This window comes from Hypomesus nipponensis, chromosome 6 (assembly GCF_054491055.1).
Source record: "Hypomesus nipponensis isolate SF chromosome 6, ASM5449105v1, whole genome shotgun sequence".
Lineage (NCBI taxonomy): Eukaryota > Metazoa > Chordata > Actinopteri > Osmeriformes > Osmeridae > Hypomesus > Hypomesus nipponensis.
The window spans coordinates 16,073,453-16,144,926 of NC_140366.1; the positions used below are offsets into that span (position 1 = coordinate 16,073,453).

At 43.8% G+C, this 71,474-nt stretch overlaps 4 protein-coding genes across 11 annotated transcripts in view; 2 read left to right on the forward strand and 2 right to left on the reverse strand.

Moving 5' to 3' along the window:
• Positions 1-5,806, forward strand: part of syndig1l (synapse differentiation inducing 1-like) — a 12,905-nt gene extending 7,099 nt beyond the window's left edge. Inside the window, 2 exon segments of the mRNA XM_084700539.1 lie at positions 2,066-2,203; positions 5,648-5,806. Coding sequence (XP_084556665.1) covers positions 2,066-2,203; positions 5,648-5,806 — 297 coding nt within the window.
• Positions 5,807-34,866: 29,060 nt separating this feature from the next.
• On the reverse strand, positions 34,867-38,147 carry vrtn (vertebrae development associated). The gene is made up of 3 exons (XM_084700442.1): positions 38,055-38,147; positions 37,143-37,456; positions 34,867-37,002 (listed from the first exon to the last, which is right to left on the reverse strand). The coding sequence occupies exons 1-3, from the start codon at positions 38,113-38,115 to the stop codon at positions 35,239-35,241; spliced, it is 2,139 nt and encodes a 712-aa protein (XP_084556568.1). The 5' UTR covers positions 38,116-38,147; the 3' UTR covers positions 34,867-35,238.
• A 2,579-nt stretch (positions 38,148-40,726) lies between these two features.
• On the reverse strand, positions 40,727-46,576 carry LOC146287301 (mitochondrial basic amino acids transporter-like). 8 transcript variants are annotated; one of them, XM_084700572.1, is made up of 5 exons: positions 46,297-46,576; positions 46,165-46,205; positions 44,415-44,458; positions 43,720-43,803; positions 40,727-43,538 (listed from the first exon to the last, which is right to left on the reverse strand). In XM_084700572.1, the coding sequence occupies exons 2-5, from the start codon at positions 46,190-46,192 to the stop codon at positions 42,765-42,767; spliced, it is 930 nt and encodes a 309-aa protein (XP_084556698.1). In that variant the 5' UTR covers positions 46,193-46,205; positions 46,297-46,576; the 3' UTR covers positions 40,727-42,764. The 8 variants fall into 8 exon arrangements, with proteins under 8 accessions (XP_084556698.1, XP_084556704.1, XP_084556699.1 ...); XM_084700578.1 differs by having other exon boundaries at positions 43,720-44,216; XM_084700573.1 differs by having other exon boundaries at positions 46,293-46,576.
• A 439-nt stretch (positions 46,577-47,015) lies between these two features.
• slc25a47a (solute carrier family 25 member 47a) lies at positions 47,016-51,167 on the forward strand. Its single transcript, XM_084700877.1, has 6 exons — positions 47,016-47,457; positions 47,810-47,853; positions 47,942-48,013; positions 48,123-48,302; positions 48,626-48,890; positions 49,182-51,167. Exons 1-6 carry the CDS (start codon positions 47,421-47,423, stop codon positions 49,490-49,492), a joined length of 909 nt encoding a protein of 302 aa, XP_084557003.1. The 5' UTR covers positions 47,016-47,420; the 3' UTR covers positions 49,493-51,167.
• The last annotated feature ends 20,307 nt before the right edge of the window (positions 51,168-71,474 follow it).

A 71,474-nucleotide genomic window follows, 5' to 3' on the forward strand; every position in this document is an offset into this window, starting at 1 on the left:
AATAGAAGTTATCTCGCCAGTTATCTTGCCTTCCAGCTCATTTTGATTTGTGTAACACAATCAATGCAGTTTGTGCTCCCCTATCTGCCCGTACAATTTAATGCTGTACAGCCAAACAGCCCTTCTGCAAAAAATGCACATGGTAACTTTATAAAAAGACGCACCATACTGTTTGGTACACCCTGTTTTCCTGCTTCAGTAAGATTCAAGGCTAGTAATCCACTCCCTGTCATCTACCCTCCTTCTCTCTCTCTCTCTCTCTCTCTCTCTCTCTCTCTCTCTCTCTCTCTCTCTCTCTCTCTCTCTCTCTCTCTCTCTCTCTCTCTCTCTCTCTCTCTCTCTCTCTCTCACTCACTCTTCTCACTCTGCTCTCCCTTACCTAGGTATCTACTCTCTTTCACGCAACCAATATATTTCTGTCTCTATTTCTCAATTTTCTCCTGCCGTCCTCTCTCTCTCTCTCTCTCTCTCTCTCTCTCTCTCTCTCTCTCTCTCTCTCTCTCTCTCTCTCTCTCTCTCTCTCTCTCTCCAGCGGTGTTATTTCCTGAGCCTCTCCCTGCACACGGGATGATTGCAGCTTATTGACTTGTAGCGCTCCCTTCTATTCCTGGTGTATTTTTATTACAGCTCATCACACCCTGGAACAGACCCACAGTATTTTTGGTCTCTCTTTTGTTGCCAGAAAATGAAAAACAAGAAAGAAAAAAACTAAAATCTCCCTAAGAATTGTAAAATCTCTGTATTATTTGTTGCGTGTACTGTGGAGATGGTGTGTGTAATGACACAGGGCTTAGTGGTGGGGTGCACACTGCCTACACGCTCCAGTAGGACAGCCTCAACAACAGTGCTCAGGGTAGATCATACAGAGTCTGCATTTGGGTGTGAAACACTAGCTTCCAGCTTGTGCTGGATATTACTGTAACATAGCTCACTCTGGGCCGAGGATTTGGAACGGCAGACTGCACCGGAGTATCGTCTAAAGCTCTGCGGCAACGTTTATCCCTGTGGGATACAGTCTGATGCGCCGAGCTAAACGAAAATAATTTGGTATCTTGCTCACACTTTATCCGGAAGTCATTGACACCAGCACAAGTATGGGGGTTGAAAAATGGAATATTAAGTGGTTTGACTGGTCCCTCTCAAATGTATGCATCCAAATGTTCTTTCCTTTACTACTGGAAACAATTGATAGCATTTATTTAATGCTTATTGTATAGTATGAGGGATGAGCCATACGTTTTTAATGGATAATCACTGTCTCCTTTCTTCCACTCCCAGAACTTTCTTTCTTGTGCTGAGCCAGGGTGATACATACAGTAGACCTGATGTAACCTCTCTCCTGTAAACAACCAAAGCATCTACGCAATGGAAAGTTTTGCGTTTCACACAGAGGGTACTCATCTCAATCGACTGATTGACGGTGTTATTTGAATTGTGGTTACGTAAATAATTGCTGTGTAAATGTGTTAATAATTGCTGTGTAAATAAATGATGCTGTGTAGGAAACCGATGATGAAAAAGCCATTCTGGAGGAAGAGCAGCACAGGCCCCCCTCCCCCCTCCCCCCTCCCCCCCTCTCCCCCTCCTCCCCCCTCCTCCCCCTCTCCCCCTCCCCCCCTCCTCCTCCTCCTCCTCCCCCCCCCCATGCCACTGAGGTGGCACGAAAAACATTTAATTCACGGAGCGTCGGCCATTAGACGGCTGCCTGACCGAGGAGCAGCAGGTTAACTGCGCCCTCTGACTGGCTGACAGTTTCATTCATTAAGCGAGGTGTGACGTCCAGCCCTCTGCCTCCGGGGCCTTCTCTGGCACAGGACGTGGAAGCTGACTGCTCCACGTGCTTCTGGAAGTGGCCGTGGTTTCTGACAGGCTTCCTGTGGAGTCATCCATCCTCCATGGTCTGTGTGTATAGTAATAGCAATCATTTAGCAGAGACCTTTATCCACAGGGGGATTTGAACCTGCACTGGTGGAATGGTACCGACTAAGCTATACCCATGTCCCTGGTCCTAAAGCTGTTTCCTCTGTTCCTCTGTTCCCCTCCCCCCACACACACACACACACAGACGGATTGTTCCAGCGACAGTGAGAGTGAGGATAACTTCATCGTGGTCCCCCCTCAAGACCACCTGGGCTTGGCCATCTTCTCCATGCTGTGCTGTTTCTGGCCCCTGGGCATCGCTGCCTTCTACTTCTCTCAGGGGGTAAGAACACACACACAACACACACACGTGAATGTCGAGCGCGACGACCACCTCCCATGAACATTGCTTTAACCAGCTACGCCACCGAAACCTTGCGCTTCGACAGTGCGGCAGTTTGGGGGCAGTAATCATGCTGAGGGAGTGAGTTTCACCAACTCAGCTTGGTTACACATACACACGCTCACACATACATAGGGGTGTACACACTCTCGCTATCACACACATACCTACACAATGACTGTGAGAGTGTGCTGACAGAACTCCAGTCAACATAAATGTTTGTGCACATACATCATTCAGACACACAGACAGCTGTTTAGGCTCTTAGGAACACTGCCGTCCTCTCCATCTCAAGTATGAATGGGTATCTAACAGCTGAACATTTAGTAGCCTTATCCGTTGGTGTGACCAAGGCAGATGAAGGCAGACTGAATTAACCTGTCTGGGGCTAATTTAATTTTTCCTGAGTAATTATGAAAAATAATTAGTGTGGTAAGAGGTTAGTGATTCTTTTGTCAATCTCTCCCGTGAGGAGAGACAGAGACAAACAGAAAGAAAAAAGGAAGGATGTTTATGGATGTCTGTGTCTTGTAGACTCTAGTTTGGTCTGGGAGCTAAACACTCTGTTCTCTCTATGCTTCTGTTACCTCTCCTCTCTCCTGTCTCTCTTTAATGCTTTCAAAGAATTATCTATTTTCCACGTCCATAATTCTCCATCTTTGTCCATCTGTTTTGTCAATAGCCTGGGCAGTATTGGAACGTTGCGTCCTGAATGCATTGTCAAAACCATATCTCACCGTGCAGATGACCGCAACAACATCCCAGAGAAAGGACAAATCTTACGATTCATCACATTTAGTGTCTGTGTGTTCTTGGGGAAAAGACTTCCTCAATATGATTATCAAAGTGGGTTTTATGGCAGGTGGGTGGAGGAGCGGGTTTAGAGAGTGTATGAGATATTGATACAGTCTTTGTGTTGTCAGTCCTGAAGCCACAACACAGCCAACACGTTTGGGACTGTCATGGGCACAAGGGAGCGCTGGATCAATGCTGTTTTCCTCAGATTAGAAGGTCAGATCCACTGACACACAGAGTGCTTGGCCCAACCTGTGTTTGAGCAGCGCGGAAAACACACATTCACACCACACACACACACATTCACACCACACACACACACATTCACACCACACACACACACAACTTTCTTAGCAACGTTTTAAGAGTTAAAGAGTGTCACGCAAAGCTCTCTATCTCTCTCTCTCTCTCTCTCTCTCTCTCTCTCTCTCTCTCTCTCTCTCTCTCTGCAAGGCCAAGGATGTCGCTTCCATAACTGAGCTATGTATGCAACTTCAACTTCAACTCAATTGAAATGCAACTACAAATCATTTATGTTCAAGAGTCCTCTAATCACAAATATAATACACCAGTGTCTGGGGAGAATGAACTTTTATCCAGAGATAAGAGAAATCCTAATGAATTACTTCTAATCTCAAAACTTGTTTGGAGAAGCTTCAAAATGCCCTTCTCAGCTTTAGAAAAAAAAAATCCAACTATCACAGCTCACATAAATATTAATGTATTTTTATCATGCAAATGCAGGCGTTTACTTCAGTCATAGATCTGAATGAGAAATGGGATGTGAATGTCGTTGGACAGTGTCTGATTGTGTCTCAGTTCTGCATGTGTGGAGCAGAGCATTCACTAAGGAGGAAGCCCGTTAGTAACAGACAGATTCCACCAAAATGTCTAAGAAAGAGCCAGCACATCCTACTAGGACTGAGATGTTATCTTCGTCTGTGACGCCACATTTCAATCATTCTGTCAAGGTTGTGAAGATAAAGCCTTAATGCCTCCATTTACTTCTCAAGGGGATTCAAGGGAAAAAATGCTCTGGCCTTCGAAACATCACATTCGGCTTTTAGACACCGTGCCACTCCTGTGAGAGAGCTGCAAAATGGAATGACTTAATTATTCGTCTGAAGCAAAGCAATAGATTGATTAATCAATTACGGCCTGTTCATTAGACCTCATAATGAGGGACGTTTAATTACAACCTCAGCTTTTACAACGTTTTGCCCTTCAACCCTCCCTGCAATACAAAGACTCAATTGAGTGGTTTTCTGTCGAATTACGACTCATTCCCCCACAAGGCCTTGCAAGGGGGACACAATGCGAGCTTAAAAGGAGAGCGTTTTATCCCAGTTTTGAAACCACTCCTGAACTTAATTTCCCACAAGACTGCCATAACCATGCCGTTTTCAATATTCACTTTGTTGGCATGGAAACGACCAGCCGTGTCTTGAATATGTTTCCTTTGTTTAATTTGTTTTTTTCCGCGGATGCTTGCTGGGCAAGAACGGAGGCCTTCAGAAACCTTTCCAACCATATATGAAATACAAAATATAATTGGGTCAAAAAAAAAGAAGGAAGAAAATAAAAGTTTGAATTTGAAAAGTGCCTTACCCCGGTGTTCTCCTCTAAGGTGCTGTGTGGCTGTTTGATGAGGCAGCTGCACTGGCAGGGTCTGTGCTGGGAGGGACAGGGCATCGACATGGGAGGGCTGGAGGGACAGGGCAGAGACATGGGAGGGCTAGAGGGACACAGATAGACTGAGGAGGGCTGGGGAGGGCTGTAGGGACAGACAGACAGACAGATAGACAGGGGAGAGGATCACTAGCCACAGGTGACTGAGAGGATGATAACAAGCAGGGAGTGATGGTGTCAATCTCCAAAGCCTGTTGTGTCAACACCATGTGCTATTTCAGGAAATTGCTATATCCACAAGACATTTGATATTTATAGACACTTGTTATTGAAAACCAATACTACAGGCAGTGAAAATGTTCCCACGTTTTTATCATTTCCAACAACTGAGAAAATGCAGTTTTCTTTTGTGTGATTACATTCACATAGTCCTGACAATCAGTTCCTATTCCATTTCTGTTGCTCCAAAAAGACTCATTCTCTTTCAGTCATATCTCCTTTCAGGCAGAACACTGATTTCCTACACGTTGAATTCATCATTCATTATTCACCTCCTTCCTTTGACACTGGCCCAATCTTGTGTCGCCGACATTTCATCACTAACTCCCTCTTTCCAAAACCCTAATCCATTAGGAGCTCTCCTTGAGTACATTGTGCCCCTGTCGACGATCCCTCCCTGCTTTCCAGTCTCGTCTGCATACAACCACAGTGAAATAATAAATAGTTCCTTTCAAACATCTCTGCTTGAATAAATAAGGTTTCTTTCTTTCTCTCTCTCTCTCTCTCTCTCTCTCTCTCTCTCTCTCTCTCTCTCTCTCTCTCTCTCTCTCTCTCTCTCTCTCTCTCTCTCTCTCTCTCTCTCTCTCTCTCTCTCTCTCTCTCTCTTCTCTCATTCTCATATCTTTGAGCCCTCCATTTCTCAATCCTCCTCTCACCTCCCTTCCCCCTCCTTTCTTCCAGACCAGCAAGGCGGTGACCAAGGGAGACTTCCCCATGGCTAGCATCGCGTCTCGACGGGCTCTCTTCCTGGCCGCCCTTTCCATCACCATAGGAACGGGGGTATACGTGGGGGTGGTGGTGGCTCTCATTGCCTACCTCTCCAAACCAGGACACATATAGCAGCTATCTCCCACTCCCGTCCACCCAGTCTAGCCTGCAAGAGAAGCTGTGTCCCCCAGATTACTCTACCGTCAGGGAATGTAATCCTCCTCTCCTATACCTTCCTCTTTTTCCCAAACTCCCGGTTTCCCTTAGGGGTCCTGTCGGCTAAAGTAATACTGGAGATAGGGCGGGCAGGGAATGGGGAAATAGAGACATAGTCCTGGGAGAACTGGGCAGTGGGGGGTGGGGTTTCAAGATAGGGAGTTTTAGACTGAGAGACCCAGTTTAAGGGGTGGGGGGGTATCGGGGTGATGGGAATGCCCTGATTTGGGGCCTGATTTGCCTCCATTTGGCTAAGCCCCCTTATAGGGTGTTTGAAACCTAAGGTTGTTCATTTTATTCTTTTATTTCTTTATTTTTTACATCTGAGACCATTATAAAAACAGTGAGGAAAAAGACTTGCAAAAAAACACACCAGCCAATTACTGGAACTTTAGCAAACTTCAAGGGACTCTATATCCACTGAGATCTTGGAGGATTAAAACTGAGCACAAAAACATGCCCTTCAATTCTCTCGACTTTCTATCCGTGTTATCTGGTATGTTTTTGGAAGTGAAGATGGATGGACCCCTTCGTGTGTCCATCTCTCTTAATTCACCATCAAAGGCTTCCCTCAGTGGCGACAGTTTGAAAACAGCACTCCCTGCTGTGCCCTATGTGCACTCAATACAGCCCCTCTCTCTATCCTTCCATCTGAACACTTCTAAGAAACATCTAAACACAAATGCTATTCGAACAAATCCCCCTCATCTTCTGAGACGTCCATGTTGTCTGGGCAACAGTGCTATCAAAATGTCTAAAGAATATTGTGAACAAACACTGGCAAAATCCGACAGGCTTAATTTATCTGATTTAGACATTCTGATGCATTTGACGAAAATCCCGACATCAGTTTCCACCCCCTAAGGAGGTGTTGGTGTCGGTCATCATAGAGATTTGTCCTGGTAACAGCAGGTCCGGTGATTAGGCTCTTCTATCATGCAGCTGAGCAACAACTCCCAAGGTCTCCAAAACAAAGGCTTTCCATAGCCTGAATGTTGGAATAACAAGAAAAAGAACATTTGTATTCCTCTTCATCTATCCCTTTTGACTCAGCTAAGTGTTTACTCTGTCTGACAGCACAGCATTGAGTGAGCGCTGTACGTGAAACTATGGATTTGTGTGTGGAGATGTTATTTCTCAGGCTTGAGAAGACTGCCCATCTGATATGGTGTTCCCCAGTCAAGTGTTAGCATTGGGGCTCACATCCATGACTGCTGTGCAGCAGAGAATCAGAGATGTGTTGTCAGAATAAGGTTTACATGCTTGTGGGAAGGAAGGATGAAAATCCTTGTGTACTGGAGGATGTTGTGCATGATAGAAAGCTAAGTCACCTGCTGTGCATGATCATGCTGTGGTACCTGGTTTCATATTTGGCTAAATTTTCCTCATTGACTGTTCATGACAAAGTTCCAAATAATTAGTCAATTTTCCTTGACTGTTTATGACAAAGTTCAGAATAATTATTCAATTTTACACTGTCAAATGCTTTCCACAGTTGTTTACACCCTTGGTTTTGAGTACATCTTGTATTTAGCGAAGACCAATGAGTCTTTGGGATTCGATGTCACCTTTGTGAGGAAAAAGTATTTGTCCAAGATTTTGTCCAACTGTGACTCACAGTTAATATTTTCATTTTTACAGCCATGCCTCTCCAATGTTTTGGCCCAGAAACCTTTTAGTAAATTTGTTGAGAAAACATTGTTAGATCTTTTCCAGATTTCCAGCACAGGTCATACATTAGTCATGTCTGACATTTATGATTCACAATCAGCTTTCCAATATAGCTTTTTCTGAGAAGCAATCCATTGAAACTGCAGAATCAAACACATTCCACGAACAAGTCAGTTTGTTGGTCGTCGAACGCAGTGAAGTTAAGTAAACAATCCATTTGCCCATCCCTCGCCAACTATTTGCAACTCACAAGAAGACAATTGAAAAAAGTGCTAATTACGAGCATACAATGGGGATTTCGCTTCACAGGGAGTGGCTGTAAAGTGATTAACGACAATGACGAACATTCAAACTTTATTGAAATCGCGGATGTATTGCTTGGCGGCAATTTAATGAGCCTTCCTGTCAGTTTGTACACTCTGAGAGAGATCTATAGAACCGTGCATGATGAGATCACAACACCATTATTGGTGTCATTGATTTTCATGGGTTTGTTTGGTCCACAGTATTTGCCTCATTCAGTACCTAATGAACCGAAACCCTGGTTACCCCTGGTTACCCAGTCCTTTTGGCCTTATGAATGTTGCCCTTACTCTGACCACACCTCATAGTATGTTGTCATGGCAACCAGTAACGTTTATTGTCAGTGCTTGCACACATTTCTGACCAACACTGTAAACAGCCCACAGAGAGACTATGTATGTATGTATGTTTGTTTCATCTTCTGAGGATAAGTTTCATTGTTGATAATGACAAATGCTTTGTGTTATGTAGCGTGTCATTCAAATTCTGTGTTTTTTCTCGCTCTTGGTAACCTGGTATTGTGTCATGTGTGGATATAAAACATGACTGTCGATGACAAGTCCTTGTGAAGGTGAAGGTTTAGAGCGTCTACAGTCAATACCAGGGAGATTTATGTAATCTTAGTGTTGTGATATCCAACTAAATTAAACAAACTTGATTTTATTTTGGATTTCCTCCAAGGTTTTGAATTTGCTCATCTTGTGTGAAGACAACATGTAAATAGTGCAAATAAGAGAACTGTCCAAAATGTAATGTAACATAAAGCAAAAACGAAAAAACGAACTGTGGTTTTCTTGTGTTTTGTCAGATGGTGCGGATGTAAAGTCAAGTCCTTAACCCTTGTGTTCTCCTCGGGTCATTCTGACCCATCAGTCATTGTGACCCACCTTCGTTTGCGACAATTTTACCGCATACAAAAACAAAGTGAAGCATTTTCTTTTAACCGTTGGGCTGTCTCAGACCCCCCACATTGCGAAGGTTAAAAGAAAATTATTTTTATTTGCCTTTGTATTGGGTAAAATTGGGTAAACACAACAATGGTTCGTTATGAACCTTTTGGTCATGTGACCCGAAGGCAGCACAAGGGTTAAGTAGAGCAAACATTGTGTGGTCAAGAATGTTTGCAGATGAGCTTACTGGTGTTTGAATAATATTTGCCGTTTTGGTATCTCTTTGTCTGCCTTTAAAATCCTGAGTGGACATCACTAACTTGTTGAAAGAGAGCAAACATCATTAACGCCGGCTCTATTGATCCTGAATCCATAGTCTTAGATCCTCCTTAAGCACTTAGTCACTCTTGCCAGGCAAAGTTCCACAACAAACATTGTACATATCACAGCAGGCTCTGTCATAGAAAATCATACTCACTCAGTGTCCAACATCGGGCAAATTTAACCTGCTTAAGTAATTCCCTAAGCTTTCTAACTGTGTGGATAGTTTCTGAGTATCTCTGACATAAAAGGACTTAGTCTCGACACGGTCCGACACTAACTCCTCCAGATAAACCTGTCGGCCAATCCTCGTCTGCTCTGTTGCTGGCACAGCTTTAAGCTGTTTGAAATGACGTGTGGATGCTGTCTGTCTGTCTGTGTGTGTGTGTGTGTGTGTGTGTGTGTGTGTGTGTGTGTGTGTGTGTGTGCGTGTGTGTGTGTGTGTGTGAGAGAGAGAGAGAGAGAGAGAGAGAGAGAGAGAGAGAGAGAGAGAGAGAGAGAATGTGTGTGAGAATGTGTGTGAGAATGTGTGCGATCAACATAATTACGTAAGAGAGAAGGCGTGCGCGTGTGTGTGAAACAGACTGTGCCTGTGTGATTCTGCCAGTGGGTGGGATCAGACCTGCATCTGAATGAGTTCTCTCCATCCAGGAACCTGGGTGAGTCAGGACCAGAGTCATCTCATCTCCCACAGAACCTACCACCACACACACGGCCAACCACAGCTGAACCCGTCCTCTGGAGAAAAGCGAGGCTTTCAAACAGCTCAGCATGCGCTGGTCTACTCAGCATGATCCCCTGTTTCAGGAGAGTGCGATATAGGCATGCCTGAGAATGAGACAACACAGATCGCATTAGCTAGTGTGGAAGATCAAATGAAGAACAATAGTGTTTTGCTGTACATTTAAACCCACACACAAGGAGACTAGACAGCCAACGTGGAGCTGTTTCTTGTTGTTCTCCTGCCTCAAGGGAGATCGCAGTTCTAATGATCCACGGCCAAGCCATCTGTAATGGCCTTAACTACGCACGACAGAAGCATCCGGCTTTGAGTGTTATGAAGAATGAAAATGTTTGAAGGCTTTGTTTTTGTTTTGTTTGACATATCTGAAACAGCAGAGACACAGGAGTGAGGCTGCTCCTCTCATCTCTGGATGAGCCACTTTCTGAAGCTACTTCCTGTTCGAGAGCCAACCAAAGAAGAAGAGACTATGTTAAGATGAAGAGAAGATGAAGAAAGGTTTGAGTGTTGGGCAGAATCAATCGTATATAGATTAACCAGGGTCTCTTACAACTCAATCTAGGTCAAATAAAAATCTACAATAGTCGGGGAGCTTCAAGGTATAATACGGATCACGTTCTGAGCCCAGCCCGTTTAATCAACATTTTTGCTATGGATATTCTCAGATGTATATACTGTCTGCTCGTCAGTCCATCTGTATGTGATATATATTCAGAGGGAGAGAGAGAGAAAGATGCAAATCTGTGGAGAACAAGGTCCAAATATGTTGGCCACCAAAATTACAGACGTAAGATTGAGGAGAGGAGGAGAAAACGGGTATCAGGGTTTTTTCCAAATCCACTCAAAAATCTATTTGGGCCGGGCAGAGAGCGCCCCGAGGAATACCTCCCAGCAATCTCTCATAAGCCACAGGATTGATGAGTGTATTGAGAAGATGAGGAAGGCTGAGGCAGAGAGAAGCGCTCCCGTCCACCCACTGAGGTCAACGTCTGGGATATATATGCCTCCTAGCTCTGAAATGAGAAACAATGCAAATAAGTCTGTGAAAATGTTCTCATCTCCACCAACTCCATTTGGCTCATAACGCAGGAGCGATTGGTTCATGACTCAGCTTGTTTTGTAACTCCAGCTTGGAGAAAGTTATGTCATTATGTTTTTTTGGGGGGGAAGTACTGCAGGCAAATGTTGAATGTGCTGCTAGAGAAAAATGTCGAATGTAATTTGGACCATATGATTCAGGCACTCTCTACAAATAGCTATTTGCAAAGATTTTGGCATTGGCAAGATCGAAGGAAATTATAATAGAGAAGGAATATAAAGTGAGCTAAAGAGAGAATCCACTGGCATTTCCTTTCCTGACACAAACACACAATAGCACACACACAACGACCCTGGTCACCCACCAAAATCCTTAATTATAACCCACTCCAGACTCTCTCTCTCTCTCTCTCAAACGAACAAACAATTTGCCTGGTCTCTTGTAGTTCCCTACATGAGTGCTGCTGCCAGCAGCATCCTGGCCCCAGGCAAGGCTTCATGTTCAGTCATGTCCCTTTGGTCAGCAGGCCTCCTGGCTGCCTCCAAACAGGCCTGGTTGGCTGACTGACTGACTGACTGACTGGCTGGCTGGCTGACTGGCTGGCTGCCTGGCTGGCTGCCTGGCTGGCTGGCTGGCTGGCTGCCTGGCTGGCTGGCTGCCTGGCTGGCTGGCTGGCTGGCTGCCTGGCTGCCTGGCTGCCTGGCTGGCTGGCTGGCTGCCTGGCTGGCTGGCTCCCCACCCAGTTCCCTCTCATCGGTAGCTCATGACACCAGTCTGCATGGGGCCCCAGCTGGCAGTATAGCAGCCTGGAACTGTACACATCTTAGCAGAGCCAAGAATTCCAATGTACCTATACTTTTAACTTATCAAGTTGTGGTTTAAGCAAACCAGTTAAATCGCAGCTAGAAGGCATGTGACGTCACTGATAGGTGGACTTTCTCACACATAGATATATGAGTGCGAAATATATATATATCTGTTTATGTCTGTACTCTGTACTGTCTATATTTATGCTCTTATCACTGGAACCTGGTTTTGGACAATCAGAGGATGAAGCTCACCTGGACATCAAGGTGAACATTTTTCTCTAGACGGGAATCTGCTCTCAAAACCCACCTGGAGGAGTGTGAATAATGCTCTCCCTCTACTTTCCAGTCTGAGAAGGGTAGTGAGACACTGTGGAAGGCAATAAATACGCTTTGATATTCATGTCTTGCCTCAACAGTTATCCTGTGACTGGCATTCATGATGTTCGGGGGGAAGGAAGGGAGAGAGAGGAGAGGAAGAGAGAGAAATAACTGACAAGAGTTCTGAAAGTGTTACATCCACGTGGAGAAACTGAACTTCTTCTGCACAGATTTGTTTATTCACATTTTTACATTTAGCAGACGCTCTTATCCAGAGCGACTTACAGTAAGTACAAGGACATCCCCCCCGAGGCAAGTAGGGTGAAGTGCCTTGCCCAAGGACACAACGTCATTTGGCATGGCGGGGAATCAATCAGGCAACCTTCTGATTACTAGCCCGACTCCCTCACCGCTCAGCCATGTGACTCTCACCTTATCTTTATCAAAGGAAACCATGTGAGATGTACAGCAGGTGAGAGTGGAAGCACAATGCTGAGATGGCATACAGAGCCACTCCTGCCTGCTCTGCTGTTCTGCTTCTAAGAGAACAGGCAGCACAGCCGTCAGTCAGTAAACTTGCTGTAGCGAATCTGGAAAAAGTGAAACTTGTTTAGCTTCTGAAACCACATTTCTTAAAGAATGCATTTCATGTTTTTTTGTCAAAAGTGTTTAAATTAGATTTTTCAAGTAATTATTATGTAGTGAGAAATGTCATATAATTGGTTGTAAAATGTGTACAGTATTTCATGGTAATCTGATGATTTGTTAAATGTATTTATACACTCCATTAGTCATATGAATAATGTGGTTCAGTAATGAACATTGTCAGGTTCCTAATATATTTACCTCATGAGAGCAACATTGGGTCATTGCAAATTAGAAAGAGAGAGAGACAAACACAAACTTAAACACAGAAATATTAGAATTCTAGTCTAGGATCCAACCAATTAGCATGCAGACCTTCTACTAGTAAACATCATTGTGCACATCTCTCTCTCACACACACACACATATACATGCAAACACACCAACACACATTTAGATCTGTCGCCTGTGGACACAACAAAGCTCATGTTTTAACAGAGGAAAAACCCTCATTTTCTTTTCTCTTCGTACAGGCATGCATGCTTTCCCAGATTTGTCCGTCTAATAAACATTTCTGCTCCAAGCCCCACAAGTAATCTCCATTGTGGCTTTCTGTAAAATGCAAAAGCTGTCAAGACAAGAAACAGTGGAGAGGGGAAGAAAAAAAAAAGATAAAAGAGAGAATTTAGAAAAAAAAGGAGAATGGAAAGCAACCGGTTTCATGTTTTGCCACAAGCAACACAGGACAGATGCTAGTCCTGAGAATATGGTCTCGGAAGGCCCCCCAGCGATGACAGAGAACGTCTACCCAACTCCCTTCCCATCTGGGCGCTCAACAGGAAATGTTTAGAGAGATTTTCTTCCCAAATCGCAGCCTGGCATTTTACGATCATCTCACAGATGCACCGAGCCCCTCCCCCCAGTCACCACTTCTAATTAGCATTGGGTTGTAGTCGCGTTAATTCAATGATACGTTAAAAAGAGATCAAGGTTACAGTAGTTTTGGGGGGCTTAACACAGACCACACACCTCGGTGCTGGTCTGGTGGAATTTGCCCGACCCTTTTAGACTCAGAGACGGTCTGTAATTTTTCAATCCTCCAAGGCTCAATCATCCACGTGTCCCATTGCTTCCAATTATATTGCTTGTGCATTTAAATACACTGTTGGAATGATACAGAGCATTAATCAGGAACACGCTGTTTGAGAATGTCAAGGTCACCAGGCTGCAACTGTGAGCGTGGACTTAAATCCACATCTCTCCTTAATGGCAAGAGCTGATGTTGTCGCCGTGCAACGGTTCCTAGGTGATAAGACAATTAGCTAATTGATAATGCTGCGTCCACTGGGCTATTAAGAGACTTACGAAATGTCACCAAATGCCAGCTGTGATGACAGAGTACCTCTCTGTGACAGCTCGCTCTAATGACTGTACACAGACACAACCATGGGGAGAGGCTTTTTATAACAATGCAGCCGTTAGCATTGAGAAGGAAACAATGGGTTATCCCAAGCCTGAATATTTGCTGGAATTAACAAATCCTATTTTTGGAAGATAAGGACTTTGAGTGTGGCGAGGCTGTCTGTGTGGGATAATGAGCCTCCCAGTCTCACTCTGCAGTAACAGACAAGGCTAGGCCAGCTAATGGAAGCAGTAATCCACCAGGTTCACCTGCCCTCCATTCTCACCAGTCATAACTAACTATACACCTGTCAGTTTTGTTTAGGCTCCTGAATTTCCTGAATTGTTGATTTATTAAATCTATTTCAGCTGAAAGTAACAGGCTGGACTTTTGACTGTTCTAAGATAGTTTGAGGTTTGGGTCGCTGGTGTCACTGTTCATATCGCCTCTAAAGGTTTATACGCCTGATGGTGAAGCACTTTAATTAATCTGCATCCCTCCTCCTCAGTTTCCCTCTATTACCAACGGTCCACCGGGTCTTTATCTCCGTGCTCTCCAGCCTCTCAGAGTGTGTTTTGGGGGCGGTTACTGTTGAGCCTGCTGAGACTTCCAGCTGAAATCAGGCAGCTGATTAGGAAGGGGGATAATTGCTTTGTCATTAGCATCTCTGTGATTACCTCTTGCATGCCATCGCAGCTAAATGAGCTACATGAAAGGCTGGGAGGTTTAAAAAGATAATTCCCGCTGATTCATCCTAACTTGTCTTGGTGGAACGACGCCACCTTTTCATCCGCAGTCCCCGAAGGTCGATTTGTGTCCGACTACAGTTTGTCGGCGAGGCAGTTGTTTGTTTTTGTTACTTGCTGTCTGGCACAACATGCAGTGTAGCTACAGCGGAACAGGAGCGAGGGCCTGCACACCGGCAAATGACGAGATAAAAAGAGACAGGCGGGTCACTCAAGGCATGTTTCCTCAGGCATGTCACTGGAACTGCTTGGCTTGCTTGCTCTGATAGGGCCAGAATGTCTTCAATCAAGGGGTACCTGAGAGAACCTTTAGAATGATCTGTCACCTCACATTGAACCAGCCCCAGCCAGGCATTCACTCCTCTGGATGACAACAAGTCCTAAGGAGGAGGATAAAAAGACATTGAAGGGAACAAAGCACTCTCCTACTAACAGAGGCTGAGAAGGCAAGAATGAGATGTTAACAAATAGGTGGTGGAGGGTGGGGGGGTCAAAGTGATAGAACGAGAGAGAGAGAGAGAGAGAGAGAGAGAGAGAGAGAGAGAGAGAGAGAGAGAGAGAGAGGCTAAGTGGAGAGAGAATGGTGGTGGCAAGGTCAGCATGTTCAAAGATGGAAAGAGCGGGGGTTCAGTACAAGGACCAATCAGAGAGAGACTAGAAGAGAGATACGAGAGCAAGAAAAGGGAGAGAGAGAGAGAGAGAGAGAGAGAGGTCCAAACACCAAGGACCTTGACAGGCAGGTGGTGATTTACTGCCTTGCCACTGACTCCTCTGTTGTGTCTCTGTCCCTCAATTGACACTCAATTATCTCCCTGTGACAGGACTGTCCGATGGCGAGCCAGACTCTGTGAAGGCTTTGTTGACAACTCGGAGGCACAGCCAGGTTTAAGACACCAACCTCTAGCGACTAAACAGCCCACCTCATCAGAGTCATTCCACCAACATGGGCCTCTCTCTGTGGGGAAGGCAGAGGGCTTGTTTGGCTGCCTCTAAAGAATACCTCTTGCTATAACAACAGGACAAATGGTGTCAAATGAGAAAACGAGGCTCTGATTGCAGGCTGTGTGATTGCACATGATGACAGCGTTTGAAAGGGAGGGCTAGTGAAAGGAGTGGAAAGGGATGTGATCTTCATCAAACCTGCATTGTCAGATGATCGAGGGAGGTCATCCAGTGCATGTTCCCTCGCAGAGAATGGCCTTTCAGTAGACCTCATGAGGCATGAAGCATCTTTTAGACCCAGTGTCGGACGCAGACACTGGGATTCAGCAGAGTGCAGCCACATGGTGGGGGAGCAGCCAGAGATGGACCGAACCACAGGTGGCCTTCCATGGAGATCTGCCGAGGTATATGTCAGCTGATCAATTCTTAATTACAGCATGGTTGCCAGCTGTCAGGGGATTTACAGCCCAACTTGCATCCCGGGTCACACGGCATGGGGGCACAAGGAGAGCAGTCGATTATTTGTTAGCAACAGCGGGATGCGGCTTTCACAGGCAGAGAAATACACATGCCCGGACTATCTCGTACACACACGCATGCACATCTTGAGAACATTCTGTACCGTGAGCAGGAGTTATTACAACGGGTGTGGATCGGACTTAGTGAATCTCTTCTGTGCTTTATATATGAGGACACATCAACAATCACTGATGGAAAAGACAGCGTGATGCCCAGCTTGAGGCCCAAACCCTGTCATAAAAACCCTGGCTTTGTGTTGTTTGTCAAGCAAGCATGGAGGGAGAGTGAGTGAGTAAAAACACACTCTCTACACCTGTCTAATCAGCCCACCACAGCCAACACTGAATGTTTTCCATCATTGGTGCTCCTGTTGGGGGCTGAGCGCTTGGAGGAAAAGAGGCATGTCATTAGTTTTTGTTTGTTCACGATCTTATCTGTGTATTACTTTCATGGCTCGAACCCCGTTAATTAAGCAGGTCACGAGCAGCTTGCGTCGCCTCCGTCTCTGCTTTTCCTCCCCTGCTCACGGTATCTCTTCCCTTTTTCTTGTTTCCCTTTCTGTCATTTTCACTTTTCTCTCCATCTGAAATCCCCTCACGTTCTCCTGGAAAGTCTTTTAAAAACGATTGTGGGATGGTGAGATGAACTCTGAATCGAGTAAGTGATTAAGTAGATGAATGTTGTGCCTGTAAATTGATGTCGTTTCTCCTAATCATATTTATTTTGTCTCACATTGCTATTGTTTTTCATGCTATCTTTCCAGCCTGCAGCAGTTTCTCAGTAATATTCTCACTCATTTTAATGCATTAGAGCAAGATTCATTTTTTGTAAATCCACTTTATTTTACAGTAATTGCTTTCATTCATTGTGAAGTTTCCTTTTATACATGTATAAAGTTTTTTTTTTACAATCGTCCGGCATTTGTTTGACACTGTAAACATAAAAATGCACAGAAACTACATACGTAGTATCTAAACACTCTCTCACACACACATGCATACATAGCTGCACATGACAAGAGCAAACAAATAGGTTGGTGTGTCAGAGAGTGAATGGGTGCTGAGGAAAATACATGAATACATGAACTCATGTATGAATAAAGAAAGTTCTCTGCTTGTTTGAAGTGTGTGGTTGGTCAGTCTCCTGAGCCTGTAGCATTGTCCCACTAACCTCTCACAAGGAATATCAGTATTGCATACAGTGATTTATTCAAACATGTGATTCTTGGCATATCTGTATTCCTCTGTGTGTCTGTGAGTGTTTGGGCCCTAACTTATCACACATAGAATCACAGATTCCAGGACTAAATCTCTGTGAGTTTTGGTATACCAGTGATTCAGAGCTACTGTATACATATACCTTAAGTCACAAGCAAGCCATTTACAGTTTTTCTGAATTGCTAAAACACTAAAACCCATTGGCTGAACAAAGTTATCAGTTGCCTAAACTCATGTAGCTAATTGTGCAGTCTGTTGTCAATACCTTAAACCATTTCACATGGTAAAACACAATTTGCAAATCTCACATAGACTTTTCAGCAAAACTCTAAACACATTCTCATTCTCAAAACACATTCTGCACTCTAATGGACATGTCATCCATACTGGTAAACACAAATGGCAACGCTCAAATACAAATAGAAAAAACATGTCATTGAAACACAACCACTCAAAATAGATTTCACTTGTTTTTAAATGATGTGACACAACCAATATAAGCCAGTTCAGAGAGCAAACAGGTTGTTGAAGGTGGGAAAATATTCCTTGTGATGTCAATGACCCTGACCCAGCCCAAAGACAAGAAGAAGCACATTGATCACATGTTTACTCCTTTGATTTTTGTCCCTTTTATTGTATAGTATTGTATACTGTAGCACAGTGCATCGTAGGCTCTATACTGTACAATTACGTAACAAATGGTATGGCCCTGAACATTGCACTTCCCATTTGTTACAGTAACAGTACTGAATGCTCAATAGATTTAGACAGGTTGCAGGTTTATATCAACAAAGAACAGGAGTGAGTTGTGGGTAGTGAGATGCAGGGTATAGTACTCTGATATATCGTCCGATATAGAAAATTACTGTAATGAAATAAAAAATCCAGAAACGCATAACAACACAAACAGATTTCCCTAACATTCTTCCCCACTCGTGTTGCCAACAGGGACGTTGTAGAGTGCCCTTTGGTTAAAAACTATGCAAGGCCGTAGAGTGCCCTTTGGTTACAAACTATGCAAGGCCAGTATAGTACTGTATAGGGGTACAATGAGGAGAAAGAACAAGAACAATTGCAAAGAGCAAAGCAGAGTAGTAATTTCTGATAAATGTTGAGCTACTATGAAAGAACATGTATTCTATGAAATTAGTTTTGAGATTATTTGAGATTCTCCTTGAGAACTATATGTTTTGAACAATGTGTTTTCAATTTTTTGGTGTATTGTTTACTGACTGCTTGATAGTGTATATCATTTTGATCACTTTGTTTATGATTTGAGAGCAGTGTTTGATTTTGAGCACAGGTAAATCTGTTTTGAAGTGAAAGTTTGATTTTGAGGACAGGTAAAACTGTTTTGAGGCAAAAGTTTTATTTTGCAAGAGAATTTGAGGTTTTGTAAATAGTGCTTGAAGATGAGGTTTTGTGTTTACAGTTTTGAGAAAATGGGTGACTGTTTCAAGAATGTGTTTTAGCAATTGTGAAAAACTGTAATACTCACAGGGAACTTTGACCATTTTAAGAAAATAATTGTTTTCAAATTGTTCACATGTATATGATTTTAAAAGTTTTAAGTCTGTCCGTGTTTTGTGTTGTCTTTGTATGTGTGTGTTGTGTTGTCCGTGTGTGTGTGTGTGTGTGTTGGCGGGGGGGCTTCTCTGTGACTCCATCAGAGAGAGAGAGAGAGAGAGAGAGAGAGAGACAGAGAGAGAGAGAGAGAGAGAGAGAGAGACAGAGAGAGAGAGAGAGAGAGAGAGACAGAGAGAGAGAGAGAGAGAGAGAGAGAGAGAGAGACAGAGAGAGAGGGAGAGAGAGACAGAGAGAGAGAGAGAGAGAGAGAGAGAGAGAGAGAGAGAGAGAGAGAGAGAGAGAGAGAGAGGCCCATGGAAGATCAGAAGTGACACGTTATCTGTCCTCAGCCAGCAGCTTAGAGTGGGAGTTCTACACAAACCTGCTTTTCTGGAACACCTCATACATTCAAATAAAGAACATTGACTGGGAAAGTCTGTTCATTTCACCAGGCAGTCATTGAGATGTAACTCAGGGGAGAGGACGAGGGCTGGGGGAGTTAAGATCCGCAAACCATTGACTGCGGTTTGATTTAGTAACACTTCAGGATCCACAGATATGAGTTTGCTTAAGGACTACAAATGAGGATTTGTATGCAGGCCAACATGTCCATCATATGCATCCACACAAACATACATGCTCTCAAACACACGCACGCACTCAAATACAGTCACACTCATACGTTATCACAAGTAATCCACAAATCCTGTCCTCAATCTGCCAAACAAGGAGCGTGGAAAACCAATTTAGCATCAAACAATCACTTGATAAGTATCACACTGTCTCGTTGATAGAACCCTCCACCCTGGACATGCTCTAATATATTCCAAGACATTTATTATGATCTGTGTGAAAATCGAACGCTTTTTACTGTCCCCCCCACCGGCTTGAGATGCGAGACTGGAGAGGGATCCAAAGGTAGTGTTGCTGGCTATTATCTGAGAGTCTGAGCGTGTCGTTTGACTCAGTCACAGCAGGGGCCGGGGCCTTGATGACCATGCTGTGATTTAGAAGCAGAGAGAGACGAGGCTGTAATGTAACTGCACTGCTGACAGTTTTTACAACCACTACGGCTCATAGTTAAAGACTGGGAGGGGGCCTGCTGGACTGTCTGTGTGTGTGGGTGTGTGGGTGTGTGTGTGGGTGCATGTTTGTGTGTGGGTGTGGGTGTGTGTGTGTGTGTGTGTGTGTGTGTGTGTGTGTGTGTGTGTGTGTGTGTGTGTGGGTGTGGGTGTGTGTGTGTGTGTGTGTGTGTGTGTGTGTGTGTGTGTGTGTGTGTGTGTGTGAGTGCATGTTTGTGCGTGTGTGTGTGTGTGTGGGTGTGTGGGTGTGTGTGTGGGTGGGTGCATGTTTGTGTGTGGGTGTGTGTGTGTGTGTGGGTGTGCGGGTGTGTGTGTGTGTGCATGTTTGTGTGTGTGTGCATGTTTGTGTGTGTGTGTGTGTGTGTGTGTGCTCTACACCCGAACATGATGTGGAATGACTTTGCACATCAGGTTCTTCTCAGGCTCTAGGTATTTCATCCAGACAGATTGAGTTGTACACACATGCTGAAACCCATCACACTCATGGCCCCTCATGCTCCACTCGGCATCCGACAACCCAGAGGAGTCCTACAGAGCCTAATGGAAAGTCACGATAAGTTATTCCCCTTCCCGTCATGTAGTTTTCATTCATAACACGTAAATGTTATGCATCTTTAGCACAGATGTATCCTTTGACCCGGGTGATTTTGTATGTGTTTGCCCTACATGATCCCTATTGGTCAGCTCTGCAGCATGTGTGTGTGTTGTGTGTGTTTGTGTGTGTGTGAGGGTCATGTGACCGTGCTGGTCATTTGAGTTCACAGGCCTGGGGCTAAGAAGAAGCCCTCTATTTGTTTCCTCAAAGAGATTTGAGTCCAATCTCCAACCTCTGGGCCGGAGAGTCAGTAATCTGAGAGTTTTAATCTCAGGTTGACCTCTCAGGTCATTGGGTTCAGAAGCTCCCAGTCCTCTCCTCGTCCACAGTGCAGCTTCATCCTCGGGTGAAAGACCAGCGGAGGGGTGATCTGGGTCACACTGGAACCTTCATCTGATCTGTTCTCAGCAGCCTCATAACTTCCTCTGACCCCAGATAACTCTCTCTCCATCAGCTATGTGTCTGTAGCAGCATTCTGTGGCTAATGTCACAGAGGTCAAGAGATCTTGCAGTCAAATACTACAAAGGCCATATGTTTTTAAACCCTCTAACTCTTTCTAGATAGGCAGAGAGATCGTACGTAATCAGGAACAAAGTGTCGAACTTCTACAGAGAATCTTCTGTGACCTCTGTTTAGCTTTTACTCAGTATATGTTGCATGAATGCTCAAGACAGACTCTTGAGTTTATTTTCTGATTTCCTGGAGGGTGACATGCTAAAGACCTCGGTGACCATGGCGACCCTGGACCAGGATGCAGTGTGCCGGCATGTCGGACCATCTGTCTCTGCAGAGTCCAACGCTTTTCAGACAGTGTTTATCTAACAACAATAAAGGGAAATCTTCATAACAACCAGTTCTTAGACATTTTAATGCACATTTCATATACTCCTTTATAAGCATGTTCTACTATTTCACCATAAGAATAATGCTTCCCATCCTTACAAATAGAGCCTCTTTTCCAATATTTTAATCGTATTCACTTTTTATTTAACCTTTATTAAACCAGATAAATCCATAGAGAATCAATTCTCACATACAACGAAGACCTGGAATAGCCATTTTCTATACAATACTAGCCTGTTGTGCTGTGTCCAATAATGAGTTTCACTCTCTATTCAAATAACTCTTTGAAATCCACTAGAGACAATTAGGGTTAGGTTGACATAAAAATTTAATTATAATGCTGTTAAATGCTAATTAACTGGGAGACTATCTCAGTCCCGGAGGGCGTCTAACCGTACATTAGTCCTCAGGCCATCCCTTTCCCACTGTCTGGGGGTTCCAAACATTGGCCACACTCAGCCAACCACAGCTCCTCCAATCCAGCCAACCACAGCTCCTCCAATCCAGCCAACCACAGCTCCTCCAATCCAGCCAACCACAGCTCCTCCAATCCAGCCAACCACAGCTCCTCCAATCCAGCCAACCACAGCTCCTCCAATCCAGCCGACTACAGCTCCTCCAATCCAGCCAACCACAGCTCCTCCAATCCAGCCACCCACAGCTCCTCCAATCCAGCCAACCACAGCTCCTCCAATCCAGCCAACCACAACTCCTCCAATCCAGCCAACCACAACTCCTCCAATCCAGCCAACCACAACTCCTCCAATCCAGCCAACCACAACTCCTCCAATCCAGCCAACCACAACTCCTCCAATCCAGCCAACCACAACTCCTCCAATCCAGCCAACCACAGCTCCTCCAATCCAGCCAACCACAACTCCTCCAATCCAGCCAACCACAACTCCTCCAATCCAGCCAACCACAACTCCTCCAATCCAGCCAACCACAACTCCTCCAATCCAGCCAACCACAACTCCTCCAATCCAGCCAACCACAACTCCTCCAATCCAGCCAACCACAGCTCCTCCAATCCAGCCAACCACAGCTCCTCCAATCCAGCCAACCACAACTCCTCCAATCCAGCCAACCACAGCTCCTCCAATCCAACCAACCACAGCTCCTCCAATCCAGCCAACCACAGCTCCTCCAATCCAGCCAACCACAACTCCTCCAATCCAGCCAACCACAACTCCTCCAATCCAGCCAACCACAGCTCCTCCAATCCAGCCAACCACAACTCCTCCACTGTCGTTGTCCAACTGCTCTCCACACTGCACAATGGAATGTGAGGTGCCCTGTAGGCCATGGAATCTGTGAATAGCTGGAGCCAAACTATCCAAATTGATCCTGTGAAGCTATACCATACTGATCTCTGGTACTAATGAGGGATTCAGATGGCGAGTGGTTAGAGAATGTTAGAGTGCTGTTAATCATAAGGTTGCCAGTTCGATTCCCGGCTGTGCCAAATGACCTTGTGTCGTTGGGCAAGGCACTTCACCCTACTTGCCTCAGGGGAATGTCCCTGTACTTACATAGTCGCTCTGGGTGTCTGCTAAATGACTAAATGTAAATGTAATGAAGACGCTTGTCAGTGTACTTGAGCTGTTATTGTGACTCAACAAGGGTTTACAGCTCATTAGGCCTTTGTTGTTTGTGAGGCGGCGGCGAGCGAGCGAGAGGGAAGTGGGTCCGGTTCCTGGCGGGTTAACAGCTGTGTCAGCGTTCCCCAGCAGGTGCACAGAACATGGGCCCGGCCCAATCCAGCAGGACGCTGGCACTCTAACCATTCAGCCAATCGGCTGCTTTGTCATCCAGCGGAGCCGGCAACAGGCCCACCATCCAATCAGGCCTCTCCCTGCTGCCAAGTTAATTCCTAATGCAGCAGTCTGCTGCAGGGTTCTCACGTACGGCAGGGCCAGCTGGAGTGGTCTAGTCTGGCCCTTCAAGCCCGAACCTCTCCAGCCCTGATGAAGCTGTGGAGAGCCAATACAGACATCAGCTGCTTGGGAGCCAAGTAATTTCCCTCCCTCCCTCCCTCTCTCTCTCCCTCTCTCTCCCTCCCTCCCTCCCTCCCTCCCTCCCTCCCTCCCTCCCTCCCTCCCTCCCTCCCTCCCTCCCTCCCTCCCTCCCTCCCTCCCTCCCTCCCTCCCTCCCTCCCTCCCTCCCTCCCTCCCTCCCTCCCTCCCTCCCTCCCTCCCTCCCTCCCTCCCTCCCTTCCTCCCTCTTTCTCACTTTCTTTATTTGTCTCTTTCCCTATGTCTCTCTCTTTCTGTCTCTCACTCTCCCTTTTTCTTGCTCTCTATCTCTATCTCCACCCCCCTTACTCCGCCAACTTTATCCCCCTTTTTCTATTGATCATCCACAGCTGATTCAAGTATAGCCTGGAGCTTTGCCTTGGCTGAAAGCATCAGAGACACACTTAAATTCTGGGTCTCCAGCGCTAACTGTCTCTCTGTGATTCAGCACTCCTAGGACCCAGCTAGAAGACATCATTTGTCTGCCATACCCCCAAAAAGAGCTGTATTCGCTGACAAAGAGAATATGCCCACATGTTGAAATGCCCCTGATGGTAGTTTTCTTTATAGTGCAACTCTTGTGATTTTATTCCGTGGTAAAGTGGAACTCAATGGCGTTCTCCTGCCTCTCCAGTTTGTCTGTCCTCCCCCAGAAGCGACTACCTCTGTGTGAGATCCTTCACATCTCAACGGGACGGTCTCTCACAGACGGGGTTTAAAAACCCACAATGCACTGCTGTATGTTTTAATCAATCATGAATGGGGGTGATCTTTTTTCAATAACGTCCTCCCTGCTTGGCAAAGCCGTTACTCTAACCTCTCATGCTGCCTCCATTTGCCAAACAAGTCCCTGTCTGGTAGTTTGCATGGAACTGGGAGCCCTGCCTGCTTTTGTCTCCAGATTTGAGAAACAAACAAGCTCAGCAGGCAGACTGGTTTCATGAATTGTCAGGGACTCATTGGGGCACAGTGTTGTGAAATAAATCCAAGCCGTGACTAAGTAATGACTTTGCCTCTGTTGCTAACTTTAAATTACTCGTAATATTGATTCTCTACATTTTTCTTTGTCTCAGGCAGAGGTACGTGTCTGTCTCAGACAGACATATATATAGTAGGAAACCAAGACCACTTGGAAATTAACAACCTTAGCCGACTTTCATTTGGTGTTGCACCAGACCGCGGGATCAAGAGGAGCAGACACACACACACACTCAAATACACACACACACTCCGTCACAATGCACTAGAGACACTTGTCATCTTCAGAGACACAAAGGGAGAGAACCCCTCTTGAGTGGCTGGAATAGGATGCCGACCCTGTGACACTGGAGAGAAATGTGAAGTAACAACGTCAACAGCCCAGGGCGGCGACGGTATTAGCGAGGGGATTATCCAGGTAGCAGGCTTCAAGCTTGACCTAGCCCTCTCTAAAACCCAGCCCCATCAGCATCACCGCAGCTGCAGGAGGGGTGGGGAGGGGAGGGGAAAGCAGAGGAGAAGAGAGGAAAGGAAAGGAAAGAAGAGGAGGGCAGGGCAGGGCAGGTGAGAAGAGAGGAGAAGAGAAGAGAATAAAAGAGAAGAAGGTTCCTAAATCAGGATCACTACTCCTCAGTGGCCTCCATCTGTGCTCCAGACAGCCCTGGTCCTGTGGGAGAGACTGGCCAACATTTAATAGCTTGGCTCTGAAAAGAAACAAGTCTGTGACAACATGTATGAGGAACCAAGACTTTCTCTAGGCATCAGACATACACAGGTCCCTTGTGTGGAGACGAAACTTTCAAGATCCCCAAACATCTGCAGTGAATGTGGAAGGGCAACAGGGGAAGCTGCATGTGTACCATCTGGATGTGGTTTGATTGCGTGGTAAAAGTGCTGGTATGAATTTGTTTGTCTCTGTGTGTGTTTGTGTATGTATATGTGTTTGAATGCTTGTCTATGTGTGTGTGGGTGTGGGTGTTGCGTGTGTGTGTTTGTGTGTAAATGATTGTCTGTGTGTGTGCGTGTGTGTTTGTGTTTGAGTTCTTGTTTATGTGTGTGTGTGTGTTTGTGTGTGAATGCTCGTCTATATCCGTGACAGCGTACCTGTTCTAATGACATGGGGGGAGTTCACTGACCTGTACAATCCCCCAGTCAACTGGTCTTGACCCCTACTGGTTTCCCCGTTTCTATCTCCTTCTTTGCTCCGTGCAGAACTCCCAGAGGGATTGGAGGACCTTCGTTTCTCTACATATTCAGCACGCACAGTCACGCACACAGACACACCACACACACACACACAGACACACACAGACACACAAACCAGCATTCGCAAAGGCAGACAGCACTCTCCAGGAAGTGGAGAGTTATTGATGCCCGCGGGGCACTGGAGAAAGAGTCTGTCTTGGTTTGAGATGGGGAGTGTCGAACCACCGTGGGGACAGGTAGACGCTCCCTTTGTGCCCAGAACATCTCCTCTCCTGGCTGTCTGTCTGCCAAGTGGTGGAGGCTGTACCAACCTGGCAGATAGTCTTCCCTCGAGGGTGGGCACGAGTGTTTGTTTGTTTGTGTGCGTGTGTGTTTTTGATGTTTCGTGTGTGCATTTGTGTGCTTTTGATGGTTTGTGTGTGTGTATGTGTGTGTGTGTTTTTGATGGGGTGAAAAGAGAGGGTTTCATATCAGCGTCTAGTATCATCTACTCCAGTCTCCTTCAGTGTTTTGTTCTGGCACACATTCACAGACCCACTGTCCTCAGGCCTGGGGACACAACACGCACAAGCACCAGCACAACAGTCTGTGAAATGATTACACAGCTCTCTATGTTAATCTTTCAACCCAGGGAGACCCATTGTTGTGGAGATCAAACTATACTTTCATTGCTTCTTTATCCACAAACTTGCTCAGTCTCTCCCCCACTCTCTCTCTCTCCCTCACACATTCGGCATGACATTTAGAGGGCATTGTTCGACTGACAGGTTTAGCATCCTCAGTGGTGATACTTGTTCCTGATCGAGCTTTGAAGTTCAGACTTTTGGAGCAGATATTGTGCTCTGAGACATCTCCCGTTTTCTAGAATCAACACAGCTTCCAACGGTAATTGCTCCTTTTTCTTGTCAGTTTTGTACGGATCTCAAGCCTTTTCAATCTCTTTCTCCCTCTTTCTCTGTCTCTCTCTCTTGCTTTTCCTCTCTTTCTATCTCTTCATCTCCCTCTATATATATATATATTTCTGGTTCCCTCTCTCTCTCCCTCTCTCTCTCTCTCTGCCTCTCTCTCCCCCTCTCTCTCCCTCTCTCTCTCTCTCTCTCTCTCTCTCTCCCTCTCTACCTCTCTCTCTCTCCGTTCTTTGAGAAAGGGTGCCAATAAATCAACGCCTCCGCGTGTACCTGCACAACGGCATCAGCAGCTAGATGGAAAACCAAGTATCTAATCTGCAGAAAGGGTTTTGGCAGACAATGTTAAAACAACTGTGGAAAGTGTCACGGATAGTTCTCCTAGCATGTGGACCAGCATGTTAAGTTACTTTGTGTCAACCTTACACCAGCTCTTACCGTACTAATTCACTATACACAAAGGCTAAATGACACTTGTAAACCTGTTACAGGTCCTCAGTCCTCTCTCTCTGAGTTTTATTGGTGTGGAGCAACAGCATTGTTTCTTACAGTCTGCAGATCTGATGTCCTCATCGTCTCTCCTTCCCCCAGGCCAGCCATCTACAAAGGGGGCCAGGAAAGGGAGTTGATTACAAAATGGTATCAACCCCAAAAAGAAAGAGAGAGTTTGAGCTTGTGAGAGAGATTGAGAAAGTGAGAGACAGAACAAGAGCAAGACAGAGAAAACGAGAGAACGAAAGAGGGAGGGAGAGAGAGAGAGAGAGAGAGAGAGAGAGAGAGAGAGAGAGAGAGAGAGAGAGAGAGAGAGAGAGAGAGAGAGAGAGAGAGAGAGAGAGAGAGAGAGAGAGAGAGAGAGAGAGAGAGAGAGAGTGATAGCTCAGTGACTGTTCTTTACCTGATAGACCAGCCTGGAAGCTGTTGGTATACACCGCGACTAAGGCTGACTGCTGATGAGCACAGCTGGCTTCACTGAGTGCAGGTGGACCTGGGGGAGCCTTCTAACCAAACAGGGTCGATAGCCGGCAGATAAACAAACCACTGATACAGAACAGCACCAGGCTCCTCCTGCCTCTCTCCACTCATGAAGAGGGGAGCCCAGGGGACACCCGACCGCCTCTTCTTCTGTGGTGGTCTCCATCTGCAGATGTTCATCCCACTCACCAGCAAGGCAGGACAGATTGTGCTCCTCCCACCGTCTCTTGGGAAATGTTCTGTAATCGTCGCTAAATGAAAAGAGAGTGGATGTTCACACATTGTCTTCAACCTCTTGATGGCAATCTCGACTGAGCTGGTGAAACACGACGCAAACGCCGATGTGGTTTTAGTATCTCTGAGGTGAGACAGGAGTAGCCAGGGAGCTGGTTATATCTCTGAGGTGTGTGGAAGTAGAGCAAAGAAAACGAGGATTCAAAAGCCACCCATTGAACTGCAATCTGAACAAAACTAGCTCTGGGCTGAAAACTGTTTGCTGTACGTTTTGTGTCAAGACACCATTTCCTGACAACCGGAACATTACTTACAAACAAAGAACAAGTGGCTCACATGGATTGAGATACATGCTTCTCGCACACACTCACATGGAAGCACTGAAACACACACGTTTGTTGACACAGATTCACACCTACGTGTCTTTATAAGTGTATTGTGTCCTCCGCAGGTGTCCTAGTTAGCAGTCTTGGTAACCCAACTCAGGGCCTTACTGACTGCCCACACCCAAGCCAAACTCTTCTCAAAGAAATAAGACAGGGTTCCGCAAAGGATTTTTTTTAAAAACTACCTAAAAGTTTGAAGTCGTCACAAACTCACAAGCACCTTCCCCCTCCCTTATCAGAACGCTGGGATCCAGAAACAGACCGAATGACAGACACACTGCGACAAAAGGGATTTGAGGTTCCCCTGGCTTCTGTGTGAAATATGATGGACAGGATTGGAAGCGATAGGAGAATAAATCAGAAGGGTCTCTGGCCTGTCTTCAGCCTCTGGTCTGTGTGAGGTGTGTGAGAGAGGGGTGCACACTCTGTAAACTGCTGGTACAGGAAGCAGGTGCCTGTGGGAGAGTTTGAAATGTTCTCCCTCCCTGGAGCTCACACTGTACCTTATTTTTCGCTCTATAAGGCGCACCGTTTTATAAGGCGCACTGTCAATGAATGGTCTATTTTCTATCTTTTTTTCATATATAAGGCGCACCGGACTATAAGGCGCATTAAGCTAAACAAAACAAAGTCAGATAAGTCAGTCAGTCAAACTTTATTAAACGTGTTCATAATAACTCTCAACATTGTTCAAACTTTAATGAGCATATTCAGAATAACTCCCAAGCTTGTTCAGTTGTAACACGTAAATCAAACGTTAGCGTATTCACAATATAATATTATGGTGAAACACAGCATGTATTACTCCGCGACACTCCTGACTACGGCAGCCGTAATGCCGCAAGCGGTGCGACTTTGTAGTTTACCAAAGTCGTATTAAAACATTTTGACAGATCGCCGTGTACCACACAAAATCGCTTAGAGGTCAGTAAACACAACCGGAAATAATATAAGGCGCTCCTTATTATAAGGCGCACTGTCGTTTAAAAAATAAAAATAAAGGCTTTTAAGTGCGCCTTACAGTCTGGAAAATACGGTACTCTGACCCATCTTACAGACTGTCTTGTTTGTCTTTCTCCAAACTAGAGTTTCGGTGTATTTTTTATGTTATACTTACGTTTGTTTTAGAAGAGTGGTGGAAAAATACAATTATACTTTTTGGAATGACTGGACAGGAATTTATAAATGAATATGAATTTTACTTCAATCCTTACTCTACTCTCTAAGGTACACTATAGGAATGTATTCAATTAGAAGATCAAATTAATAGTGTGTGTTGATTATGAATGACTTGGTTGGACGCTGTAACTGGAAATCTCACATACACTCACACACACACAAAACCTCCATGCCTCTTTCTGAGTTTTTTCCCTGTGGATGAAAGTAAACCTCCAGCTCTGAACTGAAGCTAATGCAGCCGCTTAATCAATGATAGACCTCAAGACCCTAAAGGGATATGATTGAAAGCAGGCATGCTCACCCTCATCACAAAGACTTCCCTGTGGTGATCTCTGTGAAGAGTCATTTCTAAGTATCTTGCAGACATCAACTAGAATATGAAACACAGATTTCTCTTGATCTTGGTCATATTATCGCTGCACAACCATGTGAAGGGAAGGGTATAATTGGGTTCCAGTACCTGGACATTGGCCTCCTGAGCATGTGTGTCTGGATGAGTCCCTGTCTTGACCAGGTCGGTAAACACTGTGGTAGAAGGTAGAGAGTAGTAAGCTTGTTCTCATCTCTACAATGTCATATACTCCCTCACATACTCCCTGTCTTTAATTCTAATGAGAAGGTGGTGGGAAGAAATTCAGGCAGGTCATCATTAGCATTGTAAGCAATGCGTGGGAGAATGTTACGCTCAGGTGGTGCAAACATAATGGCTTCCATTAAAAGTTTTTGCTATGTATTAACATAACACTGAGTGTGACTAAACTCTATTGTTCCAGCCTCAGTTCACTGCCGTTCCCCTATGTTGCTCATGCTGCAATTAAATCTCACATTTACAGTAACCGTTATTCTCTTATTCAACAGGCAGAGAAATGATTTCACAGTCAACTGTCACCATGTTGTTCATCGCAACCAAGATCACCAGCTCTGAGTTGGTGTAGCGGTGAAGATTGGTTAAACTCACTTCCACAGGTATATATAAATGGAAGGAAATCAGTGTCATAATGTTTTAAATTTGAAGGCATTGAAAACGTAATATTGACATTTAAACACCACGGAATTTGTTGGTTTTGAATTAAGATTTTTAAACTTGAAACATTCATTTATTTCAATGTAAAAACAATTCTGATCCAAAAATTTAAGGGTCGAAAATTTAGGTTGCTCAGATAAACAGTAAAATTATTTTTCGAAATTCGAACAGAACAAAATGCAGGCTGCTGCATTTTGCAAATTCAAAGGGTGAAATTCTGATCCAAAAAATGTGAGCCATCAGTCATACAATCACAGCCTGGGGTCTGAGGAGAGAGGTCTGGTCTGAGGCAAGCAGTTGGACCCTTCTCGGAGAAGTGAGATGGTTATCTGATTGCTCCTGGTAATCAGACCTCACCCTGTGTTTCAAGTGATTATTGAAACTAGCTGGATTTCTCACTGGCCCTTTGCAAGACATGCCCCTCATGTAAAAAGATAGCCGGGTATTTCTAAGCCTCTTTAAATCTGTTGTCAAATCTAACCTCCACAGGCGACAGGTTCAAGGCTACGAACAAACACACACTCAAGATTAACCATGAACATGGATTAACCATGAACATGGATTAACCATGAACATGGATTAACCATTGAACTCCCTATCCATCTTGAAAGTGTGTGCCTGTAATGGTCCAGTAATACTGTAGCATTGATAGACTATGCTAGCCTGACGTTGTCATACTCTTAATTCTAGTCAGAATAGTCTGAAAGTCTGAAAACTGTCCGTTTGGCTGTGACTACGGGGCGTGTTTCAACCGAACTCGTAAAGCAAATGCCTCTTCGCTCAATTGGATAGACCTACAACCAATCAGAGCAATTTAATATGTTGTTTGTTGAAAACGAATTCAACCCAAGGGCTCTTTCGTGACGTTGTTGATTACGTTACTGTTGATCATCTGTCCATCATGTATAAAGCCCGTCCTGGCAATTTTAGTGGTCCGTCCCGATCCTGGTTTTATGTAGTTGTTCCCAATACGAGACCCTCCAGACCCAACTTCCCGACCAAATTTTTTTGTGGGCGGGGAGAAGTTGGGCTGGCAGCCAGGCTAAGACTCTGGTTCCTCTGGGGTGAATCTGGCTGGAGGCAGCAGAGATTAAATTCTCCACTGTTTTGCCCTCCCAGTATTGTCCCTGCCTTCATCAGCAAACACACGTCAAGGATTTATTGATCCCGAAGTCACAGAGAGGAGCGGAATGACACTGAGGAAAATAAAGTCAGAAGATCAGACCATTGATTGAGTCAGCCAACAGTGGTGCTGATCTCCAGTGTGTGTGTGTGTGTTTGTGTGAGTGTGTGTGTGTGTGTTTGTGTGAGTGTGTGTGTGGGGGGGGTTTGTGTGTGTGTATTCCCTGGGGGCTTAGAGAGTTGGAAGATGTGCATTGGAGGTCCATCCCACCTTATTCATAATAAAAGCAGGTGATATATCACTGGACAAAGAGCAGCCAAGGCAAAATACAAACACGGCTGAATGATGCTTACAGACACACTCAAACACATAGAGATGAAGTTCAAAGACAAGTAGGATATTACAGGTAGAGTTATTCCATGACTTGGCTTGTTGCTTGCAGCACCCTCATTCAATAACATGAGCATAAAGGCCCGGTCACGTGAAGTGGCTGTGGTAGTTTGTATTTACATCAGCGTGACCTCTCATATTACATGGACTTGCATCACATTGAGACTTGCAGGCTGTCATCTTTAATAACTATGCATATTATGGAGATAAACTGTCCCAATGTCTTCGGGGTTATGGACCACAGGAGAGGGGACTGTGAGTTTGATGTCAGAGACTGTTATCTCGAAAAGCATTATCATGGTTCAATGTCTTCTTAAGTTTCCACCTCCTCTTCGCCTCTCACTAATTTTCTTCTGCTGGTTTCCACTGCTCAATACATCACAGGCTTTTTACATTCAACAACCTCTGGTTGCCTCAGTATCGATAAAACGTTGGGCTGTGTACATTAGTAGAGTTATCACAAGAAAATCTGTTCAACAAACCCTAAACCATTGCTGTAATAATGGATTGATCTTGTGTCCAAACCAATGAGCGTGTGACCAAACAAACCTTTCTCCACATCTGAACCCTTCAAATGTATGTGAAGTGTATTACTGCACCCTAGTGGCCAAAATGTCGCAGACAGCTTCACAAAAAGTTGTCTGATCTTCAGAAAAGCTATACTGGTAGATATTGCGTTGATGCTATTGCAATTCAAAGAAGATTGCAGCATATTGCGAGCAGATAAGATTGGTTTAGATTACCTATCATTATACCTGATACCAGACCCTGCAAACCCTCTCAGACAGGTTGAACTCCAGTGCTTTTGCTCGGTCTTCCAAGTGCAGGTAATAATTCTAATCTCTGAAAATGCTCCATATGCCAGTTTTTTTTTGTGGCCATCCTTGAAATGCTTTATTGCCTAGTTTCCCCTCGACTAACGGCAGTATGCTAATCCTTGAAGACGTCAGTTCCCACCTGCCAAACCTCATTATTTTCATGCTATTTTCAGATAAATAAAGTGCAGCAGCTTAGCCCAGTTGCAGATATTCGATTGACAGTGAGAGCTTTGCAAGATGCAGGTTATACCCTAATGAAGACAGAACTGGCTGTTAGACAGACAGGAGAATAAAAAATGTACTTACTCTGAGAATGTTTTTCCCACCATGTCAGTCAATATGTGGTCACTATGGCTGATAGTCTTGAAATATGATGATATGCTTTGTTGTTGGAGAACGAGGAGGATCCTCAGGGTAGACGCCTGATACTCATCTTTAGGGTCCATTGATTTTCATCTCATCCCCCTCTTCCTTTTCCCCTCTTCCTCTGCCCCTTTACATCTCCCTCTCTCCTTCCTCCACTCTTCCTCTCCCCCTTTCTCTTCCCCTCCACCACATATTCCTCTCTCACCTCTCGCTCCCCTGGAGGGCCCTGGCCCTTATCATCCTGACACCTCTTTCTATCATACATACAATTACCCCCTCTCCCCAACCATTCTCTTCATTTGCACAAACACAATGGGTCAGGCAGCCAGACACCCAGGAATGTGTCAAGATCAAAACGACACCAGTGTCTTGTGATCCAAGTGGAAAGTTCATAGTAGAGCTTGTAGTTTTCATTCTTATCTTAAACAATTCAACAGGATTATCAAAATGTCATGTGAAAAGCATGCCATTACACGTATATGAGACAGATTTTTTTTTTTAAGACACAATTGATTGAGACCACTACATAATGCTGCTCTGGCAAGTAAAGTAACTGAATCAGAAAATAACAACTCTTTTCCAGAGGTGTGATCCCTTGTAATGATAGTGTTTGGTCACTGTGAAAGACTACAGAATAAAGTAGGTCCCAAGTGGGTCATGGCCAGTGTGTTAAATAACCCTAAGAAGAAAAGTCTGTTTTGTAATGCTCAAAATTACCCATCATTACCTTCTAGGTATGTGAGAGGAGGTGGAGTATGAAAAGACACAAAATCAGGCACAAATTGAGTTGAGTAGACAATTTATTAGTATTCTGTCTCAAAAGGAAATGACTGCTTTAACCACATTAGGGGACAAAGACTTGGCTCACCTTGAAAACAAGCCTTGATGTAAACAAATAAATATTCAAAGCACCAGTAAAAAAAATGTATGCTGCTTTTATGGCAGTAATACACCAATACAATCATGTCTCAAATTCAAAGATCTCTCGATGGGTAATGAATATGTGCAGCAAGATTCCTTTCACAGTAACAAAAAACACACAAAAAAAGGGAAATGCACAATGGCACACGTGCCAGTGGAACCACAATATCAGACAAGGTGCCAAAAATAGGTAGTTTTAAAAATGGTTATGTGAATCAATCCAAATCAAATCCCAAGAGATTTATTGTACATTGTATGAAACAAAAACTCAAGCAAAGTCAACCCTGAAGAAAAACCAAATGGAATTTCCTGATTTCTAGTTAAGAGACCGTTTTATAAAAAAAATACTGTAGTGCAAATATACCTTAGTCATTTTTGTATTGCTGTACAATTTAAATCACCAAATGGAACATGTAAAAGTTTAACAAAGTGATGCATCAAGTGAATTCAACCATCAAAAGTGTACCATTAGTTAATCAAACAGGTGTGTATCAAAACCTATTCTGTGCAGTAAATCCCAAAGCAAAAGAAATCAAGTTAATTATAAGCCCTTTCCCTCTTACCACAGAGCAATTTACTTCAAATATTCTAAAGGTAAACAGCTAATAATTATTTTGATATATTTCAAGAGAGGAGCACAACATCAAGGAGCATGTAAACAATTTGACTAAAAACAATAACAGAAGCTTAAAGGGTTCCAAACACAATGCTGTGAGGGGATTCAGAAACTAAAGAAGAGGAAAAAGAACAGCCTCAAATGAAAGAACACTCTATACCCCTACCCCTCTCCACCCCCCTCTCCACCCCCCTCTCCACCCCCCTCTCCACCCCCCTCTCCACCCCCCTCTCCACCCCTCTCTCCACCCCCCTCTCCACCCCCTCATCAGTGACTTTGAACTGCCTTTTGCCTGGAGGGCATTGGGGAGCGTGAATGGGAACATTGAGGAGGTCTCCTTTCACACACGTGCAAATGTCCGGTAGCTGAGAATGAGCAGAGAGGAGGAGGAGGAGGAGGGGGGGGGGAACAACATGCTTGGGATAGTTGCAATTTAAATTTCAATGTACCAGGTTTCACCTAAGTGAACAGTCCGTATCTACATGTAGATTTCTAAACAGCCCAGTGTATCAGCTGGAATCATCTAGTGGGGGAATGTTTGGTTGGAAGAAGGTAGGATTCAGAAGTCAACATAAAATGTTCTTAATTAAAAGGCCACCATTTGTTTTGGTACAGCTCATATACTCAAACATGAACCAGAGGTAGACCATGGTGAAGAGCCCTCTTCCACATGTAAAAGGTGGAACGTGGAGTCAGGGGGAAGTAAGACCTGAACTCTTTGAAGGTGGGGAAGGACTTCTCCTCGAAGCGTTGCTGCAAAAACAGCTTGGCCTTGGCCTTGAAGTTGGCCAGAGCCACAACATCCATGACAAACATCTGCTTATCAGTGTCAACCTTGCTGGGCAAGGTGTACCTGGGGACTGGGGGATCAAACTGGGTCATGATGGAGCCTGTCAGACCCTCAGGGCTCTCCTCAAAGGAGAACACACTTTGATCCATCCTGCTCTCCCTCACAGCCTTTTCCATCATCTCATTTCCTGTTTCTGTGCTGTGCACTTCCTGCGCCTCGGGTGTGTTCATCTCAGGGTTGATTTCCAGGTTCCTGGTTCTCTCTGACCTGCCGCGCCAACGCCAATAGAAGCTGGGTGATAGGGAGGGGTAGTTGAGTTTAAACTTTGACAGCGACCATTTTAATTTCTGCACACGGAGCTTGGCAGTATCTCTGAACTTCTTCTTTAAGAGATAGTTTACTTTGAAACCTTTGTGGCTGCGTCTCCAAATCTTCCCTCTGGAGACGGCAGCATGATTCTCTGTCGTGGTCAGACCATTTTTTGGACTTTGGCTCTTGTCGGGATCTGAGCTTTCTTCGCTGCTCCCTGCTTTGTAGCCACGGTTGAACAGCATGGCCTCTCTTCTCCAGTTGTAGTAGGTGGATCGAGATATCCCGGGGAAATTTCTTTTGAAGAGTCTGAAGGGAAAGGAGGTGTTCATGGCAATGCAATTCTGCAGACACCTTTTGGCCTCCTGCATGTGGGCCAGAGTCTGGGCCCTCTCCCCCTCCAGTTTGTCGGAGTTGAGGCCAAACAGGCCAGCCACGCTATCATGCTGATCTGGCTTCTCGTGCTTCCCTTCTGGAGAAGACCAGGTCTCCTGCTCGGTGCTCTCCCCAGGACTCACCTCCCCAGCAGAGGAACCAGAAAAGCTTCCACCAGACAGCAGCAGTTCATGCTTCCAGGCAGAGAACGTTGACCTGGAGATCTCCGGGAAGTACTCCTTGAACTTGAGGAAAGGGATGAGGTTACCCTGCAGATAGCTGGCTTGAAGGACCTGCTTTGCCTCGTATCTGACCGCCGATTTCTTGCGGTGTTCCTGGGTCTGCCGCTTCCAGCGGTAGAAGGTGCTTTTGGGGATGTTGTAGTTGTCCTTCAGGCTGGAGTAGGACAGCTTGACATCCTGGTTCAACAGCTCCAGGGTCTTCAGGGGACGGACCCTCTGTTTACTGTTGGGACTACCTATGCGGAGGTCGCTTGCCTTTACTAACGCCACAAAATGGTGGGGCTTGAACACAGAACCATACTGTAGCTCACCTGACCACATGATGTGGATAGTGACTGGGTCCAGGTTCTTAGGCCACGTTCTGGGGCGAATGAGGCGGTTAAAGTACGGTCGAATCTTGAAGTTGAACATGGGATAGACCGAGTAGATGTTACACCGCAGGACGGAGGAGAGGGCGTACACGTGCCACATGTTGGCAAAGGAGCCTGGGAAACAGGAAGCTTTGATGTCCGCATCAAAGATGGCCTCCAGGACAGTCATGGGAAGGTTGAGCATCTCTTCTGACTCCTCTGCACAGAGGCTGAAGCGAGCCGCTTGGATCATCACCTTGGAGTCTATCATCCCACACAGGTAGTACCTCTTCCAGAGCAACATCTCCACCACAGTCCTAACCTGCAGGGACGGGAGACAATCTATCTTTAGGCAAGTACACGGTCACAAACCATGTGAACGACAAACCAAAACGCAAACCTCATTAGCAATCGGTACAAACAGAGACAGCAGCATTAAAACCGTTCCCTGCACTTGCTCACCTGCAGCTCCATGCTTATACTGGTGCTTCCTACCAGCATCATGCTAGCAGCATCAAACAGCAGGTTGCCTTCACCTTTACAGACCAGGGGCAGTAGGCCCCCGGGGGCGTCTGCTGGGTACAGGCTGTGAGCCAGCCTGTCGATGCCAGTCCAGTCAGGAAACTCATGGCATGGGGTGCTGGGAAGGGAGAGGGATGCCAGGACCCGATCCACTTCCAAGGCCACAGTGGTGAGGGCATCTAGGCCCGGGCTCTCTGTTGCCTCCTGTAGCTCTCCCAGGACTGACAGCACCACCTCACTCCTTTGGACCATACCTAGTGGGGAGTTGCGTTTTTATTAGGCTACAATGTATTTATTTATTTAACAAAGAGTAGAGTGTGTGAGGAGTGAAATAGAGAAAGGATTTAGAAGACTGCATTAAAAAATACAAAACTGTGCAAATATCTAGTTTTTATTTTTATTATTCACTTTTTGCTATAAACTACGCTATATTGGAAATTAGACCTCAGGCGAAGCTATGTTTTAGTTTGTTGCATTGAATCTTAAGCTACACTGGCGTAAAGAGGAGCACTGCTTGCGTTTGAGAAAGAGAAATAGCAGTTCTGAAGCACAACCGAGTGGTAATCTAACATTGTTTGTATAGTCTCTTTTGGCAACCCTGATCTCAAGTGTTCGTTTATAATAGAGGACAGGTTTTTAATAGCAAACGTTGAGAACTGGGCTTAGGTTATACATCCATAAAGTACCATCTGTGTTTTGAAAGCAAGGCAATCGTATTTAAGCTTTCGTGAATATATTTCAAAGTTGCATCGTATATCGTCACCAGTTTACAAATAATATGTCCTCCTGTTCTCTGTGCACGTCTTTCTTCGTCGAATTGTTGATATCGTAATTCATTTAAATGTTCCTTACCTGAAGTTGGTATAAACATGTTTCCAGGGCGTAACGTAAGTTGTTTCGGAATGGACGACATGTATAGTATAAACTTCTGAATTGTTTCACTGAATTAGTCCATCGTGTGCTCGTGTAGACTCCAGTTACTATGTGAGTCGCTCTGCAATGCAAACGTCTTGAGCTCCGTACATGACTGTTTGGAGATGTGGGAGTGATAAGCAGTATCACCCTTCGGGAAATCTTCCAGTAACACCGCCCTGTTGCCTCTCACGTAGGGCCAGGGTCAATTTCAATGTGAAGTGTGAACAAAAGCCACGGTGTTAGGGCCATCATCAGAGGAACAGTATCGGTGTTTAGCAGGTTACTTGAAACAGGGTCTACAATGTTTTGTGGTTATTTTTCCAAAGAACATAGATTGTCAGTAGTTAATATTTTCGAAACATTTATAGCAACAATATGTCTTTATCCTCAATAGGGATTTCCATTTTCAGAATCAGAATGAGCAAGTTTGCACAAACAAACAAGGAATTCAAGCCCTCTTTCAAATGTCTTTGAAACGTGGGCTTTGAACATTTATCCCATTAACTCGTTTGCTTCATGAATATTTTTGTTCACAACTCACACACACAATAATGGTAGGCCAGGGCCTACTACCAAATGCACTACAATAGTCTTTCCAGAAAAATAGTGGTAGTGATTAATTATCAGTAGAACATTATTACTTTCACTCTGACCAGGGCTGGCCCAAGCCTTTATGGAGCCTTAAGCAAAATAGATTTGGGGGCCCTTCGATGTCGCTTATCGTTGCTGATGAAAAAAAAGAAGAATATATATACATTTTTACTTTATACATTAAACTGTAATTTCATTTGCTCTTGGGGGCCCTCTGGTAGCCACAGGGGCCCTAAGCAGCCGCTTAGTTCGCTTATGCCTTGGGCCGGCCCTGCTCTGTACACAAAGTAGTAGAACCAGAGCATTTTGTGGATTGCAGAGGGGAGATGTGCAGACGGCTGTGGAAGTGATATTTAGATAAGGAGGAAAGAGGCAGCAGGGTGGCTCCACAGTATCACTTTTAACACCTCTCTGCTCTCGGCCTTTTGCACTCTGGTAATCGGGCCTTTTGTTCTACACGGTGTTCCACACAACGGCCCTGCTCACCTACCCTCTAGATACCATTACTCAACCAGACTATCTCTCTGTCTCTCTCATCTTTCCGACTCTGCACTCACTCAGCACTGTCTCTTCTTTCTTTCTTTCTTTCTTTATTTCTTTCTTTCTTTCTTTCTTTCTTTCTTTCTTACTGTCTTTCTCGCCCTTTTTCTCTTTCACACACACACACACATGCTTGTCTCCCCTGTGCTCCAGGGCATTGGTAGACAAGCTGGTGCCTGATTCCTTCGGGGTTCACAGGTTGGAGCTGAGACTTCAGCAGAGTGAGTATCTATGTGGCACACACTGGAGTCCTGGCTACAGTGTATCTTAGATTTTCTATCCACAGTCTCGTCTCATTCTCTAGTCAACTAGATATTCAGACCCTTCTCCTCCCCCTACACACACACACACACACACCTAAAATCAGTGACTTGAGTCAGTCACACACCTTAAGTGTGTAGATTAGCTGTACTGTGCTATACTGTGAACACAAGGGCAGGCAGGTCAGGGGTGTTGAAAATGCTAATAGGACAACACTGGAGCCGGCTCCAGTAGTCTCTCTCATGCTGTGTGTGTGTGTGTGTGTGTGTGCGCGCGTGAGTGTGTGTGTGAGAGAGTGTGTGTGTGTGTGTGTGTGTGGGGGGGGGGGGGGTTGAAGCTCAATATCTTTGAAGAAAGGATCAGGTACTGTCCCTCGTTCCAGCAGTGTCTTTTGTTGTTGATCGTGGCTTAGAGCTCTGACAGGAATGAGCTCAGCAGTTGACACCATTGTCTGCATTCCTGAGTGATTTTGCAGATAATAGATAGATATATAGATGTACATGCATTGACTTTTTTTGGAAGAAGAAACTTTGATCATGCAAATAATGGGATGTGACACACACACGCAGTTGTATCTCGACGATATGGGGCCAAGTCCACTTTGCCACAATCATTTTTGTTATTAAGTGTTACAGTTATTTGTTTGAGGACATTCACATTGACGATTACTTGGGTGTACATATTGACTGTAATCTGTCATGGAATGTTCCTGCAAATTCTGTAGGATTGAAGTGTGACTCCTTGCAAAGACTCATGGTCTTAGGGTTTGATGTTATTTTAATACGCTGTGATAGAGACTATATTGCGGTACGTAATCTTAGTTTGGTTGGGAAACCAACTACCTGTTTTAGTGTCACCCTGGTTGCTGGACCTCACACCATATTAATACATTAATACAAAATTACACTATAGACACACAGCACATTTGCAAGCAATCCTTGTTGACACAGAAACATTTTTAAACCTTTCGAAACTTTTTTAGCTAAACTAGTTTTTTTTTTTTTTTTATTGTCAACCTTTCAAAAAAGAATGACCAGCTTGTCTACCAAAGAGCATTTCACTTAGCTGAGAAAATAATCGTAACTTCTGCACTTATTAACTTTTAAGTACCACAATATCGCTGTAGAATAATTGAATTTACCCAGCCAATCTTTTACTATAAACAATATTTTATGCTCCCTACTGGACAAATAAAGTAAAACATAAAACAAACTGAGTTAGTTGAGTTTGCCATCTTTATTTTCTTAATAGGTTGTTACAAAAATACCATGAGATCTTTTTTTAACTGTTCAAAACCAAAATGTTCAAGACACCACAACTAATAGAGAAAAATATGTCTATATATTTACACATTCCACCCACTTTAAAACATTCCTTTAGATATCACAAATGTTGGGTAACATTCTTTACATATTGCATCTTACCTCCAAGTCACAGTAGGGTCACATGATTTGCTAAACTAACAATCCCTTTCATCTTTGTTGTGGACATTGACTGACAGAATATGAGATGAAAACATAAATAAAAAGTCAAACATAAAAATTATATAAACAGGACAAACATTAATGATTATCTCTTGCAAATGCAACCCGCACACAACTAATTGTTTGTGAGAGATTACCTCAATTCAACACACAGTCAAGGGTCATGTGCACCATAACTCAGTAGCAAATGCTTCCCCTTGGAACATCCAGTCAAATACATATTAGAGTAGCAGCCATGTTTGTTTTCCCTCAGAGTAGCCAGACACAGTTATGGGGAGAGTGAAAGTACAATTGTTTTACATTCAACAAGAGAGATCAGTGTTTTACAGTGCACCTCTCCTCTCCCCAGCCAGACACAGGTGACCACCATCAACCATCCACACACAGACAAATGATTTGCTAAACCAGCTGATGTTGACGTTGTTTAAGTAGCTGCTTATTGACTCCAGTGTGGGGAATTCCTCCAGCTTACAGTGAATTTAAGGGCTGTGGAGCACTTGTGCGACTATGTTTTGTTGACATGCTGCCAAGTAATTCTATTGTTCTCAATAACCTCGTACTGAAACTATTCAAGCTTCTTTCCAGTGGAAAAAGCCTAGGCCAGTTCATGGACAACCAGGGCTACTAGTGAAGTGACACTTGGGGTGTTCTCTGAAAGGAGAACCAATGGGTTATCTGTTCATGAAACAATTATAGACAAACAAATAGCATACAATGACTACACATGCATGTAAGTTTTTTGTGTGCATTTTCTATATTTACAATGCCCATTATTAGCCAGGCCAATCTTTTAAAACCAAATTAAATACACCAAAAAACGCAGATTTAAAACGGAGACCAACATGACTAGATATAACATAAGTATCACCCTGAATACAAAGCACACTAATCTGACATTATAACTGTTATTCGCACAAAACTTCACATTCTGCTTTTCATTTTACATCAAGGTTGCCTTTCTTCTTGCTGCAGTACATCCTAATCCACAATAAATTGTGTCATGAATAAGTGCTTTCGTTTGAACCCTTTCAGTGCTTAAGAGGCGAAATGATTATCAATAAGGTTAGTTGCCACAAGAATAGCACAGAGCTGCACAGAGATACCCTTTCATACAGGCCATAATACCACCCACATCTCAAGCAAAACAGCAACAAAGATTGCACTTTACCACAAACAAGACGGTGCCATGACAATACCTAAACGTGACCTCAGTTTTATTTGGTTTGGTATCAAAGCTAGCAGCATGTGACTCAGCATGGATAAGCTTTGGGTTACCCCTCTGTCCTACACTTTCAGTTTCACTCTTTTTGCTCAAGAAGATAACAGTGCTTTGCTTCTTTTTGCCAGTTAAACTGTTTACAACATAAGGCTGGAAAAGTGTTTCTTTGAAACACCACATGAAATTAACTGCCAAAATAATAATATGTACATCTGCAGTGTCACACTGCATAATTATATATGTGTATATGTACATTAACAATGGTATATACTGTAGTACATACACAGAAAACTTGGGCAGAATCAAAAGACGACAACTCTTCCCCTCACCAAAACCAATCATGAGGCTCAGTAACATGTCTAGACCAATGCTTTCCAACTATTTTCTAACTTTCAACTATTGATCTGAATATTTTAGTAACCACTTTCGTGACCAATCACGTGACCACAAATCCAAACCAACAGAGGGGTTCAGATCTCTTTTTTTTTGGAAACCACCAGCCTGGAGTAGAACGAGGAGAGGAAGACAGGATCACAGCGTGCGTTCCGGGGGTCACAGGCTGGAGGCCTGTGCCTGCGGCTGTAGCTGTGTGTGGTGGGGGGCGGCCGGCGCCGTCTCACAGTCCTTAGGCCCCTCCTCCACCCCGCGGGCGTACATCAGCACCAGTGTTACCGTGGCGAAGGTGGCCGCGTTGACAGGGAAGGCCCTGAGAAGCGTGGAGGTGAGCCCTCGCGTGAACACCCTGAAGCCCTCCTTCTTCACGCTCTGCCGCACGCAGTCAGCGATGCCGTTGTACTGGTACACCCCGCCCACACCGTCGGCCTGGAGGCGGGACTTGATCACGTCCACCGGATAGGTGGAGAGCCAGGAAGCGATGCCGGACATGCCGCCTGCGAACAGCAGTTTGGGGATCATGTAGGGGTCGTTCTGCTCAAAGCCCAGGGAGCGGGTCAGGACGTCGTAGGCCAGGAAGTAGACGCCAAAGCCTGGTGTCTCGCGGAGCAGGGTGGTCACCATGCCGCGGTTCACCCCCAGCAGGCCCTCGCGGTTGTAGATGCGGACCAGGCAGTCCAGGGAGTTCTTATAAAGCTTCCTCTTGGACTTCTTCTCCCCTGTGCCCTGCATCTGCATGCGAGTCTTGGCCAGCTCCATGGGGCAGCAGATCACACACTGGATGGTCCCTGCCGCAGCCCCAGCGATGAACTGGTTCATGGGCGTATCGTGGCCCAGCTGGCGCATGGCGTTGCCCTGCACACCAAACACGATGGCGTTGATGAAGGTCAGGCCCATCATGGGGGAGCCGATGCCTTTGTAGAGACCAAACATCTGGTGTGGAGGGGGGGAGGAGGTGTTGATGGGAAAAAGAAAAAAAAAACGCAATTGAAAACAATTAAGCAAGCCACTAGTAAAACAACATTTTGCAAGTTATTCACTGATGTAAATAAGCAAGATGCACACTATCATTCCCTATTTGGATGACAGGACACATGATAAAGATGTTACTCACTGATTCCTGCCGTATGATGGACTGAAAACAATGAATGGTCCCGCGATACAGGGGCTTGTCCACATTCTGGACCTGGAGCCTGACCTGCAAGACAGGATACAGTCACAAGTAGAACCAGGAAGTCCAATCAGGTTCAGATCTGAACCCACAAGACATCCTGACTATGTCATTCTGATAAACATGACACGTGAAAAAGAGTGAGGGGAAAACACTGAACGATAACATTCCACACTGATAGGCTAATACATGTGCTGTGAATGAAGTGTGAAAAAATGACTAATCTGATACAATGAACAAACTGTCAACTGATACATGGAAGAGTTTACAGTTGGTTAGAGGCTGGGGAGGGTTCCTACATATTCTACTGCTTTTCTGATTCAACAAAACCAAGAACCAAAAGACACAGAGACAAGGGATGGACCTGAACTTTACTTACTACTGTTTATGGCTGGGAAGAGGTAGTTTATCCCTTATCTACAAACACAGTAAGACTTATTCTGTAAAATGAAGAAAGTCCTTGTTACAGATAACAAGGCAATCTCCTTAGTCATTATCTGTGCAGGATATAGACCAGGTATTATCCAATTAGCTGTTGATGACATGCATAATACAGTCAAGTTTGCAGCTTAATTTATATTCTGAGAAAAAGCTATCAAACTTTTTTTAAAAAAATATGTGGGGGAAACAAGGTTTACCTTCACAGTGTCAAAAGGATGTCCAACCAAGACTCCAGCGGCACCTAGGAGATGCAACAACAAAAAAGAGAGGGAAAGAGATACAATTACAAAACTTATCAAGCACACTGCAATGAAGTGACAATCTTCTGTCAGAGCAGCAGTGTTTTAGCAACAAAATGTTTACAAGTCATGTGTCATTAAATGTCCCTCCACAAGCAAGCAGAGGCCATCCGGTCTAAACATACATACTGTGAATAATCTGAGAATGATATTAAAGCCCCACTTGTAAAGTCAGCTCGTAACTAGACTCTCTTGCGGGCATCTGTAATCTAGAAATGTCTACCTCCTCCGGCCTCCTTCAGAGAAACTGAGAGGTCCTCACCTCTCAGTTTCTCTGAATGTTATGTAACTCAGGTTCATGGAGTGCCTGTGTTCTGATGCCAGTTTAGTCTCTGGCTAATCATTCTTGCCATGTAACTTGATACGAGGTGCTGGATGTGCCTGGTCAATTCCCGGGGTCTGACTGGGTTTACTCCACAGCCATAAATAGTCCTTCACACGGCCTAGCAGTGTACCAACCACGTTAACGGTTGGCACCAAAACATTCCGTAAAGGAATGTCATTGTCAAAAGGTGCTTTGGAACCCATGTGTGCACAGACGTTGGCTGACCACAAGCTGTCTGCCTGCCCAGCTGAAACGCGACAGGATAATCCTGTCTAAGAACCTGTATGTCACAACAGACTGTCCCAAACCAGCCAATTAGGAGAGGATTCCTGGTGTAAGCCAGACACTGCAGCGGGTCATGATCTGCTGTAACTTCAAAACATAACCTCCATGTTTAGAAAAGTATAGCCCATGCTTTGAGACTGTACTATAAACTTGTGACACAAAACACCAGCGTTCAATTATATTATGGTACGAGTAGAATTAGACTGTAGGCCTAGATGTTATGTCCCATGGTATTGGAATCCAATGCATCAGATATCCAACCATTTTGAGTAACATTAATATGTGTAAGTCTATGCAAACGTAAACAACAGCTTATTTGTTGTCTATGATTGGTTGTCCTCTGGTCTGGCTTCCCTCTTGTGTCCACTCACTTGTTGAAGGTGGGCAACCACAATGTTTTACATACAGTATACGACTGGTAGAAGTGAAAAAGCGAATGTGTGTGTGTGTGTGTGTGTGTGTGATTTATAGTCACCTACTAACCGAGAGCTATCTTGGGACCACCTCTGACTAAAGAACATGCGTGCCTTTCATTCTTAACGGTTTGTCCACAGGACATGGGAAGGGGGGGGGGGGGGGGGTCCGCAGGTGCTGAAATGGCTGGAATCAACTGTCACTGTGTGTATGTTGTGCTATTAGGAAGCAATCTAAGTTTGTATTCTAGGAGCCAAGTAATTGCGTATTCGATCACCAATCTTTCAGAAGCACCACTGATCATTTACAAATAAGACCATAGTCTATTATGCAATACTAAACATCACAATTCAAGATGATCTCGTCTAAATGTCAAAACAACTTCCAACCGTATCCAAATTCACACATATCACTTTGGGCGGTTATTAGTGCCCTTTCCTCTAAACCTGCCGAGAGATTGGGGGGTGCTCCATCGACCAGCGCTAATTTCCTGACCGGAGATGAGCTAGCCTAACAAACTAGCTAACTGTCGCACTAGGAAGTAGATAGTTACAGTAGCGTAGCAACTAGCTAGCCAACGAGAACTAATATGAAATGAACATGGTGAAGGCCATTGTGACTTACCTCCAATGCAGCCAGCAAGAAAGTCCATCACCACTCTTCACCTAAGATTGGCAATCGAGACGAAAATTATCTGCCAAAGAGTTCGGACAGTTTAACACAATCGGAATTGTATGGCTAGCTTGCTTCACCTACTGTATCTCCTCTAGATGTCACGCAAACTGCTTCCTCACTGTGTCGTCTCACGCAATCGACCCGGCTAGCTAACTAGCTACACTGACAGTGTCTTTTCTCCAACTCGTTTATTTTCTCAGTGTGAATGCACTGATGGAAGGTATCTCATTTTTGTTTAAGTATGCTTATTCGGCCTGAATTAACCCTCATTCGTCTCTAGTGGTCACGTTGATAAATTCCGTCACCACCGTGCAGACAGACCCCTTCTCTATTTCTATTCCTGGTAATTTGACAGACTGCACGGAGGCGTGTAGCATACGTGGTTCGCCGACAACAACGCAGCCAATCAAATCACAGTTTCAAAGCCGACGCCCAGAGCCACGTTTTTGACGCCTATTTTTCGACCTTACCCCCATTACTTATTGGTTGAGAAGAGACTAAATATGTTTGACGTTACTTTCCCAGTTGCATCAGCTTCAGCCTATAATGTGCAATGATGGGCCAAGCCTTTTTTGTCCAGTGTGATTTAATCAACTGAAAGCAGATTTTGGAGCAAAGATTAATTTAAAAATCCACCTGATCTTAGCCTGCCTAGCTTAAAAAAAATGATTCATTGCATAAGGTTAAACTACATATTTTTCAGATAATCACCATTCACGTTGGCGTAGGCTATTGCATTAAAATCGACATTGACATTTTCATGGTCTGAAAAAGATATGGACGTAGGCCCACTACTTGTCAACCACCATCATCCAATCAATAGGTATGTTCGAATTCATGCACCGCCGCCGCCGGCGTCGCCTGCAGCCGCCTGCAGCCCGGCTGACTTGAAGCAGCCAATGGCATTCTCAGCTTCAAGGCAGCCGACTGTCGGTGCCGCCGGTGCTGCATGAAGTCGAACGCACCCAATCATCGAAGTCAGATCGAAATACTTCGGCAGCACTCGGCTACACTGTTTTGTAACGTCGAAACCATGCTCCTCACACATGAAGGGCAAGCAGGCAGCTAACTGCTAAATTTTGTCTTGGATTAGATACAGCACTTCAGACTACTATACCACTACAAGACTACCAATATGCGCACTGAAGATATTTTGTCACAATATTTGCCCAACTAACGCTACCGAAGTCTTTTTCGGAGCAGGGATGCATATTGCTGATTTCGTAGCTGGATCTATTGGAGGTACTTATTGGCAGATATAGTGCCTGATATCTGTTTTTATTTTTAAAAGCACGTCAGCGAAGAATGTTAGTTATCTATGTCCAGTAGTTCAGAAAAGGCCCCAGAGCTATAAAGGCTTACTCAAAAAATAGCTCGTTAGGGAACATCGGTCTGCCGTTGATCAAACCTGAGCTTATGTATCTGTCACACGCACAAAACCGTGTTCAACTGAAGATCTTTTGGGCAACGGGTGCAGCTCGAGTTGTTTATAAACGTCAATAGTGTCGCATTTAGTTCCCCATCCAGTAGTAACAAGACGTACAAAGCTATTTGAGATACGTTGCAACTCTATGTATTCTCATTATAAATGCAGGTGGTTTTGGAGTTGCTGTTGGATACCCCCTGGACACAGTAAAGGTATGAGTATTGGTAGAGATGCGTAGAGTATTTCTGTTCCATTTCTGATGATGATAATCACAATGATGCGTATTAAAACAATTTCAAGGTCAGAATCCAAACTCAGAAACAATTCACTGGGATATGGCAGTGCATCATAGCAACAGGAACGAAGGAAGGGGTGAGTAGCATGTCTTCGTCACCTTGTTCTCCTTGTTCACCTTGTCCTCTCAGTGGCCTTCCTGACCCCTGTCTGTGTGTCTCCTCCCTGCTCTGTCTGTACACTCCAGGTGCACGGCTTCTACAAGGGAATGTCCCTGCCTGTTACCACGGTTTCTATGACTTCTTCTGTGGTGTTTGGCACATACAGGAACTGTCTCCAATGTCTGAGCCAGCTGCGAGGAGGTCTCGGGACCCATAACACCAAACTTGACATCTTCCTCTCTGGTCTGGCTGGGGGTGTGGCTCAAGTAAATTGATACTTTCTTTTGATTGGACGGCATTGGTGCAGGGCACAGAGGGATGGTGTGAATCAAGCACCTGTTCGTACTTTATGGTTTTGAATAAAGTTTAGATTTTCTATACTAACATAATTCTGTTGCTCGACCCTCTGACTTAGTTGACTGTTTTTAAAACTATGCACTTCTTAGTCCGTTGTACTTTCTACATCCACCAGTTGTATGGCGCTTAGGATAAAAGCTACTCAAGTAAATCAATACAATTGAATGCAAAGTTTTACAGTTTTACTCATATTCTTGTGCTGACCATGGCCCTGCATCATTTGGACCCTCAGGTGACAGTGATGTCCCCAGGTGACATAGTGAAGGTGCGTCTGCAATGCCAGACTGAGTCCCTGTGTGCTGGAGCCAACCTGCCCAAACCCAAGTACCGTGGTCCAGTCCACTGTCTTCTGACCATCGCCAGAGAGGAGGGGGTTCTGGGGCTCTACAGGGGAGCTCTTCCCCTCATCTTCAGAGATGGACCTTCCTTCGCCACCTACTTCCTGACCTACAGCATGCTGTGTGATTATCTAACCCCTCCAGGGAAGAATGGACCTGGTCAGTGATGCTCCAACACTATCAATACGCCACTGACCCCCCCTACACCCTCTCAATGTTTTGCTCGTGTTTTTGTCCCTCTCTCTTATTCTCTCTCTCTCTCTCTTGTTGTTAAAAGTGTAAACAGTCTTGAATCACAATCATACAAGATATAATTATTCTTTACTTTCATGATGGCTTTGTGAAATTCAGACGAGTCAATTTTATAAAAAAGAAATCATAATTGTGAAAAAAAGAAAAAAGCCTGCTCATACCAACCGTCTTCTAACTCTGCTGTCCTCTGGTGCTCAGAGTGGACTGGTGTGATGCTGGCTGGGGGCCTAGCCGGCATGACTGGCTGGACTGTGGGTACACCCATGGATGTGATCAAGGCCCGTCTACAGATGGACGGCTCAAGGGAGACCAAGAGATACAAGGGCTTCTTCCACTGCATCGCTGAGACGGCCCGTGTGGAGGGCGGAGGCGTGTTCTTTAGGAGCCTGGGGATCAACTGTCTGCGAGCCTTCCCTGTCAACATGGTGGTGTTCGCTACATACGAGCTCCTGGTCGGCGTCCTGAGGACCCCACCTGATGCCGTGGAACCCAACTGCCTGGACTTTTAACGAAGGGAATTACAGCTCTCTCTCTCTATCCCTCTCTCTCTCTCTCCCTCTGCTTCTGGTGTTCGCTGATAGCTTTTAGCATGTGCAGCATTATCCTACTGTGTGATGACCTTGTGAAGCCTCAGGAAAAAAAACGAGTCATGCTTTTCCCCCCCTCTGGTGGCTACCTCTACCTCCCCCACCTCTCGTGTCGCCATGGGGAAGAGAGAGTGAGAGAGAGAACGAAAGAGTGGCCTCAAAGTTCCGCTGCTGAGGAGGAACAACGACTGTGTCCGTTATCAGGCGCATATTCTACTTGAATGTGTATTTTTTTTTTGTCACATTTTATGACAGTGCTGCAAAGCGCACAATTCTAAAAGAAAAACAGAAACACTGTAGAGTAGTACTGTGTTGAGTTAAACATACAGGAAAGATATGCAGATAATGTGCAGATACAAAGATGTGCTATTTGCCATTTGTTTGATTTTGAAATAGGAAGTAGTGACATCTTCTCTGTTGGGGTGGTTCTTGTATTTGTGGCCTGATCTAACACTGGATTAATCTCAGGGGACCTCTGATGTAATTTATTCTGCTAATCGTGGACAGTGTTACAACCTTATGGTGGGCTGAGGGATAGTTACTAAGATACAATACTTCTGTCTGTATTGCTAACATGAGTACACATGACTGGTGAGACTAGAGGTTTAAATTAAGTCCTTGGTGTTTTTCGCACACTGAAAGTGTGTACGTTTTTTTCCTTAGAAATAAGCATAGCCATTTTTGTGTAGGTGTACATGGCCAGGAGGGTTACATTTCATACCACTAAGTTGGTATTAGTCGGCAACTATTCTCTTTCTGAGGATTTGGCCGAAGGCTGCTGTTTGCTTTGTGATCCATCAGGGGGTGCTGTAGACCTCCGTGGGAGAAGAAGAGGCACATTCACAACGCTTTTCAATGTACTTTACATTTACATTAAAGACTTTGAGAATCAATGTAAAGGCAACGTGAGGCAATATCAAACACATTTAAATGCAATTCAAAGAGTTAAAAATGTAAATAAAGCTAAAGTAGAACATGTTCAGGAGATAATAGGTCACAGTGCCGTGAAAGATAATAAACACAACCCGACTAGGAGACTGGGACTGTGTTCCAGATATGTGGTCCGTAAAAACGGAAAGTTGTCTCCATCTTTAGTGTGGACTCTGGAGACAGAAAGCCTACATGTTTCTGACATTCTGACAGGCCAGGATGGCTCATAACGTAACAGGAGATCAGAAGTGAATGTGGCCCTAAACCGCACTAATTGAAATGAAAATAAATGGACAGATAAGAAGCCAGTGTAAAGACCTCAGAACTGCAGTGATGTTTGGAAGACCATAAAAGTAGCAGTGTTCTGGATTGGCTGCATCTGTCTCATCTGGATTAAATCAACATTTATTTGTATAGCCCTTTTTACAAGCAATGTCACAGAGGGCTTCACATACGCCTATAACTGCACCCAAACCAACCTAAACCCTCAAGGAAGACTAGAAAAAAACTCACATCTGGAGGATTTTGTTTTTGGGAAGATGTTACAGTTTATCTTAACATGTGTAACGTATTTTTGCAAATTGGCTGTCTATGGCTGAAACGCTGAAAAAGGTACTTTTGTTGTTGTAAAATGAAATTTAATAAACAAGTTATTGGATGTCTCCAATGCTCTCCATTATAATTTAATATTATTTTCTTTTAATTTGATAAATACAGTATATATAATACTGGTGCAAATATCCTAATTAATTCAGGGCATTTATTTGGATACTTTGATCAAGCGTATATGTGCAGCAGACCTTTAGGGCCACCTACTGGATAATGAATGCCAGTGCATCCTTGAGATCGTGTAGCCACACGACCTCAAATACGATTACTTCGAACCAGTATGAAACAGGATCACGGTTTAAAACTGCTCGACTGGTGAATGTGGACCACTTGTACATTTGCGCGCACACGCACACACCCACGGTTATATCGAGTTCTTTGAATTTAAAGAGCCAGTTGTGGAATAACGACAACGGTTTACCATCAAGCCTATCATAAGATGCTGCTGAGTTGTTAGTAATATAATAATGGGAAATAGATGGATACACAAATGGAGAGAACAGATAAATAGGGTTTAGACGAGATCCATATGGGAGTCCTCTACTAGTACTATACATTCACTTAAAGGGTCCATTTGGAATTTTTATGTTTTTGGCATGACCAGATGCTAGTCATCAAAAACATTCCCGCTCAATTGGGGCAAGAGTTCTCTTGGAAACTGGGCTTTTTCACAAAGAAATACCCTCTGAAGTTCTAGGAATCACCGACCCTGTACGCTGTAACAAGAAAAAACCCTCAATGTTTCCTTTGTTCAGTGTTCATAATTAAACCCTGCATGTCTTTCCCTTATGCAACAAAAACACCAGCAATTACGTAAGCTTCCAAAAAGCCATATACTACACTGGGACTGGGAAGTGTGAAAATGGGATGGACGATTTCTTGTTTAAAATATATAGTGAATTTGATTTGGAATATAGTCAGTGATCGTTTCATGAAATGCAAAAATGTTTCCACAACTGAGAAGAAGAGCCTATCAAACAGTTCAGTGTGATCCAGTCATTGAATAAGTTACACTAGAACTTGCTTGGTGCAGATACTATCACTCTCTACAGCTACCCATAACAGCTATAACTTGAGAATGGTTGAAGATTCTTCTCATCAGCCAGCCAATCACCAAAGCTGTTGTCAGACAAAAATGATTATGCTGAGCTTCACTGTAAATTGGTTCCTAAGCTGAGGCATGCCAAAACAAATCTGAACTGACTTTTCCATCATTTCTAATCAACCTTTATAACAAATAAGCACAAACAGCACCATTTTGTAAACGGAGAAAAAAAAGCCACTGTGGGAACGACTGCTTCCAAACATGTCTTCTGTGTTATATGATTACATCAAACACCCTCTCCAGTACCTAAAAACAAAATGCCATCTGGAGGGTTTGCAGGAAAGAGACGGTCAACGTCTCAACGCTCAATCACATCCAGTCTGAAAAAGCTCCATTTTGTTGCCAGAATCTCTCCTCGGTAACTGCCACTTAGGTCCCCATTCATCCCGTGCTGTTTAGGCTATTTTGGGAGCGCTGCGCTTCCCTGTTGGTGACGTGTGCTGCTGGGTAAATCTACAGTCCCGTTGGCCCCGTCCCTTTACCTCAGATGACACCGAGCGGACGGCGTTCAGGAGAGAAGACTAGAGGAGGGATGGAGGGGGTGTGAGGACGACGAGAGGAGGTCCTCCTTCAGATGGCACTGCAGATGACAATGAGATGGGCATATGGAGGCATGGAGAGGGATGGAGAGGATGGGGAGGTGAGGTGGAGGGGGAGCAGAGGAGAATATGCTACTTGTGATGGTGTCGAAACCTAGTAGATGGAGAGACAAGAGAAAGGGGGGATGACAGAAAGATGGACAGTGCTTTTGGGGAGAGCAGGACAAGAAGAGAGGACACTCCTCCAAAGATGCCCTTTTTACCTGAACATATTGAACATATCAGGACAGGAGCTGAGGTAAGAATAATAAGAATAATAAGGAAGATATTTTAGGGAAAAGAACAACCGAGGGCCAAGGTACTTGATGAGAAGGACCCACTGCTCAATTATTCTGCAGGGGATGAGATGCAGTCTTTGGTCTGTGCTAGTTTGTACCGTACTTCAGATTGTTCTGCATGAGAGGAACACTAACTCTGAACAGATGCTGTGCAGCGACTGCAAAGCCAAGAAAAAGACAAGAAAGAACCTCAGAGAGAGGAACCCAATTCCACGGGAGGCAAACCAAAATCAGAGAGGTAGATCTGTTACTCTGACAGGAAGTTAAGGGTCTTGCATTGCAAGAAATTCAATCATGGGTTTTTTATACATCTGGAAATGCAGATTATGAAAGGCCTGGTATGCTGTTCATTCCACAACACAGTTGACTTCAGACCAGAATCTGATATGAACTCATACAATGACGATGGCAAGCATTGTAACATCCTTCACACAGAGCACCGAAGCTCCCACCCCCATCTTGACATCCTCCGAGCAAATATTTTAATCACTTTTCCAGGAGATATGAGTACATTGATAGCATTAATATAGTGCTCCCCTGCCTGCTGGCCTGGGTGTCTTGGTGGGAGGCACATGCCTTCTCTGAACAGCTGCAGCTACTCCAGGCGTGTGCGCCTCTTGGTAACTGCACTGTGACAGGGCCCACAGGGTGTGTGTGTAGGGGGTGTTGGACGAGGGGAATGAAAGGAAGGAAAGGAAGAGAGACTGCAAAGGGAAAAGAGGAGGAATGAGCATGCTGAGAAGAGGGAGATAAAGAGAGAGAGAGAAAAAAGATAGATTTGTGCATAAGAGACGATAATGAGAGCTGAGAGAGAACTGTGATAGCAGCTAGCATGGAATGAGAAGTGAAATGACAGACAGAGAGAGAGGGAGGGAAACATGGAGGGAGACAGGGTGGGAAAGAAGGGAGACAGGAAGAGAGGGGAGAGAGAGAGAGAGTGGGGGGGGAGGGGGGGGGGAGAGAGGGGCCATTGCGCAGTGCTGGGACCATGCCTTTGCAGTCTCAATGTTGGTATCTGTGATCGCCCACTCACTTTGACAGGCCAGTGCGATGGTAAAGGGTTCAGTCCAGGTCGCCGTCACACAGAGAGTGAGCTCCTAGCCCCAGGAGGCCAGGACAGCTCAAGGATGTCATGTATCAGACAAGCCCACCGATACCTCGAGGCTTCCCGCCACCACATCGAACACTCCCTTCAGTCCTTACAAACGCAAGCTTGTTTTGTGATACAAAGACGTAATGGAAAAAGGATACAGTTTTCCCTTAAACTTCTAGCCCTTTCATACCAAGAACCAGATATTTTAGCGGGTGTATTTACAAGCTGAACAGTGTTGAGCAGTAAATCACCTCTCGACCCAGGTCACAGTGAATACAAGCTTCAGCCGTTCACTGAAAAAATCTCACTACATTTTGTTTCACCCCTTCACCCTTGTTATTGGTGTGAAAGGGGTCTGAGGGTTACTGAAAAAGTTTTCTTCTTTGAAGTGTTCAGTGTGAAATCCAAAGGCTCATTGACCCAATGGTAATTCTCTCTGTTTTTGTTTGTCACAAAGTTGTTTTCCCGCCAATCCATCTGCTGATTATTTTAATTAGAAAATAGATCAATTTAGGTGAAAATGAGCAGAGGTCTTGTAATACAGACATCGGCCACTGGGTGGAAACTTAATTCAAATGTTATGGTTTGACACTGGTCAATTTGTTACTACCATCTAATGTGTTTTTGACAATTTTACACGTTACATTTTAATAATCTAGCAGACATTTTATCCAAAGCGACAAACAAATTGCACGTGCAGAAAGAAGAGTAGAAGCTCAAGGATCAGAAGTAGATATTCAAACAGTATTTTGGTGGTCTGGGTCAAGGGAAAGTCGGTAGGCCTATTGATTAATCACACCAAAAAATAATCTCAGCTCCCAGGCAAGGTGAACAATATGATTTAACTGTTGTGCAAAAATAACATTGAAGAACAAAAGTGCGTAGTCGCCAATATAGCAGCATGATCAAGAATACATCAAGGCAGCCTCTACAAATGGTGTGAGTGCAGTGTCTTGCCAGTAGCGTGGTGCTAACCAGACCCTCGTACATTTCATTTGTAAAGAGTGTTGCCACAACCTCAGAATAGCATCGCTCGCATCTTTTTCCGCCACCATTACTGAACTAGCCTACAACTCAAACTAGTGGACGACATCAATGTCATTGTTCTCAGCCACTCCCTCTGTTCACTGATTGGACCTACAAAAAAAAATGTTTCTGAAAACCGACTAATACACTTAAATCCCAAACCTAGCACAGTAGCAAAATGAAAAAGGAGCGGAAGTACATAGGAGGGCAGAGCCAGGCTATCTTGCCAGACGATGTAGCCGAAAACAGGATTTCAAATACAACACGCAGAGAAGTTAGTCGAGGTGAGGCTTGAAGAGAAGCGTCGTAAATTTTCACCTTCCTTAGCGACCCCCCAAAATTGTATCTAGCGACAAATCTGGCGACTTTCCACTATGTTGGCAGTCTCCATTTAGGCTAATTAACCTTCACGGATTTGTGAATTACGTTATGTTTGACTTTTTAAGTGTTCTAGCATCCCCAAAGTTTATAGATCTGTTTTGCACTTCCGTATTGTGATAGGCGCTGTATTACGCAATTATTGCGGCAATATATGACGCAAGCACGTAATCTAGCGACTTTTAGCTACAATATACATAGTGCAGATTTTTTGGCAACTGATAAATGTACATAACAAGCCGTGACAGCCACATATCTGACGTGACCAGAGTAGCGAAACCTGGTGCTCTGTTACTTGTAAAAGCTGTTTGTTGACAGGCGGGTAAATGCGTGGCTTTGCAAAGGGAGGAGCACGATAGGTGAAGGGCTGACAGCTTCGCTCCCCACAACAGTCACTTGCGGGGTGTTTATACCGTTGTTACCATGGATACCTGCCTCTCCACTTCTCAGTTATGTAATACAGTTTCAAAATTCATCTTTCCGACGAAGAACGAGCTGGGAGTTCCAACTCCCAATGAGAGGAAGATGAAATGGGGAGGTTGAGGGGGGATTCAGGGAAATATTTACATGACCTTGAATGCTCCTTCTATTTGTACAAATTGCACTGTATCAGCACTGTGGCAACTGTCATTCACAATTTTTTTCGCAGTAGGATGATGTATTGAAGACTCCCAACTCAAGCCCAGCTCATGAGACAGTAGTCAGTAGGGAAGGGGTTAAATAGGAATTACTCATCAATGTTTAAAATGAGTGAATGATTGATTTGTGTTTGCTGAGAGAATGAGCTGAAAGAGAGATTAAATGAGGACAAGCCTGAGACTGTAGGCACCACCGTGTCAGCTCTCTCCTATCCTCATACTCCCCCTCTCTCCCCCACTGCCCCTCCTCCTCTCTCTCCCTCTCTCCCCCTCCTCCTCTCTCCCCAACTCTCCCTTTCTAACTCGCTGTATCTCCATTCCTCTCTTGCCCTCTTCCACTCTCTCATCCTTTCATTCTGCATCTTTAAACCTCTCCTCCTTTCCTCTTTCCATCCCCTCTGTTTCTCCTTCACCCCCCCCCTCTCTCCCTCTCTCTCTCTCTCTCTCTCTCTGTCTCTCTGTCTCTCCCTCTCTTTCTCTCTCTCTCTCTCTCTCTCTCTCTCTCTCTCTCTCTCTCTCTCTCTCTCTCTCTCTCTCTCTCTCTCCCTCTCTATCTCTATCTCTATCTCTCTGTGTCCCCGGGCACGAGCTGCTCAAAATGGCTAAGAGAAATGTGTTACACAGAGCTGGAGTATCTGGGTGAGGTTAGTTTAATCTAACATCAGGCTCTCTGTTGGATACCCATGAGGCACAGCAGTGGAGGGGGAGAGGGATGCAATTCTTCACATGACATGTGATGTAGGCTACACGTGATCCAGATCAAAATGGTCAGGGCAGGCAGAATCTCAGCTGCTAACTAACATAAGATAGGAGAGATGCTAAAGGAGTGGGCTGAAAGGAATACTATCTCTGTGTGGACAGTGGAGAGAGAGAAGGAGATAGAGAGGGGAGAGAGAGAGAGGGCAGATGGAACGGCGGGATAAATGAAGGAAGAAGGATTTAAAAAAAAACAATGGAAGACAGTTGAGGTTGGTGGAGCTAAGGACAGGAGAGGATGTCAGTGGTTAGCCGAGGACACGGCTGGAAGTGAGGTTGTCAGGATAAATGAGATTAGAGAGCGTGGACAGGCTTGGATTTGGAGTTTTAGGGCGGTAGGTGCCAAGACTTTTTCCCTGTTGAAATGAGATTCAGAAGGCCTTCTTTCTTGAGGCAATGTCTATCTGCCAAGGTTTAATTGTGAAAAATTATGCAATGAAAAGCTTTCTCTTGTCAAATGGGTGTGGTCCCTACTGCTCTGTACATATTGTTAAATCTGACAAGGTGGGAGTTTTTGAAGGAAAACTGTAATGGAAGAATTCTCAAGAAACAACAAAAGAGAGAAAGGATAGCCCTGAACAACTCAGTCTCTATCTTTTGTACACAGACTGTATGTTACATGTGGGTCAAATTGTATGCATTTCCTTAAACCTGTTTTTTCCATTGTGGTTTCTGGGTCTTGACTCCCTTCAAGGAATGTTTGGATTGGCGTGCTTAGGAGAGCAGGGGGTGGTGACAGGAAACAGGCATGGAGGTACTCTTACATAAGAGGGTGATAACCTTGGACCAGGTTGTTAGATCTGTAGAACTGTCTCAGGTTAACTCAGGCAGCGCCGCCTCCGGCTGACTAGCTGGATCACTCATGCAAATGAACAAAGACAAATCCCTATCGCTTGCGGCTATCGCAGTACTAACATACCAAGAGGCTGTCAAAGTAGTATTTTGATGGAATAGTCTGGTTGTGTGACTTCATCATGCATTGATTTGTTTTATTGATTAGATGTAGGGACAAAGAAGTGTAAGGATTTTGGGAATATGGCCAGAGCTTTTGGTCTGTCTGAAGTAAATACATAATGTTGATTCAACCATCAAACACCCCAAATCATTTCTAGGACTGTACAGAACAGGTCAGAATAAGAACATGCTCCCTGAGCAGAAGCCCAGAGGTTTTTACTTACAGAGTAAAGTTCAAATCCTCGAAGAAGGTAATGTGACCCAGTGAGAGGTAAGACAGGCTGAACACAAACTGCTCCTTGGCTTTATATAACATAACTCGCAAATAATCTAAATTCTGGCCCTCTGCTCGGCTCTGCTCTCTCCTGCCACAAATACGTGATCCTTAGAAACCCACTGGATTAGTGCTAGTCCTGGGCTGGCCTGGTCTGCTGTGAGGAATTAGTCCACATGCACTTTTTTTTCTGAGAACAGGTAGCTGAGGTAAACAGACCGATAATTGGCTATTAAAACAGTATCAAGCATAGAGGTTTGTTAGGCTAATCTCTTTAGGAAAGCTGTGTAACAGTGGCCTGACTGACCTAGTTACCACTGGACGTGAAGCTTGGACCTGTCTGAGGGTTAGCTCTTCAGTGCAGGGCTTTAGTAGGCTCAGACGGGCAGCTTTCAGTTTACTCCATTTTGGATCTGAATAGAATTTGTTACATGTTGCTGTATAAAATCCCCTTAGAAAATAATCTTCTTAGTCCTTTTTGACATTTGGATTTGCAAACTAATCACCTTCACAGAAATAACACCTGAACCCTACTCTGGGTTCAATTTCACGTTCTGTGTTCCAGTGGTCAGTGTTCTGTGTTACAGGTCAGTCTCGCTGCCATAAATGTTACAGAAATCTAAATGAATCGAAAGTGGGACAAAAGCACTGCTCCAATGCTCCGGGATCATAGGGTTCTGGTGTTAAGGGATTTGTACTGACATTGTGGTTAGTTTTACTATGTAGTTGCAACACAGCAGAATATTTCAACAACAACACAGATGATAGTGAACAACAAACCACATCTGTAAGCCATGCTTCCAGAAATGAAAAAAGCTTTCACTGCCGTAGTCTCTTGGTGAGCATGCAGGTCTAGAAGAGCTCTCTGCAACAGAATGACGCAGGAATTGATTGTCTTTCTCTATCATTCCATATCAGTCCTGGTTGTTACCTCTGTAAAATTAGCCAGTTTACAAAGTTGTGTATTTATTTAATTATTCATACATTTTTGTCTAAAGGGGCTTTTGATTTTACTAAATGTAACCGGATAGGGTTATGGTGAGAAACTTCTTCTGTGGTTAAAGACATTTATGTTATCAGAGTTTATTCTCCTCCCTCTCTTCTGCTTAGACCAGCTCTATAAAGAATGCGGTGTGTGTGTTTGCTGTGCGTAGTCAATAATGTGAAGTAACATTCAGTTCATCTCAGGTGGGTTTTTATAGCGAGTCCAGCAGTGCACATTACGCTCCATTTTGTCAGGGTGCCCAAATGTGCCACCACAGCTTCCCTTTGAAGCCCTGCCAAGTAACCACAGCTCTATTGCTGCCCAGCAATAGTTAGGGTTATCACTCTGGATGTTTGTGTGTGTAAAAGAGTGTGTGTGGGTCTGTGTGGGTGTGTGTGTGTAGCTGTAGCTGGGGTAATATGTTACATGTACTGTACATGATTGGCTCACCTTATAATGCGTATCCACAGTATGTGTATTTTATATTTTTGCTTATGACCATTATGAAAACATGACTCAGAACTGAGCAACTGTATATTCTATTTAACGGAATAGGTGGTCTTGTTTAATTTGACTACCCTTGTGGGGAGCGAATGTCCTCACAAGTGTAGTAAAACATTAAAAACATTTACTGGGACCCATAACTTAAAATGGTTTTTCAGGGTTTTTAGGGTTAGAATTAGTGTTTGGGTTGGAATTACATTAATAGTTAAGGTTAGGGAGTCCGGTGGAATTTCCCTGTACTTACTGTAAGTCACTCTGAAAAAGAGCGTTTGCTAAAATGACTAAATGTAATTGTAAAATATTAGGGGTTAGTGGTTTTCGATAACACCATGTGGGTTTTTGTCAACTGGGTGTGGTCCCTAAAGTGCGTGCTTTTCTTGTTGCGTAGCCGTTACTGTGAATCAATAGCTGGTTCCTCTCAGGTGGGTAATGTATTACAACAAATCAAAATATGTGTGTGTGTGTGTTTGTTTACCCTTTGTGATCGATTTTTGGACAACAACCACAGAAAATACATTTTGTTTTTTTATACAGTGTTGCGCAACCTTTTTCAAGCCACCAATAGAAAGTTGTGTCTTTACATTGCCTTCTTTGATATCAGTGTGACAGCTCAGAATCAAATGAGTGCAATATGTGATGACATCAGACCATTCGACTGATGAGCTGGCCCTCTGTGACTCATACTGTACAAAGGGTCATTGTTTAATACATTTGTCCCTGCTTGTTCATATATACCTACAACCACGCCACAAATGGTGAGACACAGCACCATAGAAAATACATATGTCAGAATAACACGAATGCACTCAAAAAGAGCAGGCAGAAAAATTGAGTAAATTTCTGATGGATGAGTAATATGTTTCACAGTGAAGAGAGCACAGGGAGGAAACTAGTTCCAGTGGAAGTATCCAAAGGGGAGCTTTTCAAACCCAGTTTCAAGAGTGGAGCCAGAATTTTACAGCCGTTTATACAGTTGGCACAAGATTTTACCAGCTGTGTTGTCAGTTTGGACAAATTACTTGGTCTTTTTTGTAAAACGATTCTCCTATAAAGAATGAAGAAAGTTTTGTGAACCTCAAACTTTTGTTGTAGATAGACATGGTCAAACAAAGCTCAATGTTGCAGTAACAGGGAATGATCAAGGGGCATTCAGGGTCAATCAACAAGCTTGTGGATCTAACCAGGAGTGACAAAATACACACATCCTCATCCGCACACGTGAGGCCAACTTAACCAATTGCTGGAAATGAGGTGAGCCAGGTGTATTAGCTAGTAATTCTGGCACACACACACATACAAATAGTTACAGTACACAGAACACACACACGCAGACCCTCACACAAAACACACACACAGAATACACACACAAGTACAGAGAAAAGGGGGTGCATGCACTTACACAGAACAAATACTCACTCAATTACACAGAACACAATTACAAAGAACACACACTCACACAAGACATAAACACACACTTACACAGAACACGCACACACTTACACAGAACAAATACTTACGCAATTACACAGAACACAATTACGAAGAACACACACACACAACACAAACACACACTTACACAAACACTTACACAGAACACGCACACAATTACACAAAACAAAACCCGTAAAAACACAGTCACATAGAACACAAAAAACACTTCGATAAAAATACAAATTCATTTGCACAGAACACATACTTTCACACATACAAATTACATGAAACATGGACATGTAAGCTTGTATCCCCTTTTGATAAAGGAGGGTATCCTTCCTTTTGCTGAGTTCACACAGAACTGAGTGCACACGGAAACTAATTTAGCCTTCAAATAGAACAGGTTATCAAGCGGTTAACCATAGGTGTTGGGTGACGTGTAATCTGGGTTTAACCGAAGAAAACCTTTTGTACTCATATGTCAGTGTTCTAAACAAGTGCTCCTCACTATGTAGCCATATGCTTATCAGCTTGTAATTTTTTTTACAGATTTACTGCACATGTGCGACCTTTGCCTTGTACATATGTGACCATATACAGTCATAACATCCATGCATATCCAAAGGTTGCATTCTGCACAGAACATATTCCAAATGTAATATAGTACACAAACACCACAAAATCTATGGAGGATTTTTTTTGGGGGGGGGAAACGTTTTTTTTTTTCAAGGAGCGGTTTTGCTCCTTGAGTAACTAAATGTGTTATTTTACATTTTTGTGTGTAACAAATCATAATGAATCTGTAACATGAGAAGCATGCTGTGGATGGCATACGTGTGACTCAGGGGTCTGGCTAGTGATTTGTCTGGATCGTAATCCAACAACAGTTAAAACATTTTAGAACTCATACACTTTCCCAAACACAAATGCCCCCTTAGACAGTGGCTGTGCGTTAACACGGTCTTGATATGCAGTTTTCCAACTTTGAAAAACACATTTTGGGAAAAAATGTTGATCCTATATCGATCTGTAATCCATCCACACTGTGAGTTCACACTGTACACTGTAAAAAATATATAAATAATTGCCACACTTTTTCTGTAAATTATCCGTGTTTTTTTTCTGTATTTCTGAATTACAGGAAATACAGATAGAAAGACAATGGCAAACTGTAAATGTATAATGTTACATATGAATTACAGCCAAATGTTGTTACTTAAAAATACACTAAAATGACAGTTTTTTTTTAAAGAAATATTAATAACATTTTCACAAAAATGTTCTGTTAAAACACATAACTACACTATAAAACCTAGCTATTTTAACAGTTATTTTGCAGATATTTACTTTCATCCCACGGACAAATAAATTGATAACATAATTTTTGGTTTAGACACATTGAACCTTGAATTGTGAACTGAGCTCGGGTAGTTGACGTCATGCAATCCCTGCATGCACCAGCCAATATCAAAGACTACAATAGCCGGCAAAGCCTTTTTGGGGCTATCCCATTGTTTATGAACATTGACCAATGCAATTTTAGTAAAGCTCTCTCTTGGAAGCTCTTTTGATAAAAGAGTCTGCTAAATAAATGTAAAGACGCCAGAGTAGGACGAAGGAAAGTTGATTAGATAGCTGTGTAGCGGCAATGTTCCTGTTACCCAGAATGCCCCCGCGGCAAGCTGAAAAGCTACAGAGTTAAAGGTAAAACTTAGATAAGCATTGTTTGGAGTTTTGTTGTTGTGTTCGTTCTGTTTTGATATGTGTAATGTGATAGTTTGTAGTTTGGATACATTAAGTGTTCACCCAGAGTGTGAATGTTGTCCAGTTAGATTGGGATCTATATATTCACGTATTGACGTTAGTAACAATCCTCTCCAATGTGCACAGTAATACGGCGCTACAACTGTAATCTGAAGCGCCGGTTGTATTTGTGGAACTGGATACTGATTACAGCTTCTGGATGCCTTATGTGAGGCAGACGAGTTCTTTTGAATGTTAAATCATTATAACTTATTTATGCTTTAATTATTATTTTTTTAATTAAAATACTTTATTTTTTACAGAGAAGTTAAATTAACAAAAGTCATATTTAACGGCAAAGAACAGCCTGTAATGTTATATTACAGATATATCTCGTACATTTGGTACTAGAAAATTACAATTATTTTATGGTTAATTAATGTTAATGAAAATAAAATGTTTTACGTAATTTAATGGGTGTAATCTGGCGTTCCAGCTGCCAGATTGTTCCTGTTTTTTTACTTTTTTTTTTTTTTTTTTTACAGTCAAGTCTTTCTCTAAGCCATGAATAAGTGGCTTCTCTCCATGCTGGAGTGTTTACGCAGGAGCTCAATATTGCTCCCCTGGGGAGCTGGGAGGATCCACAAACAAAGCTGTTTTGGACTGACCTCCTGACTGACCATCCATATATTTATGGATCTCTTGAGACACAAGCCCTTAAGCAGAGAGCAGGGGGAATCTGGTGTTTTGGGGATGTTTTGGAGTGGACCCACCTTTGTAATGCCCTGAATGTTTTAGAGCACAGTGGAAAAGAATATTACGAGTTTGTCTCAATTGTTGTTTTGACTCTAAGAATGTTGTGTCAGTTGTCCTGACACATCTTGGATTTGTTTTTATCGAACACAGAGAAAACAATTGTTTGATTGAACAACAGTTCAATTGTAATGCAGATGGTTTACAAGACCTATAAAGACTGGATTATACAGCATGATCAATGCAATCAATATACTGACCCTCAGAAAACTGCATATTGCTGAGAAAAAATGTACAATTTCTGGGGAAATTGTAGGGTGTGCTTGCTTGTGTCGGTTGCAGGTGTTTTCCCTTCTAGTGATATTGTCAAGCATTTAGCCTACTCATATTGCATGATTCATTAAGAACACCCTTTGAAACAAGGAACCCCCTTTGAAACAAGCTACTGTAAAAACGTTGTCACTGGCAGTATTACAGATGGAATTGCGATTCAAAGAGTACCTACTGCTAACTGAAAATAAGCCCCCCAAAACTTAAATAAGTTTGATATTAATTTAGGGGATATGGCTAATTCAAAAGCAGTTTGTTAGAGGCAAGCTAGCTGCCGTTGCTATCCACACTTCACTGATTGTTTGATAGCGCCAGAAATTAGAATGTTTCTTTTGTATAAGATAATGTATAGAACGCCGGTCATTATCGGGAAAATAAGCCCCGACAGGGCAAAATTGCACCCCAACGCGAAGCGGAGGGGTTTTGTTTCGCCCTGAAGGGGCTTATTTTCCCGATAATGACTAGTCTAAAAGACTAGACGGTCTCATGGGCGACCCGCACTCGCTGAAATTACAAAGACTTTCACAACCTAAATCAAAAATCCGAGATTGCAGTTCCACTCGAAATCGCTTTCTCTACAAAGCCAAATGCTTGTGATATTTTGGGGTGGTATCTTTCACTCGTAATCCAAGCTCCAATTTGCGAGCTCGAAAGTCTCTATCACGTTGTATCCATGCTTCGTTGCTAACGTGTGTTGACGTGGTGACGTAGCTAGCACAGATTACCTTTTGTCGACAAAAAAAAGTATTTAAAGGCAAGCACACCCCAATATCTTTCTTTCAAGTCAGCTGTTTAATGTAAATAATAGACCACTCTTTTTATTTGTGACTCCATGGGTACGAGTTCTAAACACATTGGACGAGTGAAAGAGGAACCGGTTCGGATGAGCTTCACAATGACACTAACACAACCTAAAGTGTCTGTACAGCCACTCCAACAGACCGACATGAAAGTATGTTCAGTTGTATTCACTGAAAAAGGCTTTAACTTTCAGACAAAAAAAAGAAAACAGTTTGATTAATAAACTTGCATCTTATATGACATATAACTGTCACAGTGCTCTTTAGAATACCATGTTCAAAATCCTTTTTGAAAGAGAGTGATTGAAATCGGTCATCCCACCACTTGGGCCAGACACAATCCTCAGTCTCTCCTTGGAAAGAGGGAGATGGAAAAGGGCTTCAGGAACCCTAGTGTTTCTCCTTTTGTGTCCCCTGCTCTACTCTTTTCTCCTCTCCTCCCATCTCTCTCTTCTTGCTCCTCTTCTCTCCTCCCATCTCCTCTCTCTTCTTCTCTCCTCTCCGAAGCTCTCCTCTCCATTGCCCCACAAACAACACCAATAATAGAAGAATGGGTCAACACAATCAGAGGGCTTAATGAAATACTTTTGACTCTTCTGGTGACCTTTTGTCTGTTACCCAAGCATCCCGCCCCTTCACCCATGTCCTCAAACTAATTTGAGGACACTATGTTTCATCTCATTGTTTTGGATGTCAGAAACTACACTGACCTGGTTGGGAATGTTTACGCCAACAGAGAGGACATGACATTGGTTTGGGGAACAATCACAGAGAAATTGTTGGGGAGTCAGGTGGCTGAGCAGTTAGGGAATCGGGCAAGTAAAAATACGTTGTGTCCTTGGGCAAGGCACTTCACCCTACTTGCCTCGGGGGGAATGTCCCTGTACTTACTGTAAGTCGCTCTGAATAAGAGCGTCTGCTAAATGTAAAGTGTCATCCACATGTATTGATGTGAGGCAATGTGACATTTGACGTGGAGCATTGAGCTCTACATTTTGGCCAGTAAAATAGTTACTAACAGCAAAACAGGAATGTTCTACGACAACACAGCAATAGTGCACAAAGTCCTACCAGACATTAGACCCAAATAACCTTTTTAGAAAGTGTGACCTGATTACAAGAACATGGTTGCTAATCGCATCGGCTACGCATTGGCTCAACCCTGATGCTGAGAGTGGCTGTCACCTCAAGTTCCCAAAGATTGGGGCTGGTTCACTGTCTATGCTGAATAACTTTGAAGATGAATGGGTTGCCTGAGGACCCGCATGACCTTGGAAATCCGTGGAAATCGTGGTTTTGGTTATAGGATCTTTGGATGGACAATGTGTGTCTGACTTGGATAGTGTTATGTCCTGGCTGCAAAAAAAACAAAAACAAAAACAAAAACATGGAGAAAAAAAAAACTTGTCAAAAAGAATTTGTCATTAATCATTAGTCTCACACAGCTTTGTCAGGACATATGGTAACTATAACTGTAACTGTATCTGTAACCAATGACCCGTTGGAGTAATGCCCATGCTCTGTTTACTCTAAAGTAAACCAATATATTTACATTTACATTAAGTAGACTTTTATCCAGAGCGACTTACAGTAAGTAGAGGGACTTTCCCCAGAGGCAAGTAGGGTGAAGTGCCTTGCCCAAGGACACAACGTAATTTTGCACGGCCAGGAATCCAACCAGCAACCTTCTAATTGCTAGCCTGATTCCCTAACCGCTCAGCCACCTAACCCCCCTACCATATAACATTTTGGGCTATTATATTGTTATTTATGCATTTAGCAGATGCTTTTATCCAAAGCGACTTCCACGAGACCAAAGTAGAACCTAAAAAAATATTTACACATTTCATTTAAAAAGTGGTTAAGTAGCTATCACAACAATAATGACAAATTCATTGTTAATTGTCTGAATGAATAAACTGTGATTAGAACCAAGAAATAGTCAGTTACTTTGAATCAGAATCAGAAAGGGATTTATTTGCCATGAAAGTTTGCACAGACAAGGAATTTACTTTGGCAGAAAGGTGCATACAATAAACATATAGGAATCTTAAATTTAAATATGTGGTCTAACTATGGTAAGGGTACATAAACTAGCGATACTAAGTGGAATTATAATTTAAATAAAATATACAATAAAAATGGATGGATCTTTGAGTCTCATGAATATCTTGATAAACCAGTGTAGTTAATCCTTCCATAACTCTACTACATGAATGCTTCATGATAGCTGTGCATTTTCCAGAGAACTGACCAGTATGTGAAAGGTGAGATCCTTTTGGTACATTTTGTCCTATGTATTACTCAACTAACCCAATTTTGGAGCTGGATAGCCAAGTCTGTGATAGCCAAGTCTGTGTCTGATCAATGATGTATGACATATACTTTGGATCAGGATGAAATCCCACTAAGTAAGCACATTTCCTCACTCCCCCAAACTCCCAAATGCAAAGAGGAAGACCAAGGCTCTGAGTCCTCTGTGTGGACAGACTAACTGATGGATGATGGCTCAGGGTTCAATTCATAAACTCACATTCTTGAGCTTTTTGACATGGATTTTGATCGTATCTCATAAGGGATTTGTCCATTATAGAAGTTTTAGTAGTTTTGATTGGAATTGTTCCCTATACTAAGTAATGTTTGGTTTTTGACTGAATTCTTCCAAAGGTTTCTTAAGTTCACAGATACTTTACAGATGGTGTAGCCTAAGCCTCCGCTCTTCAGAGCAATGATTTTATTACACAGCTTTCAGTCTAACATACCTCCATAAATTGCAGAATGTGAAACCACAAACTACATCTTATGGGTGTTGGGCTTTGAATACTCCAGACGCTGATCTCTGCCAAAAGAACAGTTAACAGTCTGGACCCCAGATGAATTGTAAAATACTGACACAGTCAATATTTAGCTACAGCTCTTCACATTATATAATGACAGTGAAGATGTTAGGTAATAAGATAGTATATGTACAATAAACCATCCCAAACCTCTCCAGCCTGGTCAATATAATCACGAATGATATTGGTGTACAAATTGTGTAAATATAGTGTCTCAACAGCACTGGATTCCTGGGGTGTTCAAAAGTCGGAAAACCTGCTTCAGTTCCCTCTTGTCACATCCTCAACTCAATCTGCAAACAAATGGGTGGAGAGGATTACACAACAAGCAGGGCACTATATTCTATGTTTGATTATCTTCCTTGTTGGGTTCAATGCCAAACACTGGCCTCATAGGTCATAGTTGCCACAATAACAATCCATGTTCAATGCATTCACATGCTGCATGTGCTTTAAATACAAATTACAAATATAATTAATTAATGATGTAGTTATGAACTACCGCCAAAATCCACAAGTGCATGGTAGGTCTATATGTTTTTCCAGTTTATCAAGATTTGGTTTTCTGTGAGCTGTTCAGTCTCAGGACCCAGCAGCCTATAAGAACCGCATGCAGATTCCTCCCCACGGTCTCTCTCACTGAGGGCACACTGTTACACCATATACAGCCCTGCAAGAAAGACACTTAAGAATAACATATCAGTAGAACTTTGCATTCAGAACCCATCCATCTTAGTGTGTGACAGGTTTCAGATGGTGTGTTCCAACACAAGATTCCACAATTAAAATGGGTGCTGGAATAGTCATCATGTGTAACATAAGGACTCTTTGTTTTTCTCCCTGAGTTGCATAAATGTGTTATCATAACCCTGAACGCATTCGAGTTGGCCACTTTCTACACACAGAACTCTTTCCTAGCATCTCTTTCGAGCAAATGTCATAGAATCATACATAATACTTAACAGGATGCTACTATCGTAATATCCTTCCACGGTGGATTAACTAAGTTGCTATATTTGGTGTCAGCACAACCTCATGCTTATATATCAATAGTAGAGAAATCCCCATTCTGACAGGGTGACAGACTGTTTACTGGCATGAAGGGCCTTGTGACCCAACGCAGCACTTCAAACACTGAGCATTCCTCTCCCTTCTCTGACCTGAATACAGAGGCAGCATTTCTTCCCTTTCATCTGAAACCTTGCTCTTAAAATGTCTTTGATGTCTAATATTCAGTTTGAACTTGGAAAAAAAAGGTTTTATTTGACAAATAGGGGTCTTGAGCTATTTTAGTGATTTTGTTAGGCCTTGCTTATCACAAAAAAGTATAGACTGATCCGACTTACCTGACTCACTGGAAGATCAAAAGGCATACTGTGTCTATTTATTATCAATGATCTGTGTTTCTCTATTTATGGACTGACCCTTGATTAAGGAGTTAAACCTGCTAATGCTATTTTCTTATGGTTACGCTTAGGTTAAGTGTGAAGTCAATAGAAGGGCCGACCCAAACAATAGCGATGAATAATTATATCAATTAAATGCTGGTTAGCAATATGCTTTCACATTGCATGAAACACTCACTTTGTGGTATGGTGCACTTGTTCTGATGGTAGTGTTTAGGCTGGGTGTCAACTTGCCCCCAGCTCTCATATGCTAAAATCTGGAGTTGCTCAACAGGGTCTGTACTTGATGGCTCTCACACCCCATTGTGTAACTTGGGGTGCATTGCTAAACATATGTTGATAAGTAAGGGTCAAGAAGTGGTCTGATTGGTTGCTCTTGTGTATAAAGGGAATGGTGAAGTATTGTTTTGTGGATTCTTGATCTCCTGAGACCTTTTCTCAGCCCTGGCTTGTCCTTGTACTCATTCTCCTTCCTCACCTCTTGCTTCTATCTCTGGTTTACAATAATCATGGTAGTGTAGCTTTCATTTTGTAACATGTTTGCCTTGTAATTGATTTCATTCATTTGCAATGTTATTAAATGTTTATTTCATTTGAACCTTACTTTGACCATTCTTCTTCTGATTTAACCCATAGAGTCCAAAACTGTAATGTTATTTGTATTGGCATTATTTGGTTGACGCTAATACAATGTTCAGTTTTCCTTTAAACGGTAAGGGAAATAGGTTTGGTTGTTGTGCCAATATTTAACCCCCTACAGCAGTACTACATACAGTACACAGTATATGGAACCAATCTCTTTTTCAACGTTTGACATCTTTCCAACCATACATCTGCTGTTGGAAGTGTTCACAACAACCAAGCTGTTTATCACTGGGTGGTCTGGTGCTCAGATCCATCTGTCTCCTCCTCCTTCCTGTATATTGATTGTGTTGCGTTGTGGGTTTCTGAGTTGGCGTATGTGTTTTATGAGTTTGCGTATCACCCTGTTGGCTTTTTACACAAATACCTCAATGTTTTGCAGCTTGTCAAATGCAAATAAAACTTAAGATGTTGGAATACGGTTGCTCAGCAGTAAACCAGAGATGAGCATTGATTTGATGTGCTGTGATGTGAAACCCTCCCTTAACCCAGCCGTCCTCCAGAACTACAGACCGGTATCACTGCTACCCTTCTTTTCTAAAACAATCGAACGCGCTGTATTTACATTTAGTCATTTAGCAGACGCTCTTATCCCGAGCGACTAACAGTAAGTACAGGGACATTCCCCCTGAGGCAAGTAGAGTAAAGTGCCTTGCCCAAGGACACAACGTAATTTGGCACTGCCAGGAATCGATCTGGCAACCTTCAGATTACTAGCCCGATTCCCTAACCGCTCACTCATCTGACTCCCTCGTAACTAACCAACTGTCAAACTTTCTCTCTCAGAACAACCTGCTTGACCCCAACCAAGAGGGGCTTCAAGACTGGCCACTCCAAAGGAACCGCCCTCCTGTCAGTCACCACTGCCCTCCAGATGCCAGAGCAGCTTTGAGGTCATCCGTCATCTTTCTGCTGGACCTTTCCGAAGCATTGATACGGTTAAGCATCAAATCATGCTCGCCAGACTTTCTGAGATGGGCATCACTGGCACTGCACTTCAGTGGATCTCATCCTACAAGTCGGGAAGATCCTACCAGGTGTCCTGGGGAGGCAAAGTGTCAGGCCCCCACCAGCTCCCCACTGGTGTCCCACAGGGCTCTGTCCTTGGAGCCCTCCTTTTCTCCCTGAACCCCACCTCACTTGGACCAATCATCACCTTCCACGGCTTTTCCTACCACTGCTACACTGACGACATGCAGCTGTCGTGCCTCCCGACTGATCCGGGGATCTCAGCTAGGATCGAGGCCTGCCTCACAGACATCTCCGCCTGGATAATCAAGCACCACCTCCAGCTGAACCTCACCAAAACAGAACTCCTCATCATCCCGGCCAGACGCTCCCATGTTACTTCCTCATCTCCCTCCACTGGCTTCCCATCACAGCCCGTATCATATTCAAGACCCTTGTACTGACCTTACAAGCGGTGAACGAGACTGCACCCGACTACATCAAGTCTTTCCTCCAGCCTTACACCCCCACCCGGCACCTACTGTCTTCTTCTGACAACCGTTTGATGGTCCCACTGCTCAAGAGCGCCCGGTCCCAACACAAGCTCTTCTCCTGTCTGGCCCCCCAAAGGTGGAATCAACTCCCCACCTCCATCAGAGACACTGACTGTCTCCCCACCTTCAAGAAAAGGCTCAAGACACACTTGTTCCGGGAGTACAACGGCACTTAGGAATGTTTGTCTGGACCTGATGTTTCCTCCAGGATCACAATGACTCTTATTAAGAGACTTGTTGCTTTTGTTGGTTAGTTTTAACTGACTTAAATCTATTGTACTTGCTGTGTAATATATTTTTGTTGCTTGCTTTTTTCCACAGGTACACCCTT

What these genes read in the sequence shown, in the direction of transcription:
- vrtn (XM_084700442.1), bottom strand. Translation starts at nt 38,115, where the DNA reads ATGTCGTCCATTCCGAAACAACTTACGTTACGCCCTGGAAACATGTTT. An exon ending in CATGTTTATACCAACTTCAG is followed by an intron (nt 37,457 to 38,054) that starts GTAAGGAACATT and finishes ACTCCCCACTAG; the next exon opens with GTATGGTCCAAAGGAGTGAG. An exon ending in GTATAAGCATGGAGCTGCAG is followed by an intron (nt 37,003 to 37,142) that starts GTGAGCAAGTGC and finishes CCGTCCCTGCAG; the next exon opens with GTTAGGACTGTGGTGGAGAT.
- LOC146287301 (XM_084700572.1), bottom strand. Translation starts at nt 46,192, where the DNA reads ATGGACTTTCTTGCTGGCTGCATTGGAG. An exon ending in TCTTGCTGGCTGCATTGGAG is followed by an intron (nt 44,459 to 46,164) that starts GTAAGTCACAAT and finishes TGCATCTCCTAG; the next exon opens with GTGCCGCTGGAGTCTTGGTT. An exon ending in ATCCTTTTGACACTGTGAAG is followed by an intron (nt 43,804 to 44,414) that starts GTAAACCTTGTT and finishes CCTGTCTTGCAG; the next exon opens with GTCAGGCTCCAGGTCCAGAA.
- slc25a47a (XM_084700877.1), top strand. Translation starts at nt 47,421, where the DNA reads ATGCATATTGCTGATTTCGTAGCTGGATCTATTGGAG. An exon ending in CGTAGCTGGATCTATTGGAG is followed by an intron (nt 47,458 to 47,809) that starts GTACTTATTGGC and finishes TTATAAATGCAG; the next exon opens with GTGGTTTTGGAGTTGCTGTT. An exon ending in TCCAGGGAAGAATGGACCTG is followed by an intron (nt 48,891 to 49,181) that starts GTCAGTGATGCT and finishes TCTGGTGCTCAG; the next exon opens with AGTGGACTGGTGTGATGCTG.